Genomic DNA, 72,089 nt, shown 5'->3' on the forward strand with positions numbered 1-72,089 from the left:
GCAGAACAGGTTAATTGAATTGGGGCCTTTGTCACATACAGTGGTACCTTGCTTTTCAAATGCCTTGGTTCCCAAATGCCAAAAACCCGGAAGTAAGTGTTCCGGTTTTCAAACGTTTTTCGGAAGCCGAACGTCTGATGCGGTGTTGAGTATTGTTTCCAGGGCGCCTGTACCTTGGTTTTCGAACATTTCAGAAGTCAAACAGACTTCCGGAACAGATTAAGTTCGGCGCTTTTGTTTTTGCTATTTATTTTGCGTTTTTGTTTCTGAGACTTTTTCAGTTAATTTGTTTTTGTGACTGTGTGGAACCAAGTTCAGCTGCTGATTGATTGATTATGTGACTGCTGAAATGACTATCATCAGTGCAGTTAAGGGGAAAAAAATAATTTTAAGTTTTATCATCTACAATATTGTCTTATTTATTTTATAGTACAATACATTGATTATTGCTTTCATTTTATGGATCAATGGTCTCGTTAGAGAGTAAAATTCATGTTAAATCGCTGTTTTAGCGGTTGTTTTAAAAAGTCTGGAATGGATTAATCCATTTTGCATTTCTATGGGAAAGCACGCTTTGGTTTTGGAACGCTTTGGTTTTGGAATGGACTTCCAGAATGGATTAAGTTTGAGAACCAAGGTACCACTGTATTCCAAAAAATTTTATGTGTAACCCAGAGATGGGGAGCCTGTAGTCCTATAGATGTTGTTGGACTTCGATTCTGATTATCTTATCAGCCATAATGGCTAGGGTTCAGCCAAATGTGGAGTGGTGCATGTTGCCCATCCCTGATGCAATATAAGCTCCTTTATGTGTACTGAGCAATAAGTCTCTATCGCCTTCCAAAGGGAGAGGTAGCTGTTACCGAAAACAATCCTGTAGTAACAAATTTATGATGGCATACACTTTCGCAAACTATAGTTCATCTACTTCGGATAAGCAGATTACTGAAGCACAAATACAGCTTGGCCTGGGAGACATTAGAACTAATTGGCTGCAATTAGATCCACTGCGCCATTTGCTTACTAACAGCTTTGTTAGAAAGCAGGCTCATCTTGTTACATCGTTGGAACAATTGGTTTTGGACTCAAGGGTAAAATACGTGATACGCTGTTAAATGTATCAACAGGAACAGTGACAGGCTAAAAAAAAAAAAACTTGGGGGAAAGAAATAATTACACGCTGCTGAAATGCTATTTGGACTTCAGAAACTGCTGAGATCACTTCTCAGGTTTTATTAGGGGAAACACAATAAAATTATGGCTTTTTATCAAACGGCAGCCTAGATTTCACACTTAGTGGAAACGGTCACACCTGACACCTAGAGAGAATATGGTAGGTAGTAGATGGACTGCTGATTTTTGGTGGCTATATTTAAAGAAATGTCAAGAAGGCTAAAATAAATTACTGGTTTTAAATTTCAGTTATTATTGTTGTTTGTTTGTTGTTATTGTTGATGTACCCTAAATTAAATTTGTATACTGCCTTTCACCCATAGATCTCAGGGTGCTTTACAACATAGGAACAACATACAGAGAAGCAACGTTAAAAAAAAATGGTTTATCTTCATGTTGACAGCAGCCAGCAATCATCTGTCACTACATGCCATATAAGAGAAGGGAATATGGTCCATCAAGTGGGTGCCATCAAAGTAGATGCCCTCTTCCAAGTGGTAGACAAATTAATCTTGAGGGCTTGTGGCACCACCTGGAGGTCAATATGAGATGGGCTCAGTGACCAAACAAAGCAGCATGGGAGAAGGTGGCTTCTCAAATAACTAGGTGCTAAATAGTTTAGGACTTTGTGCACTATCAAGATGACTTTGGACTTGACGCAGCAACAATTGGCAGTCGGTGCAGATCCTTCAACAGGGTGCTGCATCCTAATAGTAGGCTGCCTCATTCTACACTTGCTTCCTGCACCAGTTACAGCTTCCAAACCAACTCCAAGGGCAGCCCCCTAAGAGCCCATGGCAGTAATCCAGCGTTTGAGCACTGCGCTGCTGTTGCAAATGGACAGGAGACGGATTCACATACAGTATTATGAAGCAGACATTTAAAAATAGATATCTAATTGTATTTATTTAGACATCAGCCAAGTCTTCTGGGTGATTTACAAAACTTTTAAAAATTTGTAAAAAAAAAAAAAAATGCATTGAAAAATAAAAGTTGGGGGGGGAAATGGCATGTTATGTATAATCCTTTTGTTCCAACTTCCTGGCTTTGTTCCAATCTCTCTGATTTGGAGGAAGAGAGCCAAAGAATGTGTAGAGTAGACAGGATCCTTACCTTCTCTTAGCATTCATCATTCCACATCACAAATCCATGGAACTCATACTATACTGCTCATATCCCCTACCTCTCTCTGCCCCCTCCCCCTTAGTCATCACCTATATCAGGCAGGCATATCCAACTTCCAAGAGACTGCAATCTACTCCCACTATAAAAAACTGGCAGTGATCTACACATTGGAGTTATTGAGCTTTTTAGGGGGGAAGGTTGAGCTTTTTGGAGGGACAATCAATCAGGAACCCAAGATCGACCAGGATCGACCAGGCACCCCACGATCGACCAGTAGATTGCGATTGACCTGTTGGACAGGCCTGACCTATATTATCCCTACCATGGGAAGTAGTTACTGCAGGACCCGTGACCTTCCATTTCTTTGCAGAGGGATCTCCTGGGATGAGCCCTCATCAGATCAACTGTTCAACAGCCCTGGGTGCCTAGTTCCCAGCCTGTGTCCTTACCACCTTGGCTTCCTAGTCCAGAGAGACCTACCATGCCATATAACATGGCTCTTCTTAGGAGCTCCTCTTCCACTGCCTCTCACCCTGCTTTCTTCAAACTGTGTCCACCTGACACATGTCAGTCCAACTATACAAAAAGATCCCATGTGTTTGTGTGTGTATGGTATGAGCTGCTGAGCATTTTCTAGCTTTATGAGCTCAATCTGTGACCATATTTCTGTATTCTTTCAGCTATCTGCTTCAAATATAAATGAAAAGGTCATTGCTAGCCCAAACCAGGATAGGTCAAGGGCATTTGCTATAGATCGTCTGCTTCAAATGCAATGTTCCAGAAGCAATCTGGCACTAGGCATAAATAGCAACAACAGGGAGTCTCAGATTTCAGATTCACGATAGAATTTATAGGGGAGAGTGGTTGGGACGAGGCAACATTTAAATCTCAGCCAGCAGCAGAGTGGCATTGGAGACAGGAAGAGGCCCTAGTTCCTTTTGGAGGAAGAAAGTAGTTTGGTTGCATTAGGGGAGAGTAGAGCTGTGATATATTGTCTCTTAGAAGGAAAATGAAATTTTATTTCTTTTTAAATATAATAATATTTTATTCTTTTTTCCATGTAGAAAATAACACTTGTTACTCAACAATTACGGTATATTCCAATTTGACAAAACGGATGACTCCCCACTCTCCCAACATTGATGTTTATAGCCTAATTTACAATGTACAATTGCATTTTAAGGTTCTGCCTTATCTAATTTCATTCTCTCCAATATTCTTTTTAATGTATTCTGTTGTTTTTGTACACTTCAAACCCTGCTGTGGTCTTTGCATATGGGAAATAACTGAGAGAGAGAGAGACTTGAAATGATTTCCAGTCTTCTTTAAAAGCTTTTAAGTTTGTACCTTTTATCAGTGCCATCAGTGTTGCCATCTCTGCATATTCAAAGATATATTCATCCACCATTCTTCTTAGGGGTTTGCCTGCACCAGCAACCTTTGGCTATTGGCCACACTGGCTGTAAATTATGTGAGTTGTAGTCTAACAATATCAGTAGGGTGCTACATTGGCTACCTCTGCTTTAAGCTGTTAGGGTCTCAAGGAACCAATGTGAGGAAAAAGAAGGCACCTTTTATCTAATAATAATAATAATAATAATAATAATTTATTTATACCCTGCCCTCCCCGGCCAGAACCGGGCTTAGGGAGGCTAACACCAATAAAATTACAATAAAACATAATGGGGGGTGGGGAAACATTTAATTAAAATACGGGTTAAAATGCAATTTAAAATGCAGCCTCATTTTAATAGTAGCCCATAAATCAAAACCATAAGGGGAGGGAAACATAAGGGTCAGACTGAGTCCAAACCAAAGGCCAGGCGGAACAGCTTTGTTTTGCAGGCCCTGCGGAAAGATGTCAAGTCCCGCAGGGCCCTAGTCTCTTGCGACAGAGCGTTCCACCAAGTCGGGGCCAGTACTGAAAAGGCCCTGGCCCTAGTTGAGACCAAACTAACCACCTTCTGGCTTGGGACTTCCAAAGTGTTGTTATTTGTGGACCTTAAGGTCCTCCGCGGGGCATACCAGGAGAGGCAGTCCTGTAGGTACAAGGGTCCTAGGCCACATAGGGCTTTAAAGGTCAAAACCAGCACCTTAAACCTGACCCTGTACTCCACCAGGAGCTAGTGCAGCTGGTATAGCACTGGGTGAATGTGATCCCACGGCAAGGACCCTGTAAGGAGCCTCGCCGCAGCATTCTGCACCTGCTGGAGTTTCTGGGTCAGCTTCAAGGGCAGCCCCGTTTAGAGCGAATTACAGTAGTCAAGCCTGGAGGTGACCGTCGCATGGATCACTGTGACCAGATCTGGGAGAGAAAGGTATGTGGTGGAAATGTAAGGTACTAAAAGGATTTTGGGAAATGATATCTAATAAGTTGAAAAAAATGTTTAAAATAACTTTTTCTATAAAAAAAAAACTTGAAGCCTTTTTTCGGAATTCTAGGTGCCGAAATCCCAAGGGAGCCAGGGGGGCACCCACAGCCCCTGGACTGAGACAAACCTCTCTGGGCGTAATAATAATAATAATAATAATAATAATAATAATAATAATAGGAACAATTCAGCAATGAAAAGTGTGCATGCTCTATCCTCACTAAAGTTTTTTTCTTTTCTTTTTTTTTGCAGAGAGGTTCTTTTATATTTCTTACAAACTTACCTACATCGGCTAATGGGATAGTCCCCTGAGGATGTAGAAACCCCCACGTAACTTATACGTGGAGCCATTTTGCTTCCAAATGGATAGGCTGTTGGTAGCCAACATTGTGCCCTCAAAATACATTTGGACCACAACCCCCATCATGGGTGTGTGGGTGTGGGTGGGTGTTTATGTATATATGTACACAACTACACGCATATATGGCTGAAAAGTATGTATTTATGGAAAAGCAATCCAGCAATCCCATTCTCTCCCCGCCCCAACAACATGGTTCCTGTTTAATATTTATAGATTCCATCCGACTGACAACAAGACTCTGAGCCATCTTTGCATTTTATATCGGGAATGACGATACACAAAGTGAGGATTGCAAGGATAAAGATTCAACATCCCACATCAAAGTTCTGTTAGCCATAAATCTTCTTGAGGCTGATGCTATAGAAAAGAACACAGTAAATATAAGCCATTTTTTGCTTGCTTGGTTATGCAACTGCAGCAAATAATCTGACAACACAAACACCAAGCCTTTTAAAGGTTTCAAGTGCCCTGATTACAACCGCATTAAATCTGTGTCCTTTTGCATAGAAACTCTGGGCTTGACAGAGAGTAAAATGACTCTAAACCTCATCTGCTTTTCTCCCTCAGTTGGTATTTTATAGTCCCTGCTGTGTGGCATCCGCTACTAAGCTGACATGCCCGAACAGTGGCTGAACAAAGCAGAACCCATTGAAACTGCATTTATTTTCTAAATCTGCATAAAATGACTATTGCAGGGAGGCGCTGCTCAAAACTGCCGACTTCAAAGTTGTTGTTGTTTTCATTTTTCTTTTCTTTTAACCCAATAATCAGCTTGAAACGCAGCATACAATATAATCTCTAAATGCAGGAAATTTAGTTTACATTTTGTAATGTAAAAATGGCTAAGGGCTCAATATAAGGAAGCTGGAGTGGGGAGGGGGCGATTTTACAAAAAAAAAAAATCCCTATTGAGACAAGATAACAAATATAAGTAGTTTTTCCAAGGGAAATTAGGGTTCCTTAGGGAAAAAAATCACCCCCATCTGCTGTTTTTGAAAACAGTGTTTTGTGGCACCCTCTCCTACTTAGTCATGCTAAAACAGTGCAAGAACAAAGACCAGCCCCGGTACATGCATACATTTCCCTCCAAAATTTACATAAAATTAGAATTTCCAGAACACATAATGCCCCAGCCACCATACGGCATTCTTCCTTGAACTTACAGGGGCTCTCGGTTTCCACAGTAAATACAAACTCTTCCCCTACAGCAAATGCTGCAATTCTAAAAGCATCTTTCATGTTTGTTTGTTTGTTTACAGTGTTTGTTCTCTCCGGCATTCAATTACATTCAGAATGTATTGCTTCGAAACCAAGGATTAATTTCTTCGTGAAGGTTTTTCTCCCCTGAAAAAAGTCAAGCCTTAGCTTAAAAGAAGACGTTCACTTTTCTGACACGTGTAACTGAGCTGTCCGTCTGTCTGACCAAGAAGCCTCTCCTCTATCCCTCCTCACATCTAGATCGATGGCAGGGGCTTAATCGCATTGCATTGTTCCCTCTTCATTTCCTCCGGTTTAGGGGCATTTCAGACATGAATAGCATAATGCTATTGTGAATGTTATTTTAGTGTCAGAATTGGAGTGTGTTTCAGAATAGAACTTACGATGTGTGTGTTTTAGTGGTGGCGAGAATCTGGCCTAATGAGTGCTCTTGGCAAACCGTATCTTCATTGTTCTGCTTTTCCTTTTTTTTAAGAGAGACAGGCAGGAAATCAGGATTAGCCGTCGAAAACAGTTCTGTGCACATTTCATAATCTAAAAATAAATTATGCTCCAAACTCGGTGGCATAAACAAACTGGCTTGCCTGCGTCATTGTTTAAAGTGATATGGATGAGCAGGCCAGGGCAGGGAAAGATGTAACAGAGGCTTGAGGCGCTATTTGGTAGGGCCATATTCTTTGAGCATCTTTGGACTGGGAATCCAAGGCCTTTTGCGCTCTCTGAATTCAAGTACCACTTTGATGGGCTGCTACTGCAACTCCCAAGATAGGCACAGAATTCTCACATAGCACCGGGCTCCAGAGGTTTGCAGATGCCACCAGTGGGCATTGCCAGTCAACTTGCAAGATTTTCTTTAATGACATTCTTGTCTTGACAAACAAACAAACAAACAAACAAACAAACAAACAAAAAGATCTAGCTGCCGACATGAACCCAAAATGAACAAAAAGGCTAACAGGAAAAAGTATGCAAAAATAACACATAATTTAATGAATACACATGGGGGGATTAAATAAATAACATTGATCTCATATAGATATAGATATGCATATACCATGCTTAGATTTTTAGGCTGACCTTGTATTATTTAGTTTATTAAATTGCATGATATTTTTTGCATATTTTCCCCAATGAGAGCCTGTCTTGGGAGGACTTTGGCAGCACTTCTAATCCCGTGGAAACTACAGATGCCCAGAGCCTTGGCAGCTCCTTCCTTTCAGAACAATATTGCTTGGCAGATAGCCCCGAATGAGATCCCATTTTGAAAGTAGCGCTTTCGATGGGAACAGAAACATTTGCCCTACAAACCACTTAGCTGTGAGAATATTCACTCTTGTTTATTCCTTTAAGACGAAATGGGCGATCCCTTCACATCAAAAGTCCTTCATTCTTCAACAGCATTTTCAGGGTCTGACAAAGTATTTGATTCTTAGACTGTGTACACATTTGCCATTTACTCAGGCTCCTGTGCATTCCCACCTCTGTTTTTTTAATCTGTTGACACATGACATTACCCATGACCTCATGCATCTCAAAGTTTCCTCTGAAATACTGCATTTTGATCCCATTTTCCCCAAGCCAGCTTCACTCTGACTTGAGAAATAATAATGAAACATATGTTGTAGATATTTATTATGCTATTTTTGTGATATACAAATGACATCAGAAAACTTGGTATACTTGTTTGTATAACATTACTCTTGTTTATAAAACACAATTAAAAAAAGAGAACTGTAGGCTTACTCAATGCACAAGTGAATTCTAGGTGTGTACAATTGAAAAAAGCAGATTTCTGGGTACAGAGATGGAGTGGGGAAACCAGCCAGGTAATGCAGGGTAATGCACACCCCCACACCCCCACATCCCCACACCCCACACCCCCACACCCCCACATCCCACACACCCACACACCCACACACCCACATCCCATTTCCACTCACTGGTGTGGACATATAGCAGGAGAATTTGATACACATTGAATTGTGCTGTTGTGTACAGCAGAATACAAATTCAATTTGAAATACCCAGAGAAAAAACAAGCTTGCTGGTTTTTTAAGCCAGTAATATGTACCTAACCTCAGATTGATCCACAACTGATTAGGATAATCCATGAGACCAGTTTGGGAAGTACTGTATTGTTCTAAGTTGAAACAGGCCTCCTTTGTCATTGGTGACATCAACATATATCCTGTTCTGGTTGTCTATGTAGCATCATGACACCATCATGTCCAGTAGAGGATACCAGACTGGAAGGCATTTTATGAAACAGAAAGCAAAAATAATGGTGAAGCCTTAGCCAGGAGAGAAACAATAACTGTAAATAAGTTCCAGAAAACATGGGATTAATGGTTTTCCTAAACTGCTATTTTTGGTGCAAAAAGTAAACAAAGGGACATTCAGCTGAGTTCTGTTCACTGCTAGTATATCCTCCATCTGCTTCAGTTTGGGTGCTGTTTGTTCAAATTACTGCTTCTACTTTGTTTTCGTCTACATCAGTGATGGCCAAACTTGGCCCTCCAGCTGTTTTGGGACTACAACTCCCATCATCCCTGACCACAGGTCCTGTTAGCCAGGGATGATGGGAGTTGTAGTCCCAAAACAGCTGGAGGGCCAAGTTTGGCCATCACTGGTCTACATGGATTAGCCAAACAGGTGACCCCAGCCAATCAAGAATTAGGTAGTGCCTGGAATGACTTCATAAGGCTACTTAACCAATGCTATTTGGCCCTGTGGTGACATCACTGAGTCAAATGAAGTTAATTTAAAGTGAGGGTGATGCTTCCTAAATTATACATGAGTGATTCTGGTCAAGAAGGATCTTATAATAAATAGGACAGTACTGTGATGCTACGCAGCCAATCAGTTTTGGCCGTGTGATGATGTCCCTGAGTCAAATGAAGTCAATTCAGAGCAAAGGCACTATTTTCTGAATAGACAAACTTGTGTCAAAATCATTTAAAAATCACTATACAGGAATAGCAGTTTTTGAAAAGGTGCATTAGGGATAAACGGACTGTGCAACAAGAGGAACTGTAAATGATTATTGCGTTCATATGGAAACTTTTATAACTCATTAAGTCAGGCTTTCCTTATGACTTGGTTAATGATATTTGATAAAAAGTGCTGTGCCTACTGTTTCAATGTATATTGCTATTTAACCTGTACATCTGTATTTACTTTTTGCATTTTAATTATGCAAAATTAAACTTAGCAGAGTTGGGGCGGAGCATGACTTATTTTGCACACAATGACTGAGGATGCTATGGTATTGGACTCACTCACATGCCCCTCCACCCAAGTCACCTACAAACCTGTGCAAACTGTCGGTCCTCCACAATGGAGGTGAGACTGTGAAGATGCAGAGACTATACTGATGCTCTCTGTTCAGCAACAGTAAAACCTGGAGTTGTATGATCAGCCCAAAGCAATGTAAGTTTAGAAAATATGTTGGCACGTTAGGAAGGATTTTGAAGAAAGCAACAAGGATATTCAGTCATATGGGGGAAACAGTTTTGCTTGACATACAGAAAAATTAGAAGGGACACATTAAAATATTTACCTATAGGATGTCAGAAAGAAGAAAAAGAACTGCCTTCACCTAACAGAATGAAATCCATTGGTTTTAAATTAGAGGGAAATATATCATTAAAGATTAGGAGATACTTCTTATAAGCAATGCAGCACTGGATAAATTGATGTGCAAGGGGAGTCGTTGATATTTTCGTCTGCCTGGGATGCTATAGATATAGTATTTTCTGTCTGAGGACATGGGATTAGATAAGAACATGGATGGAAAATCTAGATGGCATTAGCCTCCAACTCCCATCATCCCTGACCACTGGCCACTCTGGCTGGGGCTGATGGGAGTTGGAGTCCAAAAATGTCTGAAGGGCCACGGTTTTTCCACCCCTTCCATCATCATCACCAGCAACAGCAACTCATTACACTTGACATTGTATTGGCACCAGAAAACCCAGGGGTAACAGAGGTCCTGGATCAATGCACTCTGTGTAAAAATACACCACAAGTATTTCAGCTTCAGGGATTATATCGAAGAGTGAAACTTTTGAAAAAGAAGCAAATTAAGAACAATAAGATGAAGGTTAGAGTTGGTCCTTCTGAATGACTATATATTGATTTTGATGATGAAATAAATAAGTGAATGATGGATAGTTCTGTTATCTCTTCATATCTGGCTCACTCCTTTGCTTTGGCTGACTAAAATGGATTGGAGCGAATAAATGTGACTGAGTGTGTGAAAGAAATAAAGCAAAAGTTAATAACTTTGCATTGAGCATCTGGGAATACCACATCTCTTTGCTAGATCATTTTTAAATGATCTAATACTGTAGGCAAACTTGTGTATTGCAGATTGTTACTGATGATACATTAATTTATGAAAACTGAAATAGCTGGAGACATTAAAATAAAAATTGCATTCTGTCTACAAGCCTGGAACAAATTATTGCAGGATTTATTCAACTGTTAGTTTTAACATTTGGCATGAGGAATTTTCTCTTCTAATTAAGATCTCAGAATTAATTCTCTTCTTGTCTCTTGCAGTTCAAAGTTGCCAACAATAATGATGCGAAAAGAAATGAGAGTGGATGTATTGATGTGCAATGTATAAAACAAAGATCAAAACATGCTAGACTGGTGGCTTGGGCTCTGTTGACAGTCCAGAGCTGCCTGGAATCAAAGTCGGCACAGGCGTTGGGTGAGCAAGCAAGAAGGCAGCCTCACCCCTGAATTCCAACTTTCCTACTGCCATCACCATGCCCAATCCCCAACACTCAGGAGAGGCTTTTCAAATGGGACAGTGAATTACAGTAGGAGGAGGGTTGGCAGATCTCCATTATGGGAGATGGCTTACATTTGCATAACACTGAGAGTGTTACATTATCAGAGGGAGCTGTGAAACAAACTTGCAGTGATTCAGGTTGGATGTGGCACACTGACATCAAGGTGGTTATACAGAGGTGTCAAGGCTCAGGGAATACTATCCCTCCACCGGTGACAGCCCTCCTAAAAAAGCAGATAACACTAAGAGTCCTTACTACGTAATTTATTCAGTATTCACAGAGGAAGACAAAGGGATGTAGTCTCTATGCAATGATGGTGTTGCTCCAAGTAAAGTCCCCCCCCCCCATTCGTCTCCCTTAATCTACATCAGTCCTGCATCGGCTAATCTGAGCCTTCTGCCGCTGTGCTCTCTGTTCTACTACCCTCAATGCCCATCTGGTCCTGGGGAGAAGGGGGGGTCAGGAATGCTTTCCAAGGACACTGAGTCTGTCAGCTGTCTCTCCCCTGGTGCTGCTTCTTCTTCCTGCTGATCCTTTTCCAATATTTCCCAACTTCTGCCCTCTGCAGCCTCTGAACTATGCCCTTCTGCAAACCGCTGATCTAAATCTATACTGTTCTCCTGTTCTCAGGAAGGTTCAGGAGAAGACGGGGGGTGGTCCCCACCATTCGTCCTCAGTCCAGCCCCTGACAAGAAGACAGACATTACATGATTTCTCTGTGATGTCTCCTTTAACTGAAGATGTTCTTGTTCTCCATATTGTAAGCAATACTATAAGCACCAGTAGATGTTAGAGCATCTACTTTGTATGAAGAAGGTCCCCATTTCAATCCCCAGCATCTCCAGGTAGGACTAGTATTCCTGAAACCCTGGAGAGCCACTGCCAATATAGCCAATACTGAGCTAGATGGACCACCAATGGTCTGTTTCAGTGTAAGGCAGCTTTGTTCCTATGGGAGGCAATAAGAGGTGACACAGGAAAGAGTGAAACAGGATGCATGTTTATTTGTTCTAGACAGAGAGCACATCTTGCCATTAGAAGATGTCATTGTAACACGGTCCCCTGCCTCTAAACACCATTGTATCATGTCCCGAAGAAGAGAACCTCAAAGCTTAGCTCCTGTTGTGCTATTGTTTCTTGCTTCTTTGGGTACCAATCCAAACGGTGCCAAATTGTCATGTATAAGAATATTGTTACGACTGCCAGGTTTGAAGATGGCCTTGTATCGAGTCTTTTCTGTGGTGAATAGCTGAAGGCAGTTGATGAACATGAACCCAAAGTTTCAAAAAAGTATATATTGGGGAAGTGTGGATAAAAGTGCATATATTGGTGAAGATTGCATTAAAAATGCATTATATTAGGGGAAAATACTTGCAAAAAAATGGCATATTAGGCAAAACTGCATAGAAAAGAATGGTATATTGGGAGAAATGTGCACTCGAATGCCACTGAATTTTCATACAGACTTTTTAAAAATTGCAAATTGATGAGGAAATATAGTGAACTGAATTTAAGATGGGAAAAGTGAGTGAAACCAAAACTGACAGAATGCTCCATTCCTGGCTATATATTCCACCATAGAAAATCATGGGCAACTCTATTTGCTTTGCAAGCCATATGCCTGCACTAAGACTTGATGTACAGCTGCAGGTGGTTGTCCGACCACATCATCTAATCTAAAATGTCATGGTAGGATTTGATAGTGTTGAATTTCTTGCACTCTGCACCTTATGATGTTTGACAATTCTAAATTAACGAACCGTTTTGTCTAAACACTGCTTTTCCATGACACCTTGCACATTATCAAATTAGTGAAACAGTGCCATGCTATTCTGGGGGGTTTACGGTGCATTTCAACATGTGATTTAAAGCAAAAGGTCAGAGCTGCAGCCCAGAAATGGCATGGTAGTTATGAGCTATCTATCACATGAAGAGGAGAAAGCAGTGGCCTTCCCTAAATTTGGCTTGCAGCACATATTCACATGCTGGTTGTTCCATGCAACTCCTTCCTGCTCTCTGCAGAAAACATGATGTGTTCCCCTCTCCATCAGCATCTCTTCAGATGAGACTCTTGGGGTTTGATGTTATTTATGTGTTTTAAAGTTCTATATCCAGCTCTTCCATAGATACCAAATAGTTTGTGAATGTTGAAAATTGCACATGCTTAAAAATATATATATAAAGATGATTAGTTAAGGCCTGCAACTCTTGGAAATTCATAGAGATAAATATATGTATTTATATTTTTATATATCATTTGTATATTTGTATATTGTAGGGTGGGTTTTTTTAAAAAAGCTACCCCTTTAGCTTCAAAGGTGGGCAATGATGGTTGGAAATGAAAAACGTATGCTTACATATTTAACATGTTAATAAAATTGTTCTGGACAATAGCTGAGGAGATAAAAGAAGGCAATGAAAAATATTTTAGAAGAAATAAATAGAACACAACAACCTGAAAAGTATTTAGTTTTGTCATTGTCAGTAAAAAGAGAAGTACAATTCTGTCTCTTGCATAAATATGTAGAATATGTATTTTATTTTATTACTTTTTTGTGGCAGATATTTTATCTGAAATTTAGATATTTATTTAATTCATTTTATCGCTCCCCTGCCCACTACCCATTTGTCTGATTATTCAAGTACAGATTATTCAGATATATATTTGATTCACTTCAGCAGCCATGGAAATATGTAGAAATATTTATCTGCAGGTCCCAGTGCATTTTACATATTTTAAAAGTCAAACAACTAGATAAGAATCTAGGTAACCAAGCTGTCAACCTTTTGGACCACCATTTTGGATCCACAACTTTTCATTTCCCATTTTAATATAAATGATAAACTGAGAAAAGGTAATGCAGTGGTTAATCACATAAACTCCCAGTCTCTAACTCAAACCTCAGATTACTCTAAATGCACAGGGTAGCAAGGTACAATCAGCCTCAGCATACCCTCCCTCGTCTGTTAAATGGGGATAATGTGCTCTACCGAGAAAATCTGCGTGAAACAGTTTGATCATTTAAGAAAACAAGTATACAAATGTCAAGGCATGGATATGTAAGTATATTGCTCAGGGTGTGGGAAGTGGAGCCATAGAATTCTTATGTGGTGCACAGCTCCACACATGTGAAGATAGGGATATGGGGAAATGCTGGATATTACTTTAAAAGGGTTTCAAAGTTATCAGTTATGGAGTCTGGAGTCTGTCAACTGATGGAAACCACTGTGGCAATAGAAGGTAAATCTACCTGTCTTCCCACAAAAAGAAAGAAAGAAAGAATTTTCTTTCAAGATTGGCCCAATATGGATGCTTAGGGGAAATATATTGACCAAAGCAACTGATTTTCATTTATTCTTTCTTTATTAGCATTTCCATAATTTTCATAAAGCCAACTGATCCAAACCAGCTTACCAACTGATCCAAACTTTTAGATCATCAACCCTGCAGCAATAGAAAATACAGCAGGAACTGGAGATGTTTGGAAATAGAATACCACTCCCAGGGTTCTCACATTCCCAGACAATAAATTGTCATGTAGAAGGGTTTTTTTATGTTTTGAGCATACATTTGAAATGTACTTCTGAAAATATGTTCTCTCTCAGCAAGTAACTGAATGAATGCAGCAGATAGTTTTGCTTATCACTCAAATTGTGGGTTATTTCCCTTTTTTAAACAAAAAAACAAAAAACCTTATTAGAACCATTAACAGTCCAAGTAATGTTCATTGGACTACAGCTCCCATCAGCCCCAGCCAGCATAGCCAATGATCAAGGATAATGGGAATCAGAGTCCAACCGCATTGATGACACTCTACCATGGCATCCCTGCAGAAGAAGGCTTAGGACTCATTATTATCTTGCGGGGTTCCAAAGTAATCCACACACAATCCAACCATTCAAAATTTGTTTATTATTACTATTATTCAACACTTGTTGGGACTGCCTTTCTAAAGCAACATGGTTTAAACAACATCATTCAGAAAGTCCAACTGGAATAATGCTAAAATTAAGTGAAATTCTTCCCTTGCGTTACACAGTCTTCATTTACAAAAAGTATGTATATATATATAAAAACAATATCTAAAGACAACCAGGCTTTAATTTGTATCCTTCAGTCTACATCAGTCCATATCAGCTCTGTGGTGTGAACAAGAGCCTTTTTTTATGCATAGCACTTTTTATTTTTACACATACAAAGTTACATCACAATTGCACTGGAGTCTAGAGTTGTAACTGTGCAGACATTTATTAATTAATATCATCACATTGGGGGGAAAACAACAGCAGCCACCTATGCCTTCTTCAGGCATTATCAAGAAGTATTAAGTTAACATCAGAGCTGGGGGTATCTCTGCCCCCCACTTGTCACTATTTCTGTCACCCTCCAGTGTGTACAGGACAATCTTCTGAAGTGGGGGATCTCTTGTACTCATGGAATCTTTCTATGTTCTTTAGAACGTTAGAAAATCAGGGTTCTAAAGCACACGTGAGCCTTCATGACTGACCTCCTCGATTTGGAGGGAGATGAGAATGGTGACAAAGGGCAGAGCTGGCATACTTGACCGCATGACCCTCCTCGTATGTTTCCTTAATTCTGATTGGCAATGTCTGATGACGGCTCCACTTAATCTATAAAGTTGAGTTTTTCTCCCAAAATATGCTTGCTAATTCTAGTTGTACATCATTAAATGCATATGGGGCACATTCCTTGCACTCTTGCACAACTCCTATCAATTTCAGCGGTGCATGCAGAGTGACATCCCAGTGGATCGTGCCTATGGTCAGTATTAATATATTAAGGGCATGTCCACATTGCATAGTTTGAAAGAGGAGGAAGAGAAGGGCTCCAACTCGGTGCATCAGATCCCTGCAAACAATACTGCAACTTTGGTTTTCCCATCTGTTCACCCAGCAAAACAGGAAAATCGTGGGATGAATGGAGGTGATATAGTCCACACTGAGGAATGGTGTGCAAAATTCCCTGGCCACACAATACCTTATTTTGTGGGGCCTACTTCTCATCCTTCAATTTTAGTGCATAACTATAAAATACAGGAAACTCCTAAGTGGACATGCCCTATTACTGTGTTAGTTATAATGCCATTCCCTCTTTACTTACTTGCTATATAAAACCATTTTTTAAAAAGCCTTTCAGAAAGAAAATAAAGCTTTACTACAAAACAAATGAGTGCGATAAAATTGTAAGAGACTCTGAAGAGACTCAAGCTTCACATCTTCCTAACCAGAAAAGGAGCAGCAGCTGTATTTAATTTCAACTTGATGTGCTTCAGAACTCATATTCATATAGGTATTTAATGATCCAAACTTAATGGTCCTATGCAGAATAATTACTTATATGAGGGAGCAAACTCCATGTTCATTCCTTTAAGCATTGTTTCAAGGGAAGGGGGGGGGGAATCTTGAGTTGGTTCTGTGTGGACATGGCTGTGCTTTGGGATATACTGATATTAAATGTTAAGTGCTTCATGTAGACATTTGGATGCTTTATACTACTCTTTTTTGACTGATTCCTCGTCCCCCCTGCCCTCACAGTATAGCCAATACAATGAAAAGAAGTAGAGTGCAAAGCAAACAATTAAATCGTAGTGGTACAACGTGACGCAAAACACAACGAACAAGAGGAAATAAAGTATTTTGTAACCAATGTGCTTTAAAACGAGACACTCAGGTGGTAAGCTATAAACTTCACTTTGCTGACCAGAAATTACTGTGTGACCAAAACCAGACTGGTGGCCAAGCCCATCAGTGTTCAATGTTTCTTCAGTTATCAAACCTTCAGACTCTGAGATTCTCTCTTCTCTTTCTTCTAGGGGTTCACTAATTAAAATGGTTGGCCCTAATAGCTTCTCCTGTTTGAGCTCTGGCTGATGGGGAAACAGACCTGTGCTACTTTCTCCTTTCTCACTAGAAGGCAGCACTGCTGAACTCTCAGGAAGTTCTTGGAGTTCAGTCTCCAAAGAAATATTTGGAATCATGGGAGCTGTGTCACCAGTTAGGGTGAAGCCACATTCTGAGTCAGCTGCAATATCGACTGAAGCTTCTGTGTCTGGATGCAACACTTGCCCCCCCTCCGCAGGAAGGGCTCCGCTGGACTCTTCTGAAGATGTCACAGATGAACTTTCGTAATAGCTGCCAGCAACAATTACCTCAGAAGGAGAAATTTTGCATTCTGCTTTAGCACCGTCATGAGGAATCATTCTCCAGACACTTGCCTCTTCAGCCTCTTTCTTGCATAGGCCTTGCGGTAGGCCCTGCAAAGCTTTCAGAGATGTTTCAGGATATAAATCCTGCTCTGAAATGGCTTTTCCTTCTGCAGCAGAAGTCCATAATATTTCAGCTGGTGGTGAATCATTCCCAGTGCTATGTTCTGCTCCTCCAAGCTTTTCGCTTGCACTGCGTACTGACATCATTTCTCCGTGCACCGTTTCATGTATGCGTGCATTATAAATATCTGAAACTGATTCCTCTTCAAATTTGGTGTCATATAATACACCCACTGTATTGCATTGACAAAGAGGATAATGTGAACCATCACTTCTCCCTTCATGTATATCAAACACTGTTTCCTTTTCCTCTGTGGACCTGTCACTTAGTGCAGTCTCTTGAGGTAGCTTAACAATTACTGCTTTTTCACCAGCAGACATTTTTTCTGGAGTACTTTCTGATGTCATTTTAATTACATAAGAGGCTGTAACTGCCTCTGCTTCCCTTATACTATCATGCTCCACTTCATAAGACTCTTCATATCTCACTGGGTCTTGGCAGGTAAACAATTCATCTGTGGGAGTTACATCCAAACATCTTGTATCGTCTTTAATTCCCCACATAGCTTCGCCACCTGTTAGCTCTTCCACCTGCACTCCTTCATCGGCTTCGCTTTCCTTTTCTGCCAATTGACTTCCTAAGCCTCTCCAACTTTGATCCCCGCATGTGACCCTGCTGCTCTGATCATCTTCAGTAAACCTGCCAGGATCACTTTGGCACAGCTCTGCCTGCAACATCTTACTGTTTGATACATCATAGCCCTGATTGTGCTTCCCTTCTTCTAAATTTCCTCCAGCATCAAACACATCTTCTACATTTTTTGATGCAGAACAAGTGGATATACTTTCATCAGTTGCCTGTACCAAATTTGGGTAGCTCAAGCAAATCCCACTTGTAGTCTGAATGTCTTCTGGGTAACTACTCTCTGCTCCCTTTAAATTTTGACTTAATTCACCTACAACAGAAGTTGTGCTTTCCTGCTTATTTCTTTTGCCTGAGATTTCTCCAGCATTTAGCCATGATATATCTATGGATTCATGTAATTCCTCATCTTTTGCTACATCTAACACACCAGGACTCATCATTTCTCTTTGAGAAAACTTCTCTATTGTACTGCCTTCATTGTTACTGGGTGTGAACAACAATGGTTGTTGATTTTGTATTTCAGCGTAATCTTTTCCATGCCTGTTGGTAGGGCATGCTTGTGCCTCTTCTGAAGATTGCTCTAAAATGCTCAACTTTATTTCTTTCACCTTATCAAGATTATACTCAGACTTATATTTTTCTTCTACAATGTCATCTTTGGTATGCGAACTTGTGAAAGACTTTGGTGTGACATTAGCTTCAGCTAAGGTATTGGTATTAAATTCTCCTCTTAAATACACCTTTTTGTTCTCATATCTCTCAATTTTGAATTCCTTTTTGTCAATGTTTTCTAAAACTGATTCAAGAGTTTGGGAAGATGTTTCTTGCATATGTTGCCCAAGAAATGGCTTGATCTTGTCATCCACTCTTTCCAATACTTCCTCTTTTAATTCAATGGCTTCATCATACTCTAAGGGAACTATTTTGGGCCTTGTTTCCCATGCCTTTCTGTGGTGATCATAATTATCCTCTCTGATTAACAAACTCTCCGTTGTTTTGCTTCCTGAGGCATCTTCAGATTCATGCTTTTGAACATCTGCAGGACACACCCCATGTTTACTTGAGATAACATCTGTAAAACGGTCGGTCTCTTTTTCTTTCATTCCAGACCAGTGCTCCAGTGATGAAAGGGTTTCAATGGTACTAAAGCTTTCTGAAGACTGGGCCCTATTGTTTGCCGAGTCCAGTGCAGTCAATTTTTCTGGGGGTATCATACAAAAATCATTTCCTGTGGAAGATGTTTGGTTATTGTCTTGTAAAGCACGTTCAGATGAACTTATCGCCAGAGGTTGCCTAAGCAATCCAGAGTCCATCTTGCCCCCCACTTCTTTTGGTTCATTTGGAAATCTAACTGGCTCGGTTGTGTATAACTTCCTTTCATCCTTGGCTCTAGAGAAGTGTTGACTTAGCTGAAAGAACAGAATAAGAAAAAAATGATCAGAATGCATGTGTGCGTACACATAAACTTAGATATATAAGAGGAAGGATTTAATCAGGAAAGTTTTGTATTCAGTAAGACGGATTTGGAGAAAACAAATCAGTTACAGATTTTATGTTGCATGTCCTCTTTAAAATAAAGGGTGTTAGAAGGTTGTGTAAAAGCAAGAAATGAAATAGCCCCGAGTCCCCTCTCTTTCTCGCTTCCACCCCCACCCCATCTCCCCACCCTCTTTATTCATGAGCTCAGTAAGCTGCAAGTCCATTTCATACAAATGAATCCAAAAGAGAATATTCTCTACAAGAGAAGCTAATTCATTCACAGAGCACATTCCCTCCCAGGCATGTTTTATTTTAAACTGACTGCATTGACACCTCATATCAAAGCTAGAGAATGAATGGTATTGTCCGGTAAAATAAAGATACATTTGCACACTGACAAATACTCTAAGGGTTCCCTTTTCTTCATTCCTCTCAGCACCCATTTTACAGGCTGCATACCGGAATGTTTTGAGAGTTCCAGAAAGTGTAAAAGGAGTTAGTGAAGGAAAGGCCAGGAACGAGTAAGTTTCTTCTCTCTCTCTCTCTCTCTCTCTCTCTCTCTCTCTCTCCTCTCTCTCTCTCTCCTCCAAATATTGCATTATACAATTCAACAGCATTTCCTTGTCATGGCATTCTCTCCTTGCTTTCGAATACTCAGGCTGATGGTTTCATACCAATCAATTAGAGGATAGCTTCTTGGGGGCCACCTTATTACATTTACACTTGCTGCAGATACCCCCATTACAGTGACTCTTATTAATATGTTTTCTGCAAAGCCTCTGCAAACTATTAATAGTAAAACGTCACTCAAAGAAAAGTGAAGGAACTAATGTTTCTGCAAATTCTGTTTTAATGACCCTCTGCCAACTGGCGCTCAAATGTATCTGAGCTCTTCAGTGATGCCAACTGTCAGGATTTAATAGTGAGATGCCTGGGTTTTCCCCCTCCTCTCTCTCCCTCCTCATAACTGACATTTGCATGATCTCAATAATTATATGCAAATCTTACGATTTTCCCTTCTTCTCACATAAGGCTCATGTTACTTGTCAACTGCCGAGCTGTCTTGTGAGCAATTGCCTATGGGTTTCAAAGATTTGGTTGCATTTCCATTTATTATAGGCCTCCATTGTTTAATTCATTACGCAGCACATAAGGTAAATTAAAATCTGAATGACATACATATACACTCTTCATTTATTGTACAGATGATCACTTTGATTTTCCCTTCTTGTTAAAAACTGTTAAATTTTAGTGTATTCATTGTCTCAGGGAATGCTAAGAGTATCCTGTGATTTCCCCCACCCTCAGCTTCTTATTTCTGTCTTTTTGTTTAAAAAAAAAGTTTTAAAAAAATAAATTTACAAAGATGCTGATTTTCAGACAGTGAATGCTTCTGCATTGGATGACAACTCTTAACTACCCTAAAGTTAGAGAAAGGGAGTCTTCGTGCTTATATGTGAAAAATTCATTTTCTTGCTCACTGTCCAAAAGGGCTGCAAGTCCTGTTGTGGGTTTCAGCTTTCCTGTGTTCTCAAACAAACAGTATTATATTCCATACTTATTTAGCTATGTACACACAAGCGATATGAGCTCCCGACTTGCTGTCATTTCTTCCCACAAAATGCAAGGCAGGCTATTTTGGATGACCCACACAGGTTAAATGCTTGTCGTTTAGAAGGGAATTGATATGAATCAGAGGTGCTGGGAATGTATATTTTATAGCTGGCAGGTGAGATTCATGACCAAGATGTGCACAAATATTGGTCTTAAAGAGGTTCATAAGCAGGAAGAAAAGAGGAATTTGTCATACCAGGGGTGTGGGGTACAGCATGATTCACCTTACCCTTTGGCCGGATGCCAAGATAACTGACTCCCCACATCATTGCTGTTGCTCTGTGGTGAGCTTACAAGCAGCCACTGCAGGGCAAACAGCCATCTACATCCAGTCATAGTCTGTGTGAGGCAGCCTACATGTAGAACAAAGGAAGTCTACTGAACAAAAATTGTATACATGTGTACACTGATCACAGAGACCAGAGAGATAGGACTTTGAAATAGTCTTCTAGGGCTCTCAAATTGTCCCTTATCGCCTGTGATAAGAAGAAGAAAAGAGATAAGTTATTGAATTAAGGGCAGCAGAACATAATGGAATAGACTGAATCAAAGCACTTTTTACCACCAATCATGTTAAAGATGCAATCAAAGCTCTGATGTTGGCATAGCAATGGCAGATCTCTGTGTACCTATCACCACTGTTGAAGCTAGAGAAGAACTAACTTTCTTTGAGGAATAAATGGGTTCAAATTATCAAACCGTTAAGTGAATTATGCACAACACTTACCAACAACTCTAATTCTTTTTCATTATCTTCATTATCATCTTCGTTGCGTTCCACATCTTTGCTGCTTACATTTTCCTTACGTTGTTGAATTTCATTATCATCCACGTGCGAATAAAGAATTTTGGGGATGTCTGACTCTGAAGAGTTAACACAGAAAGACACACACACACAGAGAGACACACACACATATATATCAGGGTGTTTTGTTACTTTTAAAAATTAAGATGTGCGGTAAGGAAGAACTAATTGAATGGGGTTTTATACCTGAACTCCTGGAATTATTCCATATGTCTTCATCAGCCGTTGGCAATATTTCTTCTTTACTGTTAAAAGAGAAAAGAAAGTCAGTGATGCTCCCCAGAATTTAAGTTCGAAATCTTTTTATCTGCAAAGCTAATGGCATCAAAGTTAATGAGGCAGAATAAGCCATTAGCATTTCTCCATAAACATAACTTTAAATATCAGGGTTCCCATGTGGCTTGAAGTATCATTGTCTGAGGCCACCATAGGAAGACCCTGGCAGTTGCCAGAGGTAGCCTAACATCTTTGTGTCCTTTCCAAATGAGTTGGGCTGAAAGCAGAGGGCCAAAACATCCCCCCCCCCCAGACTGATTATCCCATTCCTTGTGTTGTTTCTTGGGCCATATCCACGAGGCAATTGTCCATTAATCACATTGTTTGCAATTCACTGGGGTCCATTCTGTGTATGCCATATAGATCAATGGCTGTGCATGCAGAAGCTTCCAGGTTCAATTTCCAGACTGGGCTGGGAATGACTTCCTGCCTGAAACTGCACAGCTGCTGCCAGCCCGTGTAGGCAATACTGAACAAGATGGACCATTGGTCTGACTCCATATAAGATGCAACAAATGATGTAGTGACCTCCAAAGCTGAACTCAGAAACTGTGATCGTTGAAGACAAAAAAAATGATACTAAGTATTCCTAAATAGTATAGGGAGGGTATACAACTTTAATCCCACATATAATATTAAAATGTAATAAGGATATGAATAACATTGCTAAAATGCAATAGCAAATGGACTCATCTATCCAGGTCAATGCCTGATCAACAAACTAATGTGACAAACAGGGCCGTCTTATCCATAGATGCTACGGGTGTGGGGCACCGGGGTGCCAGGCTCTTAGGGGCGCCAGGCCAAGAGTCCAGGGCTCAAGAGTTGAGTCCGGGGAAGAGCCCGCCCATCGGTCAAAGCGCCGCAGTGGGCTCTTCTGCTGTGGGAGGCTCTGTGCTGTGAGTTCGGGGATGACTGAGCCAGCGAAATGCTGAGGCAGCTGACTGGCTCCGCCCTCCTGCGCGCCTGGGACTGGGCAACCTGGGGGGGACGCCGGGCAGATCTTTGCACCCTGACATATGCTTAAGACAGCCCTGGTGACAAATAGTGGTGTCTTAATCCTGAAGAGAGTCATATGGGGTCATTCATGCCATTCTGTGCCCCTAAAGAAGAGATACATGCATATGACTGCTAGATCTATTAAGACCCACATTTGTGAGAACAAACTATATCAAGAACCACTTGCTCAGCACTTTCTACAACAGGGGCATGATTCTGTTTGAATTCTGACTGATTATAAGACAGCTTCCAACAACACACTATGTTCCTATGCTGTCAATAATTGTGTTGTCTCATGCATTCTCCATTCTCAGATTAATTTGCACATTCTGTGGCTGAGGACAAGGAGAGGTAGGCCATCTGTTTTGTTCTCTTTTATTGTTATTTATACCCAGGCTCTTCAATAGCTTGTGCCTTGGGAAAGACGGCTTTGGCGCAGCTTGAGGACAATTCTGATTTGAAATGCCAGTGTCTTTTCCTACATGAATGAAAGCATTTTTAGAAATTGATAATACAAAGAATGTTTGTTGCGATGGTCAGAGAAGGAAGGATGGAAGGAAGGAAGGAAACCCATGTAGTTCCAGTGACACCTATCATTACATCATTGCTGGTGTACAAAAGCAAATGTTTTGTACAACTGACTCACAAGCTAGCTGTGTAGCTCACTAACAAAGGCTTCAGTTCAAACGATCAAAGGTTTCATATTTTTTATCCTAACCCTACTGATCTTCTCTTTCCCCCCATGTAGTATTATGTTAACTGGAAAGACAGTTTTATTGTGGAGTAAGCCAATAAGTGCTGACGAGTAGGTAGACACAGTGCCAGGATGGGAAAATTCATGTTGGTGCTCTGACTACCTTTGCCTATGGCCCCATGCACAAGTGGCATGCAGCCCTCAGGCCAAAGAAGGTTACCCACCCCTGGCCAAATGCGTCCCTAAAATCACTTGTTTATTTATCCCATCACTGGAAATTTTGCACAGGTCAACTGGCACACAACTGATCACAGTGCACCCCCTTGCTAAAGCTAAGCAGGTGTCAGTCTGGTCAGTGCCTAAGTGGAAGACCTCCTAGAACCCCAAGTCTGCTGCTTTGAGTGCCAGGATGGCAAAGAGGTGGACTATAGATGGAAGTTGGAAGAAATGAAGAATATATTTTATTTCACTTTGAGTATATTTATAGGCTGCCTTTCTGGGTAGAACGCTCTCAAGGCAGCTTTCGTGACAAACATTCAAAAATATAAAATATAAGATGATTTGTACGAAACACCCCAGCACTAAATGAATCAGCCATAGGAAAACACTGCTCAATCCCAAATAGGAAAACATTGTTTTCCCTTATTATTCCAGTTCAAAGAGCACTACAGCAATGAAAGATATAATTCATGTCTAGGTCACCTGAAACAAAGAGGTCCTCAGAATCGCTCTACAGGGCTGGAGTGTGGTGAGTTGACAATGAATTCTAGAGACATAGAGCTACCACGGAAAAGGTCCTCTCGTTGTTTCCTTTTAATAGCACTATAAGCAGTGCCATTTTTCTAGAAGAGGTGCCAGAACTCACCATGAACTCCTCCCTTGTTATTTTTTAATGGCAATGGCGCACACCTGAGAGGTGCCGGAACTGAGTTCCGGTTGAAAAAAGCTCTGACTATAAGGACTTACAGGTATTTACACACACACACACATACACATATTCTATGCATGCACATGGCACCAGGAAATAATAAAATAATTTAATTCCTATCCGGAAATGGCAGAACAGAGCTGGAGAGCCCTTGTGACAAGACCCTTCCTGGAGCCTGAAGAGGACATCAGTGAGGGTGAAGGAAGCCCTGAAGAGACAGAGGCACAGCACGGCTTTGCTTACGCTGCTCAGCCTCCCCATCTAACAGCTGGTGTGTGGGACAGAGCAGCAGCAGCAGTTTTCCTGGGCATCCTCCAGCCTCCTGCCAGCCCAAGAGCTTTAATTCTAGTTGTTGATAATTTTGGATGCAGTATTTTTGGTATGGATTGAAGAGAGAGTGCCAGAGAGGGCATTTAAAGGGTGTTTCCAGGGTGCTCCCCACTTTATGCAATTTCACTTATGTGTGTGGAGACCCAGAACATAACCCCTGCTAAAGTGATGGACAAAGGGTTTATAATGATCCCTGTTAAAAACAAACTCGTCCAAAACCTATTCCTACACTCCATCAGGAGCAAATAAATAAGATCAAGTACACTGCAAGTCACTTTGAACAGGGATCTGTCGTTTTGGCTAACAATTTTGTTAATTTGCAAAAGCAGTGCTTACAATTGTGTAACAACAATGGCAAAAGCAGCAGTTGCAGCATCGGCCACAGTATTATAACAGAAATACCCTTTGGGACATTCGTTTTAAGATCAAGTATAAATAAGTGGGGCAGATATGTCAGTTCCTGGTCTCTCCGCTTCTCATTTTCTTCCTATCTTTCCGCAGAAATTTGCAATTAAAAACAAAAAACCCTCATGAAAATTCATGAGCGTTTTGGTGCAAATTTACCATATTAAACACTTTTTTGTACAGAGTTGTGACTGAAATATACACGTTTGCATTTTATTTTCCTTAACAGACGGCTATGTTCACTAGTATAATGTGTTTTTATGCATGACTCTCTGACATGTGCATTCTTAGATAACTGCATCATGAAATTCAGAGAAGAGTAAGTTTCTTAGGATAGCTTTGTTTCAGTTCGTGTATTGGTTCAAAAAGTGTGAACTAGGTAGATTCTCATTAAAATGTAAACAAAACCAAATTTCTCCTCCACCCCCAAGTATACCTTTGAGGAGTCTGCTACAAAGCTAAATCAGTAAACAGCTTGCTGGTTCCTCTGTAGCAAGTGCTTATTTCACTTGAAATAGTTAGATGTACTTTATAACTAAATATGGAGGCCTGTTGTATTTTTTTCCTATTGCAACATTTACTTCTGATGCTGCCACATGGCAATGGAGAGAAACAAATGCATGACTGCTAGCATGGCCAAAGACAAGGGATGATGGGAACTGTAGTTCGGCAGCATCTGAAAGGCTACAGATTCTGCATACTTGCTTTAGGGGTGTTTGCAACAACAACATCCTAACCTGGACTAGATGGACTTCAGCTCCATTTCCAGCCTTACAGTTTTCCAGTTTTATTCCCCTCCCTCCTCCCAACTTTAGGAACTTCTCCTGTAGGAGAGCTGTCTTGTAGATTCTGCCCTATATAATTCCATTTGGGTAGGGGAGGCATTTGTGTGTTGCCGTTAGGGAAAATCCTGGAGTTATAATGAATTATACATCTTTTTCCATTCCATTTTATTCAAACATCTTGCAGGCAAGCTGAAATAATTCTCCAAAAATATTCAGCTGCAGGTTGCTAAATTTATACTTGGCTACAACAATCTACACATGACCTGTCACCACCTTTTTAAATTTATAATGTAGCCTTTACTTCTTTCCTTAGTTCACCAGTATCTTATTCGCAGTGGGAAAAGTTGTTTTGGACAAATAATGTTTTTATTTAAACAGTATCTCTATCGTCAAGCAACATCTCTGCCCTGGATAGGTGCCCTGCATATGTGAAAACCACAAAAGGAAAGATATATTTCCAATTTCCTGGCACCATACGGTCGCTTCCCACAGAAAATCCACTGAGTTGTATCCAATGGTTCTGGGAGTGGAAGACAACTTGCAAAATCAATCTTACCTTTCCCCTCATCTGTCCTACCCTCCACCATCTGCAATCTTCAGAGGATCTGGGGGACATTGCGGGCTAAATCAGTAGCGTAGCGTGGGTTGCCAGTGCCCGGGGCTGCGTTGAGGGGGGCAGGAAGGAAGGAGGGAAAAGGACAGAGGACACATGCACATTCAACTGCCTAATAGTGTCCATGTCACACAGGAGATTGCAGCCACTGAGATTAGAAAATAAAAGTCATACCATTGTCTGGAGAGATCACTTCCTGGTTTGCATAGAGAAGCTGTTTTCAATGGACCCCATCAATGAAAGCACCGAACAAAGAGTGAAATGATACAAAATTGGGCTAAGGGACCTTTCCCCAATGGAGCTCTGCTTGTGTAAGGTTCCTTTGTCTGGTTTAGGTGATTCCCACATCCTCATTCCCCCATCTTACATTGTGGCACAACCCGCAATGATCAGTAGGTCCCCTTGGATAAGCTTTTCAGGGTTATTGGTGGCTGCAGGAAAGAGATGGGGAAGGTGAAGATTGGTTGGGCAAGCTGCCTTCTATTGACACAGCCACTGAACAAAAACCATTGTCTTGTGGACATTTGTGGATGCTTCCAGTTACATTTTCATTCTATCGGTATTGTATCAATCCTTCGCTTTGATTCTACCTTCTAGTTTCATGTGCATTCTTTTCTGTTCATGAGCCAACATATTATAGAGGGAGTCTGTCTTTTACACATATCTTGCTCTACAACACATCACATGTGTTGCATGTGGGCTTTGCATAAGCTGTCCATTCTGAAACTGTGGGTGATTCTAGATCTCAGTGATTCTGGTGAAAGGGAAGGCACTTTTAGGGAGGGTCATCAGCCTGACATCTAGTCTGAAAAAGAGCATTCAACAGACCACCCAAAACAAGAAAATCCGACACTTTCCTCTGGTGATGGGGATTTAGACTGCTAAACCAAGGCACCAGAATTCGCTGTTCCCTCATATCTCCAGCTGCCCAGGACCCCTCTTTCCCTGGGGTGCTGTGAGAGGCATTCCAGCTTTGGAGCACCACAGGCCACAGCACTGCCATCTTTGAATTCTTGCTACCCTTATGCTTTTAAAGGGTAAGCAGGGCTCTGTGTCAATATTTAGGTGCCCAGGTGAGCTCAGGCCTCTGCTAAGCATCTTACATTGCTTCTGGGTTTAGTCCCAGGTTCCTTTCTCAAGTCTAGCCTTCTCAGAGTCACCTTTACCCAGTCTGACTTACCTGGATCCTGGCTACCCACTGTTTTCTGCTCATCTCAAACTGCCATCTCCAACTGGCCTTGTTTTGCGCTATGCAGGATTATTGCATCTTTTTTGGAGCAAGGCAAGACATCAAGCAGCTGCAGCTTTCACATTTTCAGTAGGTCTCATGTAAATATTATGGGACTGATAAGCAGAGATGGCTCACCACAAATGGAGCTTAAAAGCTAACAAGGCTACATATATTGTGAGAAATTGTAGGAATGACTAATGGTGGTAGCTAAGAATGGCACAACAAGAAAAAAATTGCCAGTTCAGAGCTAAACATGTGAAAGAGATTTTGGTATAATCAACATCCACAACCACAGAAACCTTAATATTTAATCCAAATTCTGTGTTTTATGAATTTCAGTGAAGTTTTGAATTTCATAAAAGGTGTAGCTGATAAGAAGGTAAAGGCTCGTGTGCAGGTTCTTACAGAGGTGATGGAATGACTTTTAAAATACCTGTCATATTTAATTACAAGGTATTATTCTAGTGCTGTGCTGAATATGTCTCCCACATTTTTCTGTTAAGGGGTGGAGGGAGGTGTTGAAAAATATTTCAAGGGAAGAAAATATTTCTGTGAAATACTCGTGGGCGAGATGCAGGGTTTGGGTTTTGCTTCCCTTACATTTGAGGAGGGCATGGGTTGCTGGTGATGAATGTCCTTCTTTCATTCTATGAATATTCTCTTTGGTGGTTTGTACTCTGCAGCATTTCCAGATGTCTGCTGCTTCAATGAAAGCCCAGAGAAAGACAAAATGAGGTTTTTCCACACATGGACTTTTTTTAAAAGATCAGGAAGCACAGACAACTGGTGTGGGGCCTGCAGAGTGCTGGATTTAGGACAAGAGAAGTATAGCTTTGGACAGACCCCACAGAAAAAGAAGAAGCAGTCAAAATTTTGTAATCGCATCTGTTCTGCTAATGACCCCGTAAACATACATAGCAGTAAACACAGCAGCTCTGAGTGCTGAGCGATGCCTCATATCTGCAGTGCAGGATGCAAGTATCATGTCACCAGTTCCCTGTTCCATTGAAAGCCAAGGATCCTGTTTCCAGTTTTCATGAGCAAATGCTATATTTCTTCCTCACACCATGTATGTCAGACTTGTCTCACTTCCTCCATACTAAGTAGGTGCAAACCCAAACCTATACTATTTGCCACAGATGCAAAGGATGGCTTAAATCCTGTTCCTGTGAAATTAGATGTTATATTAGTTATGTAGCTGTACCCTTATGTGTGGCTTTTGTTTGTTTGTTTGTTTGTTTGTTTGTTTGTTTGTTTGTTTGTTTACACAAATTGCCAGTGTAGGGGTTCCATTCTGGATCAAAACCTTAGTGCCACTCTCTGGCACACTAGGTTTGGCTTTTCTTGAGAAATGTCAGCTTTCCACTGGACCACATTAAGTTTGGACAAGGGATTAGGTGTGGTTACAGTAGCAACTGGAGGCAAATTAAATCCTATGCTTGTCAGATAATTGCACAGATTGTTTTGCTGTTTTCAAGCTTCAGTCGGTATTCAGAGTTGACTGACTCATGCGATGAGGTGTAGAAACACTTCTCTTCTCATTCTCCAATGAATAGAGCCACTAGTGCTTGTAGGAATCATGGATTCATATAAGTTAGCAAAGGTCAACATCTTCTCAGAGGAGGACGTACAAGTGGTAAGGCATTTTTGCTGCGTTTCTCCTGGTTATTCCTAAAGTATCCCCAAGAGCAATATTTCTAAAGTATCACCAAGAGCGTTGCCTTCTAAAAAGGGGCAATCCTGCATTATTTGGCAGCAATCCTACCATTGTAACAAACAGGCCCTCCACTTTCAGACTCTTCAACACTTCTTGAGATGCTTTTATGCTGACCGCTCTTTTAACTTCTTAGAATAAAGTGGATCTTAAGCCCTGCTCTTGTGAGCCACTAAACCACTCAATAAGTATTAAGATGCAGCAAAATAACCATTGGGCCTCAGCATGCTCTCTCGGCAAGGTGAGCGACTGCCACATTAAGGAAGAACAACCACCCCCAAATGGGCAGAGATGGAAGCATATTAGAATCAACCCAGCAATGTACTATTCCAGAACCAGACATGGTGGCAGGAGAATTCTGACTTCACATCGCATAGGATACCGCTGGGGTAGCACTCCAGTCTGTGCCTTATCTTTTCTATGCATATACCCAGGGTCAGAGTGCCAGAGGCATAAGATAGGAATTGGAGGCTTCTTCATGCTGAGGAACATGACCTCATTCCTGGGTAGTCATTACGTTGTATCAAGTGACAGCTAGTTCTCATAACCTTTTTGGCATGTAGGTGCAGATGTCTTAGCCATGATTTTCCTGTTCATGACAAGGTCATCTAAAAGTTGCATCACAAGCTCCGATCGTCAGCGAGCTTGCATTCACCTTCGTTACTCAGCTCAACACCCGTTTGCCTGAGTTAACAGGAGGAATGGTTTTTTTAAGGTGACTGTGCAAGATGTGCTTCTTTCCCTGTCAATATAGCCAGCATCGCATGGCCAAGAACCTGGCCTTATTCCATCTGGTAAGCAGCATCTGGCAGCAGCCCGGCTGTGCAGCCAGCACTGATCCTCTTAATCGGCTTGGACTAGCAGGGATTGGCACAATTCCAGTGTGGCTTTGCAGAAACTGGGCAAGAGACGGTTTCAGTTCACCCAGCACTTGCAAATACTTCTGCCTGCGACAGCCCTGAGACTAAGCTGCCAGTTTGCAAATATTAAAACTTATCTCTGACAAAGAGAGGGCTCAACCATTCTACTTTTCCTCCTGATAACAGGACAAAAAGCACTGAGTTTAAACTGCAGAAGGATTGTTGTTAAGGGTTAACAACAGGGGGGAAATATTCTAATTGTTGAGATACTAACATGTTAAGCTCTTGGGGCCAAGTGGACCAAGGACGTTCTCCTGCATGAGGCCAATGAAATGAATGGAGCCTTGCCCTTGCAAGAACTCTTGCAAAGCTCCCATTCATTTCAACAGAGTTTGGCAGGGGAAGTTCTCAGTGGATTGTGCCCTCGGGCTGTACACAGGAGTTTCTTGATGTTCTCTACAGTCCCATCAGATTGTCCCCATGGTAGGAGGTACCCGAGTTCTTTGGAGCATTATTTCAGATGAGTCCATAATTGGTCACCCTGGGAATGCTTCAGTAGAGCAATGGTAATGCAGACAGGGTGTTCTTGTTCAAAGCCACCCAGAAGGTCCATACCCTGAGCTTAAAAGACAAGCATTGGACCTGGGAGACAAGGTGCCCCAAATCCAACTCCAAAACCCATTTGGCTGAAATAAAGGGGGCATTACACTCACTAATCCACATTGTTCACTATCATTCTTGCTTTGTAAATCCTTAGCTTCAGTCTGCTGCACGAATGGCAGCAAACATGAAGGCCAATGCTCTCACAAGGTTCTGCCACTGATTATCTCATTTTCAACTCATATGAGCAGCTGGCTCATGTGATCAGCGCCCTGTGTGAAAAAGAGCAGGCAGCACAGAATGTAGCACCTTCTTCTATGATGCAGGGAGCTCCAAAACATTCCTAATAGACCACACATTACACACTCTTCGCATCTATAAAGTACATGCCTGAAAGAGACAGGAAGTGTAGGACAGGGAGTCTAAACCAGTAGTGTATGACAGGGAAACCAGCTCTTGAGTGTCTCCAGAGATAAGTATGGGCCAGAATATTGGTCTATCTAGTCATATATTAGACTAACATTAAAGGCTTACATGCCTATGGTCACTGCAGATTACCACCTTTGGAGATGATTAGCAGATGAGTATATCTGAGCATGATATTTGAGCTGTTTAGCATGCTGATCATGTTCAATATTTAGAGGGTAACTGACCAATGGGGAGGGGATTTAAAACGTGAGTCTGGAAAGTTTTAGAAATTCATAAGAAAGCTCTTCATGGTGCTGTGACAATTGGCCTGTCTTGTTTCATGGGCTTCTTTATGGTGACCAGATTGGTACACCACCAGATTGGTCTATTTTTCATCTGTTTCACTTTGCATGCAATCATAAACATGTTCTGTTTCTGCACTAATCTAGGGGTTTGCATTTAAGTGTGTATTTAAATGTAATTGCCTGCAAAAGAGCGTTTGTAGGTATATATTCTCTCACGGTGTACTTTTTTTTAAAATTGCATTTATATCAAACTGCAGCTCTTTTAATGCATCCTGGTGCAATATTTTAGATCTGAGAACTGCATCACTGTAATTGGAGAAGTATGAAATCTAATGAATTGCCACATTGTGGTCTGCACATTACTCTGGAAAGGGCAGTTGACATCTGAATTCACAAATACTGAATTTTCCAAAGATATATAGTGTCAGGATGTAGCATAGAATATGGAAAATATCAATGAGAATTAAGCTTTTTATTAAAAGTGTTGATTTTGTGATCTAATTCAGGGTTTGCTCTTTAGCAACCCAGTGGGTATGGGAGTAAAGCATAACCAGGGATAAACAGCAGATACTACAGATTGTACCAAAGGCAAATAATTTGGTTTATTGGTACACCATACTTCAGTCACCTGCACAAACATAAGGCAGCAGACAACTGGCTTACCAGTAGCGTATATGAAAAGGATCTTGAGGTCTTAGTAGACCACAAGCTTAGCATGAGTCAACAATGTGATGCAGCAGCAGCAACGAAAAATAATGCTATTCTATGGTGCATCAACAGAACTATAGTGTCCAGATTAAGGGAAGTAATAGTACCACTCTATTCTGCCTTGATCAGACCACACCTGGAATACTGTGTCTAGTTCTGGGCATCACAGTTTAAGAAGGATATTGACAAGCTGGAACGTATTCAGAGGAGGGCAGTGCAGATGATCAAGAGTCCAGAAACTGAGCCTTATGAGGAACAGTTGAGAGAGCTGGGTATGTTTAGGCTGGAAAAGAGGAGATATGATAGCCACCTTCAAATATCTAAAGGGCTGTCACATGAAAGATGGAGCGAGCTTGTTTTCTCCTGCTGTGGAGGATAGAACTTGAACCAATGGCTTCAAGTTACAAACAAGGAGATTCTGACTAAGCTCCAGGTAGAACTTTAGGACAATAAAAGCTTTTCAATAGTGGAACGGTCTCCCTCAGGAGGCTGTGGACTCTACTTTCTTGGAGGTTTTTAAGCAGAGGTTTGTTGGCCATCTGTCATGCATGCTGTAGTTGAGTTTCTTGCATTGCAGGGGGGTCAGACTAGATGACCCTCTGAGTCAATTCCAGCTCTACGATTCTATGATACATGTTGATCAAAATGCAGAGTCCCCTGAATTTCTGGCTCTTTCAACATGTCTGTCCGAGACCTGCTGCTTACATCCATTAGTTACAGGCAGCATCATTAGGCACACCAATTTGATGTCCAGCAAGGATTCATTGCCTGCAAAAAAAAAGTATGCACTGCTAAAACTCCATTACGCAGTGCAAACTTTGCTCTTGATTCCTAGCCTGGGAATAGAATGGAGAAATGGTGTGTTGGACTGGCCAGTCCAGTCTGCTCACCATGGAGATGTGTATGATCAAACCAGATTCATTCTACTCTAGTTCCTGCTCTGCTTGTTCCACACTCTTCAGTCTGACAAATAATTTCTCCAGCTCTATTTATCCTATTGAATGTTTCCAGAGATAAGGAACTTTTACTTAACGCTCTAATGCAGGGGTCAGCAAACTTTTTCAGCAGAGGGCCGGTCGACTGTCCCTCAGACCTTGTTGGGGGCCGGACTATATTTTGAAAAAAAATATGAACAAATTCCTATGCCCCACAAATAACCCAGAGATGCATTTTAAATAAAAGCACACATTCTACTCATGTAAAAACACGCCAGATTTAGAAGGTGATTGGGCCAGCTCCAGCCCCCGGGCCTTAGTTTGCCTACCCATGCTCTTATGGCTTCTAAACTCATTTGAGTTTCAGCACTACCTGCAGCGCACATGAAGTGTGTATCTTCTCACAACACCTTTCAAATTGCAGCTTCTTCCCCATACCCATTACAAAGCAATAGAGTGCATTTGCTCCAATGGCATGTGCTGAAAAAGAGAAGGAATTACACACACACACACACACACACACACACACACACACACACACACACCCTAGTGGCATTAGTCAACATTTTGCTTTGCACCATGTGTACTAGAAATTTACTTTTGGCGGGGAGGCCAATTTTCTGAGCACGCTCACTAAGAAATCATATCATTGACGGCATTGGGGGAGCATGGGTTTCCATGGCAGAAAGACATAAAATGGCCAGCTGCAATACTGGCAGCTTGGTAAACGAAAACCTGAGCACATCACTGTTTATTGTGTGCTGTGGTGCTTGTCTGACAAAGGCTCCAGGGCTCTCCCTCCCAGCTGTAGCCAATTACACACCGTTGGACGGCCAACAGAGCCAGCCTCTCTGATGGCTGCAACACGTCCACTCTTGAGCATTTGCCCTCCACACACATTTAAATTTGCTTTTGTGCTTCTCTCTTGCTGTTTATTTCAGTGCCTGATCATTGTTCTCATGTGCAAGAGAAAGTGGAGGAGAGGCTCTTTGTAATGGAAATGAGCATCCCGGCCAAAGGCACATTTTACATTCACATTAGGAAGCTGATTGAAGCTCGGAGCCTGATGTTGGGGTGGGGGATGCTGTGTGTCTTGCTGCCGTGGTCCACAGTTCCTGTCACTATTCTCTATTAACTATGGTCAAGATCGGATGAGCAAAAGAGAAACACTTCCCTTTCTGGGGGCTGGTGGTATATGAGTCAGCATTTTTAAAGACATAGTAGGGTTTTTTGCAACTGTTATATAAATATGATTTTTTTAAATGCCAGCAGATCTACATAGTTTAACCATTTTCTTGAGCAGTCATTCGTTTTAATGATTGCTTTTAAAAGTTTTTGCATTGCTGTATAAATATTTTAATAAGTTAATAAATAACTGCATTTACCAAAAATCTTACCCTTTTACATCACAGTGACTGCATAAATACCATGCCTGTACCTTCATTCATTCATATTCATTCATATATATATATATATATATATATATATATATATATATATATTCTGTATGTCTGGATTTATTTGGTATTGGGTTTATGTCCCTTTCCCCTTATAGTTGTTTCATTTACTGACACTCTTTAGATTTAGGGTTGTAGGCAAGTAAATTCTACTCAGAGTAGACCTGCTGAAGTTAATGGGCTCCTTTGGGAGAAGGGGTGGGATAAAAATTAAAATGAACCTAGGTTAGCCATCTCCATTAATTCCAATGGGTCTACTCTGAGAATGGCCAACACTTAATACAACCCACAGTATTGTAATGAAGAGGAACTGCTTATTGATGGTCAGTTAACCTCTCCATCCTTTCCCACACTCCAATGATTGGCTGAGATGATGAGAAAATGTTTCTGAACTTCTGAACAGCACATGTGGAATCTGATGGCAATTGAAAAAACATGATTAACTTACACACAGAGACAGACACACAAATGGATGCAAATAAACAGGTAAGAGGTTTTTTTGTGGTAGGCTAGGTGTGAGCTAGGAAGTCAAGGGTGAAGGGGCTCTCTTGATACTGAGCTCAGTCTTTGTTTCAACACACAAACCAACCTGGACACCACATTAAACCCCTCTGTCCTTTCTCCATTTGCCTTTTCAGTGGTAGCTTCCTAGTTGTGGAATACTCTTCTGAGGGAAGCGCAGCAGGTGCCTTTGTTGTCTGTTTCTAGGCACCAGGCAAAGGCATTTTTATTTACAGCCAGGCATTTGGTTCTTAAGTTTGAAGGGTAACTAGCTATATCTGTGGCCTCATCTTATGTGCATCATTTTAAGTGGGGTGGGTAAGATTTTTACCATATATATTTCTATTTTGATTCTGCATGCAGCTTTGATGCGCTTCAGTGTGAAAGGCCAACAACAACAACAACAACAACAACAACAACGTTGTCAATTGGATATTATTTATGTGTTGGGCCCAAAGAAGTTGCAAAAAGCAATCTATTTCTTTTTACAATTTCGCTGCCAGAAGTGCCCAAACATTCGAGACTTCCCTAGCTGCCCAAAAATTACCGTGAATTTCTTAGCAGTAGCTGCTGGTCCAGTGTAAAGAATATTAAAGAGGATCTGAGAACAGCGAGAGTGTTGTTTTCTCAGTTGTCACCCTCTAAATGCAAAGCCCACCCTCACAGTAGCAGGGAACAGCTGCTCTGCTGGAAAAGACCATGTACTGGAAAAGACCGTGTACATCATCACTTCCTAATAATAGCAAAGGGCTTTAGCCAAAGCCACAGGCTGATTGCAGGGTGCTCTTTCAATTTTGGGCTTGGAGCAAAAATCCCGAGCTATGCAAAGATGTATACTCTTTTTAACACACGTCTTTCTTTTGTCGAGAAAAAGGTTATTAATTGCTGGAGAGCAATCATTTGAAGGAAAACACAAGGCAAACAAGTTTTCTTAAACAGAGAGAAGATCAGCAGCTGTCGGCATTATCAAGTGAAGGCTCTGACAAGACGTACCCAAAGGTCTGTTAAAAACAAAAACAAAAACCTAGCCTGCTTCTGCAAGATGAGCACCCCATGTTTCTGACTTATCCTAGCAAGGAAATTATATGCATTTGCCTGTTTTCCAGCATCTTAACATGCATCATTTGTTTAAGAGATTTTGTTTGATTGTTTGAGATTTTGTAGTTGATTGTTTTTTTCATTTGGCGAGGAGCAGACTGATGGCAGGAGAAAAGTCAAAAGTCAAAAGTGAATTAATAGCAACAGGGGTGCATTCACATGATAACATGACTGGGTGCTTTGTGCATGCATGACCCGACACTCAAAGGAACAGAGAGCCGATTCAAAAAGTTATCTGAGATTCACGGTACAGCCCTTACAGGATTTTGCCACCTCTGAACACATGCAATCCTAGACACACTTACTTGGGAGCAATCAACATTTGACTCAATGGATCTTACTCTTAGTAGATATGTATAGGTTGACTCGGTTGTTAACTCTCTGCATGTGAAACAAGTTATTTCACAGGAAAAAGTCTGGCTAACATTATTTGTTCTTTCATTCATTTATTTAAACATTGGTGTCCTGCCCTTCCGGTGAAAAAGCAGCACTCTGGGCACCTTGCGACATTTAAAATTACAAATTCATGAACACAACAATATAAAACAAGCAAGCAAGGACAGAGGAACCAGCATAAACCAATCACAATGAGAATATCAGCTGCCAAAAAAAAAGCCTATTGTAATAAAAACAGACTTTAATAGCTAAACAACAAAAAATAAAACCCCCATGCCAAACATTTCAGGGCAAGGTATTCCATGACAGGGTTCAGCCACTGAGAAGTCCCTCTCTTGCCATCCTAGGTGGAACAAAGAGAGAGGAGCCTCTACTTCTGATGGCAGGTTGATAGGGAAGCAGAAGAATATGGAATATTGTAAGCCTTAGACCTATACTTTAGGTCCAAAGGTATCCTGGATCTAAGCCACTTAAAGGCTTTAATCACAAATACTTTGAATTACAACCAGAAACATATTCGCAACCAGTTCTTCTCCCTAAGTTGGCAGGAGTGCCAACTTAAATAAAACATTGGGGGGCAGGTAAGCCCCATCCCACATAATCAATCACATGACACGGCACACGCACACCATTTGAATGGCAACGCCCATCAACTTGGGGGGCAGTCCCCTCAAATATTTTATGGGGGAGGCTGAAGGGACCTTGGTTCCAAGGAGTTGGCTCCTAGGAATGACAGGTTTGCATATGCAAGCAGAATTCAATATGAGGTTTTATAGATGTAAGCTATTGGCAAGGTTGTATTATTTTCCTTTATTGTACAATTCCCAGTATTAGGTATCATCATCATCATTATCATCATCATCATCATCATCATCATCATCAGGTGATACACTCAGATTTGTGATCTCTCTCACACATATATATATAGTCATGCTGTAATCTTGGGATAATCTGTACCCCATACTTTTGCTAAATGTATGAATTAGTACTAAGGCTTTTACAGACACTGGGTTGTATCCATTGTTACAGTACATACACATTGAAATGAATGAGCATGGCAGTAGACACATTGAAATGAATGAGCATGGCGAACAGGGCCAGTAATTTCAATGGGTTTACTCCGAGTAGAATTTAGTTGGGTTGGAACCCATCACTTTAATATTTCTAAACATTTCCACAGCTCTTTGCACTAGAAATGAGTTAGGGTTTTTTTTCTTAAAAGAAAGCAGACAGTTTCAGCAAATCAAAATCCTACATAATTGTCCAGATTTATATAAGAAATTCTACCTACATTGGCAACAATCACTGTTACATGCATATTTTAGTTGTGGTTCCTTGTGATGGAACACACCAATATTAAAATATTTGGTCTCTCGTTTATCTTAGACCTATGACAGAATAGATCTAGTAATCCATCACGTATTATCTCTTAAAAAATAAAAATCCTTCAGTAACATTTCAGATGCATCAACTTGGGCTCTAAAGAATTATATAACTAATATTTGACTATCTTAACACAGTGATGACAAAAATTATTGATTGTGCCTTTCTTTGAAAAAGAACAGATTACAAAATCAGATCATATCGTAAACTGAAAATGTGTGACTGTGATCCAGGAATGCGCCCTGTTTCCCTGGAGCCCTGAATGATGCAACAAACTCAGGAAAGATACTATTATGCATTTTCATTATGTACACAGTAGAAGTGACTAGTTCAGGTAAGCAAAATAGGTAACTACCCTCATCCTAAAGCAGTTAGAAGCAGCACCCCATAGTGATATGTTTTGGGCTAGGAGCTAATCCCTCTAGTCTTCTTCAGATATTTCTGCCATCCCCTTCACTCCTTCATGAGAGGGAATTCTGGCCTCTGCCCCACCTCTCTGAACCATCCCACTGGCCTCAGCACCCCTGATAAGATTTCTCATGACTTCTGGCCATTTCTGCCCACTCCTAACATGGCCATGTCTCAGCCATTCTTGAAGACAATATAGAGTGACACCCTCGTCAACCAATCCCTAGCCCCATACCAAAGCCAAACTGCTCACTTCTCATTTTCTATCTCAGTCTGCCAGCATCCATGGCTGATAACATTTCTGAGTATCACCAGACATGACTGAGACAAACTGATGATTCAATTGTGTGAGGCCAAGGTATAGAAAGGGGGCACTCCAAGCTCCAAGCTCTCAGGCACAGTGAGCTGCTTTATTATATATTTATATTATTAATATTTTCTAATTGTATAGTTAAAGCTATGATTTTCCCAGTAGCGATGTATGGAAGTGAGAGCTGGACCATAAAGAAGGCTGATCGCTGAAGAATGAGTGCTTTTGAATTCTGGTGCTGGAGGAGACTCTTGAGAGTCCCATGGACTGCAAGAAGATCAAACCTATCCATTCTTAAGGAAATCAGCCCTGAGTGCTCACTGGAAGGACAGATTGTGAAGCTGAGGCTCCAATACTTTGGCCACCTCATGAGAAGAGAAGACTCCCTGGAAAAGACCCTGATGTTGGGAAAGATGGAGGGCACAAGGAAAAGGGGACAACAGAGGATGAGATGGTTGGACAGTGTTCTTGAAGCTACCAGCATGAGTTTGACCAAACTGCAGGAGGCAATGGAAGACAGGAGTGCCTGGCGTGCTCTGGTCCATGGGGTCACGAAGAGTTGGACACCACTAAACGACAACAATCGTATTACTGGGGGTGGCAGCAGCCTCAGGAAAACAATGTGTACAGAACACATTGCAATATTGTCTCATTTATGGACAATATTGGAGTGAGAAACATTAGTCTGAAAGAGACAGAATGACTTTCACAGCACCATCTAGATCAGGGATAGGCAACCTAGGGCCCATGGGCCACAAGTGGCCCATGGGGGTTATTTAACTGGCCCATGAACCACCCCCGAATCGAGCCGCCCATTCAGCGAGTCTCTGCGCACTGCACTAAATCAGATTACCAGAATGTTCATGCTCCACAAGCAGGAAGTTTGGGAGAGGGATACCTGGGTGCCATTGGCTTAATTGCTGTGACATCACCAATGGATAAAGCAAATTGGAGTCCAGGAGGTGACTTGTAAGTGTAATTGGGGAGATTTCAAAATTCTAATGTCAAGGTCTATTAATTACTTTTGTTACAGCAGGTATTTCTGTTCACTGCATATTTTTGAATGATACCTCATTGTTACAAGTGAAGCATTTTATTAAAAATAAAGAGACACATGATGCCTAGTCTATAAAAATATGAAGATTCATCTTGCCCAAAATGTTGGGCCCGAATCTCTGTCTGAAAAAAATTGTAAAAATTGTAAATTGTTCCAGGTAATGTTAGCAAACAATTTAAACTACATGAGGCAGGGAAGGAGAAAGAAAGGTAGTTTGAAGATACAGCCCAATAAACACTCTGTATTTTCTCTAAATGTATGAGTACATGTGACTATATATAAAAATCTGCATTAGATTACATTTTACAATTGATACATAAAAGGGGTTAACCAGGTTATCTGGAACTATAAATCATCATCATCATCATCATCCACCCATCTGACTGGGTTGCCCCAGCCACTCTGGGCAGCTTCCAGCAAAATATTAAAAACACACACACACAAATAATCAAAAAAAAAACATGGTGATGGTGTCAGCCACACATCTCCCTTATTCCCATGCAACCTGTGAGACAGGGCATTATTTTACGAGTAAAACCTTTGGATCGTGGACACCACACACACCCTGCAACAAAGCACATGCCACAGATTATCCTATTGGCTCTAGTGGAGTGCATCTTTCAAGGTTAATTTCTGCAAGTGGTGCAGCCAAAGAAAGAAACCCTGTGGGTACCAAGGAAGGTCTCTACAGATGCAGGTATGCCTATCTGTGCCACACAGGCAACCTTCGAAAGGAATATATGAAAGTGCAAAGGGTCATCTGGTGAGTTGGAGAGGTACTGAGTGGTCGCCCTCCCCAAAAGCAGCATTTTTGCCACTTACCAGCATGGGCCACCAGGTGATTGAGAGGTCGGGGCAAGATGGGCACACCAATGGGAACATTGCATGGATTCTGAGGTGTGGCTGGGCATTCCCAACCTCAGCACCACCATGCGCCTCTACTGCATCAGTAAGCACACCACCTGTTCCTGGGAGAGGGGCACTGCATCCCCCTGACACATACACCACCTGATCTCCCCTCACGCAGTTGCTCCAAGCACTTTTCTGCCACCTTGGCTAGAAGTGAGTGAGGAATAGAGAAAAGTGTCTAAGCCACAAACCGAGGGGAAAGGAGGCTGGAAAGAGGATTTAGCACATCTTTCGTATGAGCTTCTTTTAGTGCTCAGTCAGATCCAACTACTTCCAATTGTTAGACAGAGAGATAGAGAGATTATAGTCTTTCACCATAAATTTGTGACATGTCCTCCCTCATGGGGTATGCTTTTTTCCCTTGTTATTAGCTTTTAGGAAGAATTTGAAAATGCTCCTTCGTGGCTGTTCCTGGCTACCTCGAGATCGTTGGATAGAAATAGGTTTTTCATTGCAGTCCCTTTTAGAAGTTTCTAACTGTAATTGTTTTTGGAATGTTTTAATCCATTTTAGACTTTTTGTTTTGGGTTTTCAGAGTATATATTTGTTGAATTGTATATCCTTGGGGAGGATGGGGAAGATATAAATTCAATTAATAATAATAATAATAATAATAACAATAGTCACAGATTAACCAGGGCAACAACATACATGTTATATCAGTTCCACAGAAGAAGCCATCCTAATTCAGCAAAATCAGATTAAGATGAATACATTTGCCCCCCATCTGTGAACAAGGCAGGCAGGCATGTGGGGGAGGAAGCCCTGCCACTGTCCTGCATAGTTCAACCCTTAAAACTAATTCAGTTGTGTCACAAATTGTCAGCCTTATATTTGAGTCCTTAGAATCATGACCAACTAAATACAAATAGGTCATTGTATCAAAATATCCCCTTAGGGTTAAAACTATTAAGGGAGCAGGTGCCTGAGCTTAGTTTAGAGCTTACAGAAAACTCGTGATCAAATGCAGGTCTAACAGATGAAAGGCAGCATAGGTGTTACGCTTTTGGAGGTCAGGGCCAGGATCCAACAGAACTGCACAACTAGTTCCCCACACCCTAAAGGGCTTTGGACTCGTGTTTCATGCACATCTTCCTCACACCATACAAGTTGTGAGTCTGAGGGGATGTCCGAAAGCACTGCTTTGAAACAGGGCTCTCGGTGGCACCTATCTGTTGATATCCTGCTCATGGGCTTCCTGTAGGCATGTGGCTGGTGGTTGTGAGAATGGGATGCTAGACAAGATAGGTCAGGTCTGATCCAGCAAGGCTCTTCTTAATTGGATCTAATCTTATAAATCCAATCTGCACAATCCCACCACCGGCCCTTGGCACCTCGGGTAATCGCTGAGCATCCCCATTTGTGGATGCCTTCTGTCAATTGGGCCTGCCTATCCACCTGTGAGGATGCGGGTGGCACTGTGGGTTAAACCACAGAGCATAGGGCTTGCCAATCAGAAGGTCGGTGGTTTGAATCCCCACGACGGGGTGAGCTCCCGTTGCTCAGTCCCTGCTCCTGCCAACCTAGCAGTTCGAAAGCACGTCAAAGTGCAAGTAAATAAATAGGTACTTCTCCGGCGGGAAGGTAAACGGTGTCTCCGTGTGCTGCTCTGGTTCACCAGAAGCAGCTTAGTCATGCTGGCCACATGATCCGGAAGCTGTACACCAGCTCCCTCGGCCAATAAAGCAAGATGAGCACCGCAACCCCAGAGTTGGCCACGACTGGACCTAATGGTCAGGGGTCCCTTTACCTTTACCTATACCCACCTGTGCTCCCTCGGGCCCATTTTACCTTGTGAAATGGAACAGCAGCTAAAACGATCGCAGGGCATTGAACAACATTTGAAATGGTAGTTCCTTGTTACAGATCATGACGCAATGCTGCCCACTGCCATTAACGTGCCCAAAGAGGAGCCACCAATGTTGCGGCAGCCTGCCAATGTTAGGAGCCCATTAGGCAAATGGTTTGCGGCTCAGATATAGAGCCAGCTCTGACTGTGACCACAACAGGGCTAATGGATCATTGTGCAAAAGAAAGCATCTCCGTGCATTATTTTATGCCATGGCAACGAAGCAAATCATCTATGTAACCAGAGCAGGCACCATTACAGGCTGCTTGCTTTAAACCTGCAAAAAGATAGCTGAAATCTCTGAGATAATGGAGATTGTTAGGGACCCAACATTTCATCTGCAGTAAACATTTCTACACTTGTAGACTTCCAATCAAAACATACACCGGTAACAGATAGGAAACAGCAGAATCTAGATCAGGGGTACAGAACCTGTGGCCTACAACTCCCAGCATGCTTAGCTATTGAGCCTACTTGTTGGGGCTGATGGGAGTCTGAGTCCAACAACTTCCAGAGGGCCACAGGTTTCCCATCCCTGGCCTAGATGATGGTTAATAACCAAACAAAACAAAATTGATTATTGCTTTTCTCAGAGCAACCAAAACATAGATCTTTACATTGTGTGTTTTCTTTATGACTGAAATATAACAAAATCCTAATTACATTCCTCTTTATTCCTCTCATGCATGAATCAACAGCTGCAGACCTCTGAAGCAAACCTGGACCCCTAAGGATGCTGCTACCTGCCCCTTCCCAAGTTACCAATCTAAAGGTGAAAGATAAGCTGGTCTCTGTGGCAACAGAACTTGGTGGCATAGCATACTAGATGGTCTTCCCACCTCAAAGTGTCCCCTGGACAGACTCATTCTTTACCAGACCTCTGTTATGACCAATACAATTGATTTAAAGGCTTATGGGCCTTTAAAAACACTTCAAACATTTCCCAGCTATCATCAAAACCCATTTAAACTCTCAGGAGTATACAACAACTATGCAGGTTTATTGCTACATTTCTACAGTGAAATTAAATAGGAAGTGATCAAAGTCTAACTATGCTCGACATTTTAGGCACCAGGAATGAGCTGTTTCACCTGTAATGAACTGCTTCACCTATACTTAGTAGTTATGACTTTCATACTATTTTGGTAATACACTTAGGATGTAAGATTACGGTAATTACATTTCCCTCAAGTTAACCTCTCTGGAAAAATATATATATAATTATATACATTTTATTTAAAGTAGTATGGAAGCACAAAATTAACCACAGGGACAGATTTTGAAAAGTTATTAACAGCATCTCCTTCTTTGAAGAGATCACTGAAAGAGGTTTTACAATACTTTTTTTTAAAGGAAAGAAGTGTGAGATGCAACCTCACCTGCTTGGTATTGTCTTTAAGCAGCCTTTGATATATTTGTCTGTAACACCTTCCTGGACTTTATCTGTAACTTCTCCCTGGGCTTTATTCTCTTCTGCTGGTGGCACAGTTTGCTTTTTGTGGCAGATCAAAATATAATTACGATTGTCATTGTTTGCCCAAAATATTCCCACTGATGTCTCATAACGGATGCAAAATTCAACCTTAGCGCCCTCTCTCTGATAAGGAGGAACCAATGAAATCTTGAACAAGAACTGGTCAGTCTCGCCATCACAAGAATTAGGCACATAATCTCCTAAGATGTCATAATAAGTCTGCCAGTTGTCCAAAGACATTCGGACATAGACCAGCTTTTCGAAGGATACATTCAGAACACGGATGATGCCCTTCATACATGTTATCCCTGGCAGGAACTCGACAGACTCTAGCCATACTTTATGTGCACGCACTTTTTGCAAAAGCTCTTCTTGTGTGGCAGGCAGTATAAACAGTGGAGATAAATAAAATTCCTCCACAGGCACAACTTCATCTTCTAAGTCGTCATTTGGTAATGTAATTGGAACATCCCAGGTATCAAACTCCTTAACGGATACAAGGTCAAAACCAAATGCATCAGCAAATGAAACTTTTCTTGCAATGGTGGATGGGGTTTCTGCTTCCATTTCTTCAGAAGAATCTGAATTCCGCCTCCGGGGGCTGGGGGAGAAGCGGTGCTGCAGAGTAGCTTTAACATCTTCATCTTCTGAGAGAGAATCGCTTAAAGTGGGAACTTCTAATAAGTTCTCCCTACTAACCTGACCAGGTTCTTCAAAAGACTCCATTGGGTTCTCTGACATAAACCGAAAGAGACCCGTCTGAGTAGTGGCAGCTGATATTTGAGACCTGTGATTTGAAACAAGGATTAATATTACAGTTGACATTGCAGAAGGGACTCTGCTCTATTAATAGAAGCAATGGCTTTTTAACTATGCTTGCCTGTTCTCCAAAGGCCTTCAGTCTGATAGCATTACTGTGAAAACATCCATTTTGAAACAGATGTCAACCAGCCAACAACTTAAAACCTGAAACCACTTTCATCATGAAAGCAAACATAAAAGCATACGTATTCATAATATACTAAGTTGACATTCCAAGTGATAGAAAGCAACCATAGATTCCTGATCTGGGATGTTTATTTTGTCATCTTGAGGATTCCTATATTGTATGAGATTTCTAAGTTATGCGCAAAATAGGCAGTTTGACTTGACTTGCATACATGTATTTTTTTAAGGGCAGGGAGCCAGCATCTGCCCTCCATGAACCATGTTAATCAACACTTTGCAGACAGATCCTAGGGTTGTAATAAGTTAATTTGGTTTAATTTGGTATTGATGCCACTCCTTGTCCCTATCATTGCTATAGCTGCCTTAAGTTTCATTTAATATCCTTTCTATATAGTTTTTGCCCTGTGGTTTAATGCATAGTGTCCTGAAAATCCACAATACTTTCAGCTTAAATGCTTTTCAAAAGGTAAGAGTCTAACAAATGCATTTTTTTCAGCAGGAACTCAATGGAACTCAGTTCCGGCACCTCTCAGGTGGGTTCCATTGCCGTTCTAAGAGAACAACGGAGGTGTTCATGGTGAGTTCTGGCACTTCTTTTTCTAGAAAAACAGCACTCACACTTGAAGCAAAGGATGAAACTGCCTCGTGTCAAAACACATGAAGCATTGTGGGGAAGATGGAAGGAGGGAGAGAGGGCCAGCGGGGAATGTTGTAGGATTTTAATAAAAGGTTATGATCATTGCCAGCTAGCAACTGCAAAACAGATGTGTCCTATGTGGCGCAAGTGTGGCAAATCTGCCCTGCTATGGTGCCTGTGAGATATAATCCCATTATAACTGAATACTTCATTGTATCAGGTAGCTCTCGGCATTGCATGAGTCATCTTTTGACCAGCCCCTACAATAGTCTTTCTCCGCCCATTCATATATATATGCAATGACTTTGTGTCAGCATTAGAAAGCACCTGCACATTGTGCAAAAGAGATAAAGCCTACCCTGAATAGATTACAGATGGGGAATAAATTTGGTTCGGTTAGGATTTTATTGTGAACCTACCTAAATTGCACTTAACTGAAACAATATATGAGCCAAAACTCATCTGTCCTTTGAAATTTCTCCAATCAGATGTGTGCAAAGATATGTGTCTTAGGGGACAGTTTGCAAAAAATACATATATTAAAGAAAATTGCATATGCATTGTATTGGGGGAAATTGCCTGCAAAAATGTGTGTATTAGGAGAAATGCTGATTTTTTATGTTGTGAACGGCCCTGAAATATAACAATAACAATAATAACAACAATAACAATAACAATAATTTACATGAGGACTTTTTAAAAAACAGTCCATTAACTGATACAGAAATGTAGCAGTTCAGGGAATGTGAATACACTGGTGTCAGTTACATCTGAATAACAAGTAACTGCATATGGTGCAATTCCGTGTTTGTGGTTCGAGGACCCGACCCCCGCGAAGTGAAATGAAGACACAGGGACACGTGATATAAGGTTAATGGGCTAGAAAAGGCCACAACTTTATTGATTACAGCAATGAAAAGGTATTGGCTTAGGCATTGGATCGCGAAACAAGTGGGTTTATTCACCAGGGGTTCATCACCTGTTGATGCTAATCCAACTATAGGCTCACCCCTGATGTCACCGAGGGTCGTGCCATGGCCTCCCGCCAAGCAGGCTTCGGACGGAATACACGACCGCCAGATTCCTTTAACGGAATACCCCTAGGAATTGAAGGCATAGGCGATGGCCACACCTAGCACTTCGACACACCACAACACATTATTCCAATGCCTAACCTACCCACCAATACCACAAAAAGTTGTGACGATTGCTACGAGGTAGGCGAAAAAACCAAAAAGCCTAATGCCAAATGGAAAAACTCCTACCAGGCCCCCCGGGCAACCAGGGCGACCAACCTAAGGTCCATAGCAAGGCCAGTGACCTAAGCCCTAACTCAAAGGGAGTGGAGGGTGGGTGACTCGCACAGGACGACGAAGAGAAATGAGGCCGGGGAGAGGCTGGCGCTGCAGCATAAAGGCTGCTGGACACGCCACCCCCATGGCACCTGGTTGGATGGCCACCGGGGGGGGGGGCGTGAGCACCAGCCAGGTGAGCTGGAGGCAGGGGGCAACGCCCCCTGCTAGGAGCGGTGTTCGGGCTCCCGCCCACAACCACTCCCCTCTCTTTCAAGGAGTAGAGTCTTTATTGAACAATCAGGCTCCATATTGGTATTCAGAATCAATTCTGAATTAAACTGAAGTCCCGTCTAGTCTGGCATCCTGTTACCCACCGTAGCCAAGTAGATATTTCTGGGGAGCGCAAAAACAAGGCATGAATACAGCAAGCCCCGGCTGATATGCTTCTGCAGCAAATGGCATACAGAGGCATGCAGGTTTCATATAGCCACCATTATTAGCAGCCATTGCTACCCTTACCCCATGTGACTTTGTCTAATCCTTTTTAAACCCTCATCTAACCCAGAGGCTATCCCTATGTCTTTTGCCACAAAATCCCATAAATTACAAATTATTTTGTCTGTTCAGAATCTCCAACAAATCAGCTTCATTGGATGACCCCAGATTCTTCTATTATGGGACAAGGAGTAAGAATACCTTTTCTCTATCTGCTTTCTTCACGCCATGCCTAATTTTATTAAAATGCTTAGCATTTATCCACCCCCGTCACATTTTTTAAAAGTAAAAAAGCCCCAAATGCTTTAGCTTTCTTTTCCAAATAGATACTACTGTACTTCAAACCTCTTAATTTTGATTGCACCTTTTTGCACCCCTTCCAGCTCAACATATCCTTGTTCAGATGGGGTGAGCAGAACTGTATACTGTATTGCACTTGTGATCCACACTGCAGACTTGTATTAAGGGAATGATCATACTGATGGTTTTATTTTTAATCCATTTCCAAATTCCCTCACATGGAATTTCCTTTTCCTTGCTTTTTCTTTGCAGTCGCCACACACTGCATAAAAAAAAGTCTTACCCCTCTCTGAATTTCTTCACCATCTCAGCAAGAAAAATTCAAGCAAGAAAAATTCAAAACAGGGGTGTTTTCTGTTGGAAGAACTCTCTGACTTGGTTTCACATGTGGCTCCACCAACATCCATGAATTTTCTGTCCAGTTTACTGTCACAACATATTGGTAGTCACAACATATTGACATTTAACGTCTCTGTTTTGTATAGTATATTTTCAGGCTTCATTCATGTACTTAGATACATTACATTGGCAAGTGGAACATAAAATGGTTTTGTAAGAGACTTGGCCCTTTGTAAACTGGATTTTTTTTTGTCTCCGTGGCTTTTTTATTTTGTAATGTTTAGTTGTTGTTGTTTTAATTGTTTAAAGTTCTTGTGATTAGGATTGTTTCACATTCTTTAAATAAATAATTGGGAAGTCCCTGGACCATAAGGGAAGGTAGAATCGGTGTTAATTAACTAATTGATTGATGCAATCTTTCGAATAAGCTTTTCCAGCTAGATGAAAAGGCCTCTGTCCTAGGTGTTCATTTTGTAATCTTCAGCTGTTTTTTATATGTATATAAAAGGTGGTTCATTATGCATGAGACATGTGTAAAAGGCGAATGTGTGTGTAGTCTTTCTGTACACCAAAATACGTAATGAAAACTGCTAAAATATTAATCCAGTCTGATCTATCCCATGGGTGTGTTTAGATCAGATGTGCTGTGTATCAAACTGTATCTCACTGAGCCAAGGCAACCTCATTTGCAGCAAACAAATTCCTTGGCCTTTCCACAAGAGAAATAGAAGCAGCCTGATAAGAATAAAAACCAAGAAGCTATCAAAAAATCACCCTGGTATAGGGAAAGGGAGGATTTCCAGATGTTGTTGAATTACATCACCCATCATCTTGACCATTGGCCATGATGGCTGGGACTGATGGGAGTTGGCATCCAACAAGTTCAGGAGGGGCCCCCCTCCAGATATTCAAGCCATCCCTGCTTCAACAGTTCACGTGTGCGTTATTAGCTAACCACCTATTTTCTTCAGTATCTCCAGCTCCAAAAGCCAGCTGTGGGTTTTCTGAAGATTTCACAATTGGTGCACAGCATGAGGCAAGGTAAGGTGGCTGCCTTAGGTGGCAGATCTGGCTTCCAAGAAATGCATTGCTCATTGTTGCTGCCACTGCACTCCACAGTTGTGCCTCGTGTAGATCTTCACTCCTCCCCTTGTGCCTGGCAGAGATATTTTTAGTCCCCTCTTGTTCCCTGGTGGATGGGCAAGCGCCATTTTGTGGTTTCCCTCAGGTGCCAAAATGTACTGGGCTGGTCCTGGCTAGCACCACATGTTCCAGGACCACACTGCACAATCACTTGATACATTGGTAGTGGTCAGTTTATCACTTGCTAAGCTTGCATTTCATGGACTGGTGTGTTTGCATGATAAATAAAAATAGCACTATACATAACTGTTTATCAGTGGCAGCTTTTTCATACATTTCTGTTATCTTGAGGTTAAGGTATTGAGGTGCTATTGAAGCTGTGTTTTTAATAAAGGTTTCCTTCAACAAAAAACTTATGAAGTTTTTAATAGTATTATTGTACATTCAGATCCATTCTCTCTATAGAATATTAATCCCAATGCCCTTTTTCCATTTTTGCATGTAATTAGATTCTGGTATCTGAATCTGATGAAAAATATCATTTCCCAGCTAAACCTTTTGAGTTAACTGATGCAATTAATGTTTCAAATGCTGTCTTTCCCCAAACTGAGGTAATTTTTCATTCTTCTTAATGATACTCTTTATCTGGAAATATTGAAGAAGTCTATTTGCACCCATTTTATTAAGGACTTTATCATTACCACCCATTTTATTAAGTTCTTGAAGAGATAGCAGATGCCTACCACATGTTAGTTTGGTTGTTTAAATACATGCTATAATCATACCAAAAAAGACACCTCCTAAGACATTGAGTAAAGTGAAGTTTTCTTTGCAGAAATCCATGTAAAAGGAGAAGGATCTGGCTCACCCAGAGAAGTGAAGTCTTCTCTCTGGTCTGAGCCAAGGCCTGTCTCCAAACAATATTTTGGTCCCAATGAACCAATTGTGAGCACTGTTCATAATTATTTAGAGGCCAGCTGGCAGGCTCCTTTCCACTTACTTGTGCAGTCGCATGGGGGAAACATGATTGTTTTGCTTCAGCAGGAAACTTCCAAATTCCCTCTGCAATTCCCTCTAGTTTAAATTTGTTGGCAACTCTGTTTTTGCAGATTTTTTTTACAGATCATTGCTCTGGGATCAAGTTGTGACCAGCATCATGAGTAAAGGCTACCAAGAAGAAAGGTTTGAACTCAAAGACTGTGCTTTTCCTTGACAACCTGGTGTGGGTGGGTGTGTGGGTGTGTGGGTGGGTATGCAGGAGAGAGAGAGAGAGAGAGAGAGAGAGAGAGTGCACTGACTCCCACAGGAGAGCCTACAAGGACTTGTTGGACCAGCAGATCAAAACATAGAGTTGGCTGTTGCATCTATTCTTGGCTCTCTGCTGGATCCCACTCTGAACACATGCCTACATGAGCATCCCTCATCTTTTAAACTCATCTTTTAAACAGGACTATAGGTAGGTGGACCTTATGCAGCTAACGGGGTGCTTCATTGTTCATTCTAATCTTTCTCATCATAGCCTTTGCTCCAAAAAATGGAAAAGGGGGGAAACCACCAAAGAGGAATTCAAACAAATAGCCAGCACATGTAGACACAAAGACAGAAAAGCTAAAGCACAGAATGAACTCAGGCTTGCTAGAGAGGTTAAAAGCAACAAAAAAGGCTTTTATGGGTATGTTCGTAGCAAAAGGAAGAAGAAAGAAACAGTGGGGTCACTCAGAGGAGAAGATGGTGAAATGCAAACAGGGGACACAGAAAGGGCTGAACTCCTCAATGCCTTCTTTGCCTCAGTCTTCTCCGATAAAGAAAACAATGCCCGACCTGAAGAATTTGGAGCAAATGATTCAGCAGAGGAAACACAGCCCAGAATAACTAAGGAGATAATACAAGAATACTTGGCTAGTCTAGATGTATTCAAGTCTCCAGGGCCAGATGAACTGCATCCAAGAGTATTAAAAAAACTGGCAGATGTGATCTCAGAACCACTGGCAGTCATCTGTGAGAATTCCTGGAGAACAGGCGAAGTCCCAGCAGACTGGAGGAGGGCAAATGTTGTCCCTATTTTCAAAAAGGGGAAAAGAGAGGACCCAAATAATTACCGCCCAGTCAGTCTGACATCAATACCAGGGAAGATTCTGGAGCAGATCAGTCTGTGAGCACCTAGAAAGGAATGCTGTGATACCAATAGTCAGCATGGATTTCTGAAAAATAAGTCATGTCAGACTAACCTGATCTCGTTTTTTGACAGAATTACAAGCCTGGTAGATGAAGGGAACGCAGTGGATGTAGCCTACCTTGATTTCAGCAAGGCATTTGACAAGGTGCCCCATAATATTCTTGTAAAGAAGCTGGTAAAATGTGGTCTTGACTATGCTACCACTCAGTGGATTTGTAACTGGCTGACTGACTGAACCCAAAGGGTGCTCATCAATGGTTCCTCTTCATCCTGGAGAAAAGTGACTAGTGGGGTGCCACAGGGTTCTGTCTTGGGCCCGGTCTTATTCAACATCTTTATCAACGACTTGGATGATGGACTCAAGGGCATCCTGATCAAATTTGCAGATGACACCAAACTGGGAGGGGTGGCTAACACCCCAGAGGACAGGATCACACTTCAAAACGACCTTGACAGATTAGAGAACTGGGCCAAAACAAACAAGATGAATTTTAACAGGGAGAAATGTAAAGTATTGCACTTGTGCAAAAAAATTGAGAGGCACAAATACAAGATGGGTGACACCTGGCTTGAGAGCAGTACATGTGAAAAGGATCTAGGAGTCTTGGTTGACCACAAACTTGACATGAGCCAACAGTGTGACGCGGCAGCTAAAAAAGCCAATGCAATTCTGGGCTGCATCAATAGGAGTATAGCATCTAGATCAAGGGAAGTAATAGTGCCACTGTATTCTGCTCTGGTCAGACCTCACCTGGAGTACTGTGTCCAGTTCTGGGCACCACAGTTCAAGAAGGACACTGACAAACTGGAACGTGTCCAGAGGAGGGCAACCAAAGTGGTCAAAGGCCTGGAAACGATGCCTTATGAGGAACGGCTAAGGGAGCTGGGCATGTTTAGCCTGGAGAAGAGGAGGTTAAGGGGTGATATGATAGCCATGTTCAAATATATAAAAGGATGTCACATAGAGGAGGGAGAAAGGTTGTTTTCTGCTGCTCCAGAGAAGCGGACACGGAGCAATGGTTCCAAACTACAAGAAAGAAGATTCCACCTAAACATTAGGAAGAACTTCCTGACAGTAAGGGCTGTTCGACAGTGGAATTTGCTGCCAAGGAGTGTGGTGGAGTCTCCTTCTTTGGAGGTCTTTAAGCAGAGGCTTGACAACCATATGTCAGGAGTGCTCTGATGGTGTTTCCTGCTTGGCAGGGGGTTGGACTCGATGGCCCTTGTGGTCTCTTCCAACTCTATGATTCTATGATTCTATGATTCTATGATTCTTGTGCTACTGATGGGGTGTCATTGGAATGGCAGGCTCCAACTGCTCTTCAGAGACCCTGGAAGTGCTGTGAGTCCTGCTCTTTCTCAGGAGTCATCTTAGACTGAACCTGGTCAGGCACTAACAAAAGTTTAGGCCAGGCATCCCCAACCTGCGGCCCTCCAGATGTTTTGGCCTACAACCCCCACGATCCCTAGCTAACAGGACCAGTGGTCAGGGATGATGGGAATTGTAGTCCAAAACATCTGGAGGGCTGAAGGTTGGGGATGCCTGGTTTAGGCCATCAGTAATGAAGGGCTTCAGAGATGAAAGCTTCTGTTTTGATTTTGTGCAATAGACTGGAAGTAATTACAGCCAAGTCCGCAACAAATTTCACTTCAATTTGTATTTTCTATCAGGCAAGCATGTGTTCTGTCAAATGCAAACATGTTTGACTAGGTGTCATGCACAGGAGCCAAGCAGTGATAGCAGTTTGTTCTGCATATCAGCGAAGGGTCTAATTCAGGGGTCAGCAAACATTTCCAGCAGATGGCTGGTCCACTGTCCCTCAGACCTTGTGGGGGGCCAGACTATATTTTTTTTTGGGGGGGGGGATGAACGAATTCCTATGCCCCACAAATAACCCAGAGATGCATTTTAAATAAAAGCACACATTTTACTCATGTAAAAACACCAGGCAGGCCCCACAAATAATCCAGAGATGCATTTAAATAAAAGGACACATTCCACTCATGTAAAAACACACTGATTGCATGATTGCAGGACCGTCCGTGGGCCGGATTTAGAAGGCGATTGGGCTGGAACCGGCCCCCAGGCCTTAATTTGCCTACCATGGTCCAACCCTTTCACAATGCTATCAAACTGCGATCTTTTTTTCCTTCAGTCCTTGGCTTTCAGTGAGGAACACTGAAGGGTGTTTTCCCAGATTATACAGAAGGGAATGGCAGTCTGTTTATCTTCATGCTTTTCTTGCTATAATTGTTTCATTTTCCCTCCCCTATTCAGTTAGCATTTGCACCTTGATTTCTTGTAAATATGAGTAGCTAACCCAGTATAAAAGAGAGAGCAGAATATGAGCGGAAGCTGAACACCCATTTAGGTTGCGTGTACCTCATTTACTTTGGCTGCAAGCGGCTGTATCAAATGAATACTTTTACCAAAAATCTTCCCATAAAATACTGTAAAACCTAAGCAGTAACCCGGGAATTCAGGACTACTGCAATGCTTGGCAACTTTGAGAGCAGCACAGACATTCCAAACACCTGTGGAACCTACCAAGAAAAGGTAGGCGCATCCAGTGGAATTTCTCCCAGACCAGCCATTGGCGTGCTGTATGCCAAAAGAAGTCTATCAAAAACGCATAACCGAAGATGCTACAGAGAAGCCACCACTATCTTACATCACTTTGATTGCTAATGAGATTCTTTCCTCACCTACAAGGAAGCTCACCTTAGCTGCTGTTTACAAATATATTGAAGAAAATATTCCTTTTTACAGGAAAAGAGGCCAAAGCTGGAAAAACAGTGTCAGGCACAATCTTTCACCAAATGATTGCTGTCTTCACACCTTCCCACTTTGATAAAGCAAAGGAAATTACTGGAGCATCTGGCAAATGTAAACGATTTTGTGTGTGGCAACACCGCAGACTGCACCAACAAGGACGCCAAAGGTAATATGACCCACATCACAGCACATCTTACCTTGCACCGTGGGGAAACTGCTCTTGTTTGATACTCGCTTTGCCTTCTCAAATGAATCCCTATATTTGGGATCCCTTCTGGGAAATGCTGATTGTGAAATTGCTTTCCAAGGGCTGGAGGTTAACTTTGGTTTTTCCCATGGAAAGTTTTCATCTGTGATACAATTCAGTGAAGCAAAATGGAACTCCGTGGATTTGTTTTATGGGTTACGTTCTTCAACTGTACAGCAGAACATTTTCCTGAATGTTCAACAGATGTTCCCTGCTTCCTTATGTATGTGCCCTTTCAATCAACAGAGTAGAGATGCATTCAGATATATCTTTCAGAACCTGAGAGGATGCTACTTGCACTTGGACTGGACCAATTCAGCTGGACATTTCATCCCTGATGACCAATTCATACTGTAATAAATACAACGTGATAAAAGTATTTGCTGTAAAAGACAGTAGTGTAATACGGGGACTTTGTTGGAAATGAGTCATTTATTTTAATGGAAATTGGTTTCGCATTAAGAGTGCTTAAGGTCAGACTTGACTGAGATTGTACTGCAAATCAGTGAACCGATGTCTTTTATTGTCACAGCTGTTGCTTGGGGGAGTCTCTCGCTTTTGGTTTTTACACTGTCAATATTATATTCCACAGTTGCAAATGATGCTTCAGAGAATACAGTCAACATCGCTGCATGGAAATCACAAACCATTTCATCTAAGTGATTGTTCAGGAATTGTTTAGCAAACCTCACAGCATTATCTTTAACAATAATGATTGCAAATAGCTACTGTTTAGAAAGCTTTAAGCTGTTAGAGTTGCTGACTTTTACAAAACTGCAGTTACTGCTGATATAATCTGAAACGATGATATGACTGTCAACACATTGTATAGTCCTATTTCAGTGTGAAGTTCATTGCATTGTTTACATTTATTAACAATGAACTTATCATTGTAAAGGGGATAGTCTGATCTCATATCTTCTGTTTCAACAGGAATAAACCAGAAGCATTGGCTATTATACCATACAGTTAATGTATTCTTTAGGCATACTCATGTGGAACTATGGACTGGGAAGCCAATGACATAAATGTTTATTCATCGTGTGGGGTTTTTATGCCATCTGAAAAAGTGCCATCCTTTTCTAGAAGCCATTCTGGCTAGTATTATTGGAATACTGCATCCAGTTATAGGTGCCACAATTTAGGAAGGATGTTGAGAAGCTGGAACATGTGCAGAGAGAACTCAGCTAATAAATTTAGATTTAACTTGATGAAAGATTAGAAATGTTAGTGGGAGATGGAAGATAACATGCTTATACAGATAACTACTGGTACCTGAGATGAAACCATTTAGAGACAATTACCATAATTGAAAATACAAATTATACTAGTTAGTAAGGCACAGTGTCTGAGAGACCTCTTTTCAGATATCACATTGCCATCTATTTTAAATTCCCTCCTGAAAACTTAGAACAGCATTCAAAATGTGTACACAAACTTTCATTCCAACATCTCAGTGTTGAATGCAAATGTTGTGTTGCATTGTCTTTTGCATTTCCCCTCACATTAAAGTGGGGTGGGAGTTTTGTGGATACCTGAAACTTCAGGTATGGAATTCTGTCTTGAACATATGTGCAAAGTTTAGTTCCAATATCTTGGTGTTTACTTGAGTTATCACACGACAAACAAACAGTATGCCAAATGGACCCATTGAACCAAAGACATTATTCTTCACGGTCGATAAAAAGTTTTTGTTTTAAAAAGCCACAAATATGTTTTAATTTAAGTGTGTGTCTTGAATAAACAGGCAGGAGGCTATCCTTTTCTCTGCGCAGCTACTTTTGGAGCGTACATATTAAATGCCAAGTGACTGACATAAATAGCTTAGGCTGAAGTCATGCGGACTCCTATAAATAAGCCCCACTGGCTCAGTTTTTCTTATACCGGCAGACAGTCCCCAACACACTGCTTGAAGTAAAGGTTGATTTGTATATTCAGGGGGAAAGCACATTATTCCCAGCTTCTTGTGACTGTGGGAAAATCATTTGACTGAATGTTCAGCTGCGTCAGTTCAAAAAATCCACCTGTGACAAAATGGGCCTCTTAGGATGAAGGGTTTCTGCTGTAGCCCTGCCAGAGTTTTCTGTGTTCAGGGCATTTGCCACAGAGGAGATTATTTGAATATGCAACCGGTCACTGCATTTCTAAGTCATACCATTCCAAGAGGGCTTTATAAAATGATCTTCCTGAATGTGTTGATCAGATCTCAGCCCCATTGGTTTTATATTTCGTATTTCAGGACTGAAAACAATCAAAAGCAGAAGTAAAATAACTTGGTTGAAATGTTATTTTATCCTACATTTAGCAAATAATTAATTCTGTGATAGTCCTGGCCTTATCTTAAATTAAAGGTTTATCTCCCCCCCCCAAAAAAATGCTATTTGTTTTATATAGTGCATGCTGATTATTGTGCATTTTCTATCTATATGAACTAGCTGTTCTTGCCTTAGGCTGTGTGCCAATGGTACCACCAGGCACCACAAACCAGCCCCTGCTACAAAAGAACAGTGTTGCACCTCTGGCAGTCACTACAATGTCTTCCCTACCCATTTATTTACTTTTCACAGGCTGCTACTGCTGTGGAGCAAAGACGCTTCAAGCAGTTGTGCCTACCAGGTTCATTTCCCAGAGTGCTGTGCCTCTGGGCTCATGTGAAAAGAAAAACAATCAATTGATGGATGGAGAGCAGAAAATAGCATGAATCATCCGAGTTGGAATTCGTCTGCTTCTGTGCATCCTGTGATTGGGGGGGTGGGGGTTGGACCAGTCGATTTCAGTTGTACCTGTTTCTAATTTTCCCCGTCAAATTCAGTTTTCTGCATTTCTGCATCCATTTGGGATTTCTTTTAAATAATAATTAAAAATCCTCATGCAAATTCATTAGCATTTTAGTGCAAATTTCTCCTAGTGAACACAAAAATTTGTATGCAGCTTGAAGTAATGCACACATTTTTGCAAGCGATTTCTCCCAACTTAATGCTTTTTGTGTGCTCTTTTCACCAATATATGCATTTTTATGTGTACCTTAATATACACACTTTTTTTTTTTTTGCTAACTAACTGCATCGCAAAGTTCAGATAAGTGCGAACTGTGAACGGCGGGTGCATGTTAGCTTTCATATTGTTTTGGGGAGTTCAGATTCAATAGACTTGCCTTTAAGCACAAAAAGGAATTGCATTTTTCCCCCATCCCTGCCTGTGGGGATGTGTGTGCATGTCAGTGTGTATGTGAGAGAGTGTGGGATAGCCACATCCATTGTTGGCCCCCCAGAGGCTTGGTCCAGGGTGAATGTGTCCCTTGGATCATAATGGGTTAACTGCCCTGATCTAGAGCTTCTTCACTGCACAAGAGCAGCACCATCTGCTGTGAGAAGAAAGCGGGAGATGAAGGCTGTTGCAGTGACTGCTGCTGTCACCGCCAACACCTGGTAAGATGAGAAGAGAGAAGGCCAACCAGGCAGAAGGAAGGGAACAACCATGTCCCCCTTTCTGTCTTTTTCTTTTCATAGAATCATAGAATTGTAGAATTGGAAGAGTCCTACCCCTTGCAATGCAGGAATCTCAGCTAAAGCATCCATGGCAGATGACCATCCAACTTCTGCTTAAAAACCTCCAAGGAAGGAGAGTCCACAACCTCAAGAGGGAGACTGTTCCACTGTCCAAAAGCTCTTAGTGTTAGGAAGTTATTCCTGATGTTTAGTCAGAATCTCCTTTCTTGTAACTTGAGGCCATTGGTTTGAGTCCTACCCTCCAGAGCAGGAGAAAACAAGCTTGTTTCCTCTTCCATGTGACAGCCCTTGAGATATTTGAAGATGGCTATCATATCTCCTCTCAATCGCCTCTTTTCCAGGTTAAACATTCCGAGCTCCTTCAACCTTTCCTTATAAGGCTTGATTTCCAGACCCCTGGTCATCTTTTTAGGAAGAATAAAAAGGGATCTGTTCATTTTGTTCCTGCCACCTTCATGCGTGAATGTATTCCAAGACAATGGTGCCAAGATAATGTCCTGCACAAGCATTTTCCTCCTTCAGCTCAATTGAGGCCACAGCCCTGAATGTCCATTCCTTTGTCTACCATGTGCAAAGAAGCACATGGAGAAGTTATGGTTCATCACCAGTTATCGAGGTGAAATGTATTCAGTTACCTTGTGCAAACAGGTTATTGGCTTTGTGTTCATTGACAGACCTTGAAGGACAAGGTGCACTCAAAAACCTATCACTGTGCAGTTAATAATCCTGTCTCTTCTGCAATATCTACACATCAGAAGTGCAGCAGTTTCAAAGTGGAAGTCAGTGCTCCTGGCATTAATGGTTGAGGTGTTTTATTCCTTCACCTCTTGATCACGGAAGTGTGATATAATTATCCTATATGTGCCTAGTAGTTTAGCATCTTTTGATGCCGAGATGGAGAGTCCATGAATCCCTATAACTTTAAATGCAAAGAAATTATAAGAGTTAACAATAACACTGAATCTTTAGAAAGAGCCCAGATATAATATAGGGAATGATACACAAGCAAAGATAAATGAGGATGCAGGCACCTCTCAATGTTTTGCAGGCTGCAGGAAGCACTGTAGACGACCATCAGAAACCCAGGCACTGATTTGGAGAGCAATTCTGAAATGCAACACAATAAATTAAAAGGCATGCATCACAAATCACAATCAATCAAGACCAAAGTGTTGTTATGCTTGAAAAGCTTTTCTAGGAGACTTGTTCAGCTGTGGTTCTTCAGCTGAAGATCTTTCTTTCTTTCTTTTTAATTGAGAGGCAACTGCTGCACATTCCCTCCGAAGTGTAGTAAAGAAATGGCAGATGTTCTACCGGCTGATAATTACTCCATAAATTAGAATCAAATAATAGCTTTTTAACAATTAGAATAATCATAGTAATTTTAAGGGTGGCTGGAACAAGAATGCTGGCGCCAAGTTTGTGAAATTATACAAAACTGAAATTAATATGTGAATAATCTCCGCCATTAATCAAGAAATAAATCCATCTTACTACTGGATTTGCGTTGAGCAGCTAATAACTGCCATCACACTTCCCTAAGCCTACAAGCCAAATATAGATAGAAGGGTGATGGATTTTACTTGTCTGAAAGTGACAATTCTCTCCAAAATATCACTAGAACATGCGGCCGGCAGGCTTTGCTGTTAGTGGACAGAGCAATCCTTTGGAGGTGAGAAAGTTGGAAGTGAAGGAACTGCCAAGGCCTGCTAGACCCACACCAACAGGAGGGAAAGTGTGTGGTGTGGTATGTGTGTGTGATTTTTGTCCATTCTTTTCAGCCTTTTTCTCTTCTTCTTCTTCTTCTTCTTCTTCTTCTTCTTCTACCCTGCTCATCTGGCTGGGTTTCCCCAGCCACTCTGGGTGGCTCCCAATAGAAGATCTATTGATGCCAATGGGAGAGAAAATAAACATTCCAGTCTCAGGGGAATCTTCTTCTTTGGCGATCACTCGTAACCAAGTAAGATCGTCTTCCATAAACACGGTCTTAACAGTGAGTCCGTACATGAGTGTGGAGGCCAATTCTGGATCCACACGTCCTTCCACAGTAGGGACATAGCTTTCCGGGTGGAAGTTGATCACAGTGAGGGTTTGCCAAACATGCCTTCCTCTTAGCATGTTTCTCCCTTGCGTCCTGAGTTCAAGCACCTTCAAAGTCCATGACACCTTTGGTAAAGGCTGCTCTCCAACTGGAGCGCTCGCAGGCAAGTGTTTCCCAATTGTTGGTGTTTATACTACATTTTTTAAGATTTGCCTTGAGACAGTCTTTAAACCTCTTTTGTTGACCACCAGCATTACGCTTTCCATTTTTAAGTTCGGAATAGAGTAGTTGCTTTGGAAGACGATCATCAGGCATCCGCACAACATGACCAGTCCAACGAAGTTGATGATGAGGAATCATTGCTTCGACACTGGCGATCTTTGCTCAGGGGAATAGGAGGGCTTTTGATATTGTGAATCCAAGACCTCCCCTGATCTGCCCCCCCCCCCCCGCATGCTCCCTTTTTACCACTTACCAGAGAACAGCAGCAATGACGGTGTGCATTTACATACCCGCAATCGAGAGGCTTTTGAAAGAGACCTTTTCCACTCACTTTCCTCTATAACCTCAGACCTCCAGGACATCCTTGTAGGGATTGCATTTCACATCAGGAAAACAAGCATTTAAAAATCTTTCTACATTGGATAAACTCTGATTGGAAATGTTGGCCACCATCTTGATACCCTCCAATGGAATGAGCTCTGCTTCTGTTCCAGATGTTTAACCCTGGCATCCCTTCTTCCAATACCTGCTGAGTCCTGTCTATGACATCTTTGGGATAACCACCTTATTCTAGGTTACGTACAGTAAGTGGGGTAGCACATTACAGCTGATCTGGTCAGGATAAGCACCCCTTTTGGATTACACAGCCATGCCTCGAAGGACTACACAACCACACCTCTGACAAATTCAGTGGCTCGGTTGCAGAATTGCATCCCTGCTGATGTGCATGTTGGAGCATCAGAACTGCTGGAAACTGCCAAAAAGAAGAAGGAGGTAGCAGCCTTCATTTGAATCTTTATATCCGAGCCCAATATACTGAGTTGAATCCAGACTAAGTTAATTGAATTTCATTCCCATTAAAATCAATGAGCTAACTTGCCCTGTTGATTTCAATAGACCTAAACCCACCTAGCTTATTATGAAGCCAACCCATTTACCTCTTAGAATTGCCATGAAAAATAATTTGTATGCACATGAAATATAATGTATTGATGAGATATGAAATCCAATGGAAATAGCTTGCTGTGAATTCCAGTCTTTGCTCCCTCTTTATACACTCCATTGCCCATTGTTGGTTTTTTCCTGAAGGTCTCTTTCTCATAGACCCTCATTAATAATGCCACTTTGTTTCAGAAATAAAATGCAAGGGCAGTTCTATATGACTTGATTTCCCATGACTGTGTGGCTGGGGTAATTGATTCGGTTTTGCTTTTAATAAATGCCAATCAATTAAAAATGAGGGGTGATACGAAATATGAAATAAATTGGTGTCTCTGTGCAAACTGCTAATCAATCTTCTTCTTTAAAAAAAAAAATCTGAACTGCCTTTCACTTTGAAAATGAAGGATGTCAGATACATCTAAGTTGATCCAACTGCTATTTAGCAACTTAAGCATCTAAGAGCACTTTTGATAACCTGGGTAAGATGTATTGATTTCTCCATTGATTTTTTTAAAAAGACTCTCACAGAGTAGAACGGAATAGCTTAGCAAGTGCAAGTTCTAAGCAGTATAACAGGTCTACTCAGAAGTAAGGCTCATTGAGTTCAGTAGGGCTTTCTGGTAGGTAAATCGGGATTGGATTGAAGTCATAGTACTCCTCTTCTTCACTTGGATAGACGCAGATTTCAAAATTCTAATATTGTTGAAGTATAAGCCAGCGTGATGATGTGGGCAAAATCAATAGTCCTAGATCTAAGGAACCTGGGTTCAAATCCTACCATCACCACCAACTCATTGCATACTTTGAGGTGCTGCTGCTGCTGCTGTATTATAAAACACACACAGAGAGAGAGAGAGAGAAGTATAGAGATTTCTGGTTGCTAACACCATCGTAAAATGTTTTGGTAAATCTATTTCCCCTTCTAACTTTGCAATTTATCACATGATAGTAGCGTACGCAGACTTTTTTGAAAAGCCAAAGAATGCACCATGTCCCTCCCACTGATTTTCATGATGTTGTGGTTTAGCAAGAACCCCGGGGTATCAGTTTGGACTTTGGAGCTGCACCTGCAGGCTCCCAGCTTTTCTAAAGTGCAAGGGGTTGAACAGAGCTTATGGTTCGGCCCTTGCAGCACAGCCCACCTGAAAGTGAACCCTGCTTATTTCAGCTGAACTGCTTTCACAAAATAACTCCACTTCAATTATTTTTACGCATGTAGATAGCTAAAACAGACACTAAATGTGTTGGTTCACATGCCATGTCTCCTTTTATAACCCTAAAAAGCCACTGCACTCTGTGTGTGTGTGTGTGTGTGTGTGTGTGCGAGAGAGAGAGAGAGAGAGAGAGAGAGAGAGAGAGAGAGAGAGAGAGAGAGATGGGGAGAGATTTAATTCTTTCCTCCCTCCCCTTTGTCCCAATGAATCTCATACCCACCCAAAGCCAGACCCTCCAAATGTCCCTATTTTCCAGGGACATCCCTGATTAAGAGAAGCCATCCCGCTTTCTAATTTGCTCCTGGAATGTCCCGCTTTTCCTTAGGACAGGGGTCAGCAAACTTTTTCAGCAGGGGGCTGGTCCACAGTCCCTCAGACCTTGTGGGGGGGGGCCAGACTATATTTTGGAAAAAAAGTAATGAACCAATTCCTGTGCCCCATAAATAACCCAGAGATGCATTTTTAATAAAAAACATACATTCTACTCATGTAAAAAGACCAGGCAGGCCCCACAAATAACCCAGAGATGCATTTTAAATAAAAGGACACATTCTACTCATTTAAAAACACACTGAGTTCCGGACTATCCGCAGGTGGGATTTAGAAGGCGATTGGGCTGGATCTGGCCCCTGGGCCTTAGTTTGCCTACTCATGCCTTAGGATGCCCCTATTTTCATCAGGGAAATGTTGGAGGGTCTGGAATAGGACGTCCCTATTTTCACTGAAAAAATGTTGGAGGATGTGAAGTTATCTGACCCCCGAGCCGTCTGAAGGCAATCCTGTATAGGGAAGTTTTTTTAATGTTTAATGTTTTATTATGTTTTTATATATGCTGGAAGCTCCCAGAGTGGCTGGGGCAACCCAGTAAGATATGTGGGGTATAAATGGTGAAATTACCATTATGGAATGGGACGTCCCTGTTTTCATCGGAGAAATGCTGGAGGGTATGCAAAGCTACTGTTTGCTGCTAGAGGGAAATATCAACTGGTGCCAAAGGCAATGTCCACCCTACAGTGAATAGCAGCTTCGGGGGGGGGGGAGGGGGATTTTCACCAGGACTGCAGTTAAGAGGCATCCCATGGTTCCTGCAATACTGATAGTGAGGTTTCAGTGGCTATTTATGGTTGTAGATGGAGACATGGAACTTGAAGTGATCGTGCCTAATTTGGCCCCCAGAGGCTTCCTTCCCCCTGCAAATGTGTTTTGCTTTGTAACTTCAATGGAGGGGGAAGCTCTGTGCAATCATCCCTTTGCCTATATTAATGAATTAAACCATTAATATACTGCTTAACGCCAAAGCAGGCTTCTAAGTGGTTACAAGGTATAAAATAAAAAAACACACCTGTTACACAGACCTTAAAATGTAAGCATCCATAATTAAACAACCCCATTAAAACATGAAAATAGAAGCATCCACAATTAAAAGGCAGGATAAAGCAATCCCATTAAATCAATACAGCAATTAAAACAGGAGACTCGGGTTGAGAGAGATGGGCTCTGTATAAAAAGGAACAAGCCAAATTAGACATGCATGGATTGGATTGCTCATGGGTGTTGCCTTTTCTTTTTTTAAAAAAAAAAGTCAAAGCAGTCATGAGTTGAATGATTTGGATTGAGGCTGCAGCATTGAGGGATGGAGACTGGACCATTTCTGCTCTGCTGTCCTCCTCCCCATGCTGGTATTTGTCACATTCAGCGCCTCTCCAATCAGAGGGAGCTAAGTGGGGCTGTAAAGTCCTGTATCTCCCTTTGTGGCTGTTTGGGACACTCTGTTCCTCCCTTTTTGTCACCCAGTGATGAATTCACATGTGTGAAGACACCTTAAATGGTACAAAAGATATTAAGGTTCCCCATCGTCAGTGCAAACCACAGCAAGAAAAGATTGCAGAAGTCCAATGAACAGGGAATTCAGTGCACTGAAAGCACAAACTCTCTGGCCTAATGGAACCCTCTGGGGCGCTTCATGTATCGCATGTTTCACGCATGCACAGAAAACCAGTGTCATTCATGCAGTAAGCACAGCTTTGCAAGCACACAAATTAAACGTCGACAAACTGGCATTGGATACAGTTTCCTTACCACCATGGCATGGACACATGATGGTCTGCAAAGCAACCCTAATTATGTGGTATTCAGCGGGGGGGGGGGTATCTGAACTGTACACATATGGGAAAACAGTGTGTTGTCATTATTAGTTTCAAAGTGTTGAATTTAAATATTGAGAATGACCTAAAACAGATGCCGTTAAACCAGTTCAATAACCTATTAACCACTAGGTGGCACCAAATAGCTATTATTGATAGAATGTCCTTCAAAGGTTTAAGGTATACATTGTACATACATACATGGTGTCATTCCAGAAGATTCATTTATATTCATATTTCACTTGCAATCAAAGCCTACTTTTTATTTTAAAAATGCATCAAGTTGGAAACAACTGACAATTAAAAAAGGTAAAGGTACCCCTGCCCGTACGGGCCAGTCTTGACAGACTCTGGGGTTGTGCGCCCATCTCACTCAAGAGGCCGGGGGCTAGCGCTGTCCAGAGACACTTCCAGGTCACGTGGCCAGCGTGACAAAGCTGCATCTGGCGAGCCAGCGCAGCACACGGAAACGCCGTTTACCTTCCCACCAGTAAGTGGTCCCTATTTATCTACTTGCACCCGGGGGTGCTTTCGAACTGCTAGGTTGGCAGGCGCTGGGACCGAGCAGCGGGAGCGCACCCCGCCGCGGGGATTCGAACCGCCGACCTTTCGATCGGCAAGCCCTAGGCGCTGAGGCTTTTACCCACAGCGCCACCCGCGTCCCAACTGACAATTACATGAGCGCATATTAGTGTAGATATCCGCTTTGAGATTCTTTTCTTAAAAATATGAAGTGGTTTAGACATAACAATGACAATAATATTAGCATGCATTAGTATACATTGCAAAGAAACAGAAGTTTATGTGCATTCTATTGTTGAAAATCGTATGAAAATAGTTGTGCATCATATTTTTAAATATAACTTGAAGTCATCTATTTTTTAAAAACACATTCCACAGGCAAATACTGCTCTCCACATTATTATTATTATTATTATTATTATTATTATTATTATTATTCAATTGTAGTATTTTGGTGACTGAAATTAAGGAGTTACATTAAATAAACAAGACAGAAGCTACAAAAAAGGTCCAATGTCAGCTATATCTACTCAAAAGTAAGTTCCACTGTGTCCAATTGGGCTTACACATTAGTAACTGTGTTTAGGACTGAAGCCTAACAGTGTGGTTTTCTACAGCACTAGTGGGGAAACTTTTTTCAGTGCCCAGAAATTCTGAGAAGTGGTGGTGTTGGTGGGTACTTTGAGTGTGCTTCAGAGGTATCATGTGTACACAGCCTAACCTCTGAATATATGTGCACAGAATTGTAGCCTAAATCTGATTGATCTGTTGTAAGTGTTATCTGCCGTAATGAACTTTGTAATTATTGCAGGTTTCGACAAAGTTATGGCATGCCATTATATTCAGCAGTTTATAACACAGTTAGCAAATATCAAGTGATCTTTTGGGGGAGGGAGTGGATTATCCTTCTCATTGAAACGGCGGGGGTTGTTTCTAATCGTCATATAGATTTTATGAAATAAGTAAATAATACATTGCGAAGCATCAGAAAGGAAGGACAGAGCTCTCTGAGTGAAACGTGAGATAGAACATGGTGGGAAGGTTTTAATGTCGCTGTGAAATATACATTGTATATTGTAAACTTTGGAAAGTTGGGAAATTTAGAAGAATGGAACTAAAAAGTGCTGTTGCCGAGTGACAAGTCGGTTCATAATAAATTCTCTCTTATCCATGACTTAATGGTGAATGAGGAGGCTTGCCTGACACTGACCTAGCTGAGTTGGTCTCTTCCAGCTGTGCCAATCTGGATGGCCTCTTCAGCACCTGTTTAGACTCAGAAGGTGTAGGTGGATGAAGTCTTTAGGAATTCAATTTGACTGACGCAGCTGGGATGGCTCAGGACTTCATGGCTTGCCATGGCAACCACAGAGTTGCTCTTGATTTGGTTTACTAGGGGGGGAAATAAGTTGGCTTGAAAGTAGAGGATTTTACATCTCTTGCCTGGTCATGATTAGTCAGAGTACTTCCTACTGGTGTCTAGGTTCACAGTTATTGTTCTCTGTAAGGATGGAGGACCTATTAAAATGGTTCACCCCTGGAAGCTAGTGGATTTCTGAGGGCTCTGAGGGATTTTCCAGGTGATATGACCATACAATGTAGAAATGACTCCGGCGGTTGACAAGGTTGCATCCACCTGCTCTCGCCCACTGAGCAGAGCCCAGTTATTCTGTGCTGAGGGAAACTAAACTTAGAATGCAAGCAGAGAAAATATTGCAATCAGTCTGATCAAAGACACAAGGAATATCGTTCTAGTGCTGTGTTTTACTTATTTTGCATTGTCTTTTAAAACTGCTATTTCTTTTCTGAGATGGGCCCAGATATATCATTGTTCTAGGGAAGCCTGTAAATAATGTGTGTGTGTGTGTGTGTGTGTGTGTGTGTGTGTGTGTAATATATATATATATATATATATATATATATATATATATATATATGAGTGGGGGAGAGGTAAACTTTCACACGAACCTTTTTTACACTTTCTGTTATATTACTTTACATTTACTGCAACTATAAATCAGAGCCTTTGGGAATGAGTAGGATTTAAAAACACAAAGAAACGTAAAAAGCTGATCGTGGTATTATTGCCATGCTGCATTCGAGAAATCTCTCCAGCTGTTTATGGACATTTCTCATGTAGCCTTCCTTCATTTTCACCTTACTTGCTCTCTGGTGTTTCTGTGTCTGTCTTGAACCTCTCCAATTCCTTGGGTGCTAATTACTTTTGGTTATGCAGAAGAAGTGGTGGTGCTAATTATGAGCTACTCTGAATGTTCAGAAGAAGCACAGAGGTGGGGGAGCACCAGTGACTCACATTCATTTCCCCCCCCCCCTCTCCATTTGAGTGTTATCCAAAACAGGAAGATGCTCAGTTTTCCTTTAGGAGCTGCTAGCATTTGAACTGGCAACCTTCAGCTCTGCATGCAATTATCCTGTGTGATAAGCCACTGAAGTATATGTTGCAACATCTTTCTAGGGTTGTTTAGTATCTTCTAGCCCAGGACTGGCCCTGCTGGCCATTGGATCCTCCTAGTAAGAAACAGCTATATTAGGGATTTCTGTTCCAGTTAAGCCTTTCTTGACCAACAAGGTCTTCCACAGTTCTTTTCTGTTTGGTTATCCTCCAGCCCTTACTTCTGGCCTTGTTCTATGGCTGCTGGTTACAACAAGTGGCTTCCTACAGCAGAGTTCTCACATCCAGGGAGAAATACTGGGATTCTCCCACCAAAGGAGATGTATGCTTCCACCCTTCAGCAAAGGCCTAGAACAGGGGTAGGCAAACTAAGGCCCAGGGGCCGGATCCGGCCCAATTGCCTTCTCAATCCGGTCTACGGACAGTCCGGGAATCAGTGTGTTTTTACATGAGTAGAATGTGTTCTTTTATTTAAAACACATCTCTGGGTTATTTGTGGGGCATAGGAATTTGTTCATATCCCCCCCCAAAAAAAATATATATAGTCCGGGCCCCCACAGTGTGGTGTAGTGGTTAAGAGCAGTAGATTCGTAATCTGGGGAACCGGGTTCACATCTCCGCTCCTCCACATGCAGCTGCTGGGTGACCTGGGGCCAGTCACACTTCTCTGAAGTCTCTCAGCCCCACTCACCTCACAGAGTGTTTGTTGTGGGGGAGGAAGGCAAAGAAGAATGTTAGCCGCTTTGAGACTCCTTCGGGTAGTGATAAAGCGGGATATCAAATCCAAGCTCTTCTTCTTCTTCACAAGGTCTGAGGGACAGTGGACTGGCCCCCTGCTGAAAAAGTTTGCTGACCCCTGGCCTAGAACTACCAGAAAAGGAAGTGCGAGTCACTTGTTCATACTCACTTTTGAAGCTCTAGTGGCTACTAGAAACTACCATTCACTGCATCTTTGTATACCACTTGGAGACATTTTTTGGTCAAGTGCTTTATAAATCTTCTGAATAAAAATAAGGGAAGCACGCAGAACTTCAAATTTAAAATGATACGAATTCCAGAGAAATTGTGCAGCAAAAGGAAGTGTAGCTTTCCTAGGGAGTATTTCAACAGCCATCTATTTCAGATATATGTTTTCTGGGAATTATATGGGAGCATGGCCCAGTGACAGCTATGTAACTCATGTATTTGGGGTGGAGGTGGGGGGTTAGCCAGCAAGTGCAGCGTTCAGTGAGTAAGACAGCATGTTAATAACAGTAACCATAGTAGTGATCATTCAGAGGAAACCATGCAGTGTACTGTAGTTCTTCTGAGTTCAATAGGACTAAATCATTTACAGACGACTTTTCTAGGCAAGCTAAATCCTAACAGTTAACAAAATAAAATCCCTGTTGGACTACTGCCCCTCATAGTGCCTCCCCTTGTCCGTTTCAACACACCAAAGGCACTTAGTTGATCAGTCTGTAAGACACTGGGGATGCCCTTCTGTGCAAAACACTGTTATATTGGTTACAGATGTCAAACCACTGAAACAGAACACTAATTGATAAAGTGGTAAAGGGAGAGATGTAACATTAGATCTCTGCTTAAAATGGTATGCAAGCACATTACATACAAACTACCCTTCTGAGATGGCTCATATGTCAATAGCCAATAGTCAATAGCTTTTAAACGGTCTTTGCCTCAATAAATACTGGCAGTCTTCAAGCCAGTCTTCTTGAGATTTTTGCTGCCATGGACAAATATGGCTAATATTCCATCATTTGCTGTCAAAGTGAACATCCTCAGGTCACAGAGGATGTAGTAAGTTTAGAAGGTGAATGCCGTGTCATAAACTTTGACAGCTGCTGACTCCAAGTACTTGCCTGTTGTTTCTTTGCCCAAAAGAACAATTTATTTCATTACTGTATATACTTGCTTTCATAGCCCACCTTTTACCATATGTTCCCAGGGTAGGTGACAGAAATATAACAATTAAAACTGTACATTTGGAAATCATTTGGAAATAGAAACCACAAAAACAATCAGTGTCAGAAAAAAAGAAAACAGTAGTACAGAGCTGCAGCACAGAGCAATGGAGAACAATTAAATTCATCTCACACAGCATTCCAATATCGCCAGACCACTTCATAAGGGACAAATTGCCTCCCTGTGCTTGAGCTACATATTCCATGGCTCTCAAGCCCCAACATTTAATTTCTGTTTGCTTGCTAAATGGTTCCTGCAGACTATCGCCAGCACACAAAGCCATGCTCAAAAATCTGCACTGACTGCCTATTTGCAACTAGGCCAGGTTCAAAGTTCTTGTATTAATTTATGAGGTCCTTAACTATTTGGGTCAGGATTCCTCAAGGATTGTCTTATTCCTTATATCCCTGCTCAATAATTGAGACCTTCAGCAGAATCACTGTTAGCAGCCACCCATGGTCTGAGTGCATCACCCAAATCCACCCAGAGCTCTGTGGGCCCAGTTTTATGGAACTCCCTTCCAGGTGAAATCAGACAAACAAAATCTAGCAAATGTGCCCTAACAAACGCCCAGTGCCTACTGAAATTGTTGTTGTTGTTGTTCCATCAAGCATTTTAACTGAAGTCTGATTTTATAGTGTAACTGATTCTTATTTTAGGTATTGTATCTTTGTAAACCACATAGAGACAAGTAAAGGTAAAGGTAAAGGGACCCCTGACAGTTAAGTCCAGTTGCAAACGACTCTGGAGTTGCAGTGCTCATCTCGCTTTACAGGTCGAGGGAGCCAGCGTTTGTTTGCTTCCGCAGACAGTTTTTGGGGGTCATGTGGCCAGCATGACTAAGCCGCTTGTGGCACAGTGGAACACTGACACCAGAGCAGCACACGGAAACACAGTTTACCTTCCCGCAGGAGCGGTACCTATTAATCTACTTGCAATTTTTGGCGTGCTTTCAAACTGCTAGGTTGGCAGGAGCTGGGACTGAGCAACGGGAGTTCACCCTGTTGCAGGGATTTGAACTGCCGACCTTTTGATCGGCAAGCCCAAGGCTCAGTGGTTTAGACCACAGCGCCACCCGCATCCCAAGAGACAAGTAGTTAAGTGATATATATGTTATTCAAATAAAATAATAAAATAAATACACATGTTCTTTATTCTTTAAAAGGATGCATCTAAAACACCAGACATTTTAAACTTTGTTAAAGCCATGCCTGAGGTAGCAGTCATCATCATGCTCAGTTTAAAAATAACTTTCATCATGATGCTAAATTGAATACTAGGAGTACATTTTGGCAGTGGTGGCACCAGAAAAAATGGGGGGGGAGGAGGACAGAAAGAGTAATGTTTCAGAAATGGGGGACAAGTGAGGAGCTGAACCCCTTGTTTTGGGGGGTGCTTTTCCATGCAAACTTTGGGATCTAGCAATGAAATCCCACTTTTAATCCAGTACAGAAGATGATGCGATTCAAGTGCTATTGAAAATTCATTTTGAATATTTGCAATCCTTACCTACTTTAATAGGAGGTTTCCTGCACATTAAGGATTTGTGTAGTTAGGCTTTGGTAAGTATACAATCTACACACCCCTGAAATATTACTAGCATTTAGGAATGTGTTCAATTTATTTCTTAACTGCAATGATCTTTCACAAGTTCTTGACAGCATAATCTCCCCCTTTCCACAAATACTAAGGCACTATTTTTAAAAATGCAGCAATATGTTTCCCCAAACTTGCAAAGGCCATGCAATGCAGGAATACTGGATGTGATGGGTAGAATGAGCTAAAGTGAAGCAGCTCTCAATAAGCTGTACAATTGCAGCTATTAAAACATAAGCCCTCTTTGCCCTAAGCAAACATGCTGAATTCGAAGGGGACAACAAAAAGGCATCACCTTCCCCAGTTTGTGTGTTTAAATTACATTTATCAAACAAACAAGTCAAGGCTCGCTTTTGGTGCCTGTTACCACCCAAAAAGCTCAGCTGGAGGAATCTCCACATTGCGCGAGTTGTTGGACCAAAACGTGGTTTGCTTGAGTTTCACTGAAGTATTTCTGTATCTGGTAGAATAAAGGCTTCCTTCCTGAAGCTGTTAAACCACTTGCTCTTCTGCTCCATCTCTCTGAAGCCCTGGTAAGCCCTGCTGAAGCAGCTCAGCTGGAAGCAATACCTCCCAGCACACAGCATCTGGCAGAACTTCTTCTGCTGATCTTGGAGAGATCAGGCTCACACGGAATTCTATACTGGATGAATACCAACCTAGATGCTGATGGTGGAGGAGTGTGTATGTGAACTGGAGATGCCCACCTTACA

At 41.6% G+C, this 72,089-nt stretch overlaps 1 protein-coding gene across 1 annotated transcript; it reads right to left on the bottom strand.

Moving 5' to 3' along the window:
• Nucleotides 1-14,945: 14,945 nt before the first annotated feature.
• PPP1R3A (protein phosphatase 1 regulatory subunit 3A) lies at nt 14,946-45,290 on the bottom strand. The gene is made up of 4 exons (XM_079993425.1): nt 44,421-45,290; nt 22,069-22,127; nt 21,805-21,941; nt 14,946-19,393 (listed from the first exon to the last, which is right to left on the bottom strand). Exons 1-4 carry the CDS (start codon nt 45,254-45,256, stop codon nt 16,565-16,567), a joined length of 3,861 nt encoding a protein of 1,286 aa, XP_079849551.1. The 5' UTR covers nt 45,257-45,290; the 3' UTR covers nt 14,946-16,564.
• Nucleotides 45,291-72,089: the final 26,799 nt, after the last annotated feature.

Source organism: Podarcis cretensis (genome assembly GCF_951804945.1).
Source record: "Podarcis cretensis genome assembly, chromosome: 10".
Taxonomy (NCBI): domain Eukaryota; kingdom Metazoa; phylum Chordata; class Lepidosauria; order Squamata; family Lacertidae; genus Podarcis; species Podarcis cretensis.

What these genes read in the sequence shown, in the direction of transcription:
- PPP1R3A (XM_079993425.1), bottom strand. Translation starts at nt 45,256, where the DNA reads ATGTCAGAGAACCCAATGGAGTCTTTTGAAGAACCTGGTCAGGTTAGT. An exon ending in TTAAAGACAATACCAAGCAG is followed by an intron (nt 22,128 to 44,420) that starts GTGAGGTTGCAT and finishes CTCTTTTAACAG; the next exon opens with TAAAGAAGAAATATTGCCAA. An exon ending in GAATAATTCCAGGAGTTCAG is followed by an intron (nt 21,942 to 22,068) that starts GTATAAAACCCC and finishes TTAACTCTTCAG; the next exon opens with AGTCAGACATCCCCAAAATT.